This window comes from Lissotriton vulgaris, chromosome 8 (genome assembly GCF_964263255.1).
Source record: "Lissotriton vulgaris chromosome 8, aLisVul1.2, whole genome shotgun sequence".
NCBI classification, from domain to species: domain Eukaryota; kingdom Metazoa; phylum Chordata; class Amphibia; order Caudata; family Salamandridae; genus Lissotriton; species Lissotriton vulgaris.
The window spans coordinates 28,324,815-28,396,903 of NC_141696.1; the positions used below are offsets into that span (position 1 = coordinate 28,324,815).

General features: G+C 45.8%; 1 protein-coding gene across 1 annotated transcript; it reads left to right on the plus strand.

The window, feature by feature from the left end:
- Positions 1 to 28,682: 28,682 nt before the first annotated feature.
- On the plus strand, positions 28,683 to 48,867 carry LOC147693283 (vomeronasal type-2 receptor 116-like). Its single transcript, XM_086935891.1, has 2 exons — positions 28,683 to 28,798; positions 47,957 to 48,867. Exons 1-2 carry the CDS (start codon positions 28,732 to 28,734, stop codon positions 48,865 to 48,867), a joined length of 978 nt encoding a protein of 325 aa, XP_086792017.1. The 5' UTR covers positions 28,683 to 28,731.
- The last annotated feature ends 23,222 nt before the right edge of the window (positions 48,868 to 72,089 follow it).

The following is a 72,089-nucleotide window of genomic DNA, read 5'->3' on the forward strand; positions in this document are numbered from 1 at the left end:
ATCCTAGCACCACTGAAAAAACGACAAATCAAACTAGGCAGCAAGAAGGCCTCCTGGTTCAACGATGATCTTAAGAAATCCAAGAAACTCTGTCGCTCCCTGGAGAAGGCCTGGAAAAAAGACCCAACCACCAGCACCAAGGACGCCTTCAAAAACGCCACCCGCATTCACCACCGACTGATCCGGAATGCCAAGAAAGCCGCCTTCAAGGACCGACTAGATAACAACGCCCACAACAGCAAGGAATTATTCAACATCGTCAAGGAATTCACCAACCCCTCAGCCAACTCCAACGACATCACCCCCTCTCAAGCCCTCTGCGACTCCCTAGCCTCATTCTTCCACAACAAAATTGCTGACATCCACAACAGCTTCGACAACCGACCCGAAGACCAACCCACCCATCCCCCTGCAGAACCCCCACCCCCCCTGAACATCCTCAATGACTGGAAGCCAATCTCCACTGAGGACACCATCCGTCTGATGAACTTTATCCACTCAGGATCCCCCACAGACCCATGCCCTCACCACATCTTCAACAAAGCAGACTCCATTATAGCACCGCACCTCAGAGACGTCATCAACTGCTCCCTCAACTCCGCAACCTTCCCGGAAAGCTGGAAACATGCCGAACTCAGCGCCCTCCTGAAGAAACCCACAGCTGACCCCACCGAACTCAAAAACTACCGCCCTATCTCACTCCTTCCATTCCCGGCCAAAGTCATAGAGAAAGCGGTCAACAACCAGCTCGCCGCATTCCTCGAAACCAACAAATCCCTCGACTCCTCACAATCTGGCTTCCGAGCCAAGCACAGCACTGAAACCGCCCTCATCGCTGCAACAGACGACATTCGAACTCTACTGGACAATGGAGACACAGTCGCCCTCATCCTCCTCGACCTCTCCGCAGCCTTTGACACGGTCTGTCATAACACCCTTTTACAACGCCTCAGAAACGTCGGAATCCAAGGAAAAGCACTGGAATGGATCACCTCGTTCCTCACCGGAAGAACCCAGAGAGTCCGCCTTCCACCATTCAAATCAGAGGCCACTGAAGTCATCTGCGGCGTACCACAAGGATCTTCACTCAGCCCCACCCTCTTCAACGTATACATGAGCCCCCTCGCGGCCATCGCACGCCAACATAACCTCAACATCATCTCCTATGCTGATGACACTCAACTGATCCTCTCACTCACCAAAGACCCTAACACCGCCAAAACCAACCTGCATGAAGGAATGAAAGAAGTAGCCGAATGGATGAAGTACAGCCGTCTGAAACTGAACTCCGACAAAACAGAAGTCCTCATCCTAGGCACCTCCCCCTCCGCCTGGGAAAACTCTTGGTGGCCAGAGGCCCTTGGAAAAACACCCATCCCGACGGACCACGCACGGAACCTGGGCGTCATCCTGGATTCCTCACTCTCAATGAACAGACAAGTCAACGCCGTTTCTTCATCCTGCTTCAACATTCTTCGCATGCTCAAAAAAACATTTCGCTGGATCCCCACCGAAACTAGAAAAACAGTCACCCACGCTCTGGTCACGAGCCGTCTGGACTACGGAAACACCCTCTACGCCGGTACCACCGCAAAACTCCAGAAAAAACTCCAACGCATCCAGAACGCTTCAGCCAGGCTCATATTAGACATCCCGCGTAAAGATCACATCTCTGGACACCTGAAAAACCTCCACTGGCTCCCCGTCAATAAAAGGATTACTTTCCGGCTCCTAACCCACGCACACAAAGCGCTCTACGAAATCGGACCCGAATGCCTCAACACAAGACTGTCCTTCTACACCCCCTCCCGCCAACTACGATCCGCCAACCAAGCCCTTGCCACTGTACCTCACATCAACAAAACCACAATGGGAGGTAGATCCTTCTCCTACCTGGCAGCTAAAACCTGGAACTCACTTCCCACTCACCTTCGCCTTACTCAGAACCACCTAGCATTCAGAAAACAACTTAAAACGTGGATATTTGACAAGTAATTCCCCACCCTCCTCCAAGCGCCTTGAGACCCTCTGGGTATGTAGCGCGCTATATAAATTTATTGACTTGACTTGACTTGACTTAAGAACCAATGCTCACATTACTTGTTTACATAACAATTGAAGAAGGTATGCTACTATTTGTCAATGAATTGTTGATTCCTTCATAATATGAGGCAGGGTTGAGGCCCCAAGAAAAGGAGGGGAAATCAAATAAAAGTTGTGATGGATAGAGCTCTCCCCTGAAGAACCGGGTTTTAGAACCCAGCGGTGCCAGGGATAACGCCCGATGTCTTCGGATTCCCTTGCCTTGGCAAACAGAGACACGGGACACTTCTTGATGACGTCAAAGACCAAATTTATTGGCTGCAGCCAGGAACAGAGGTCTACGAAGCACAACACGGGTGGTTCGCTAGAGACTGCACAAATTCATAGAGCGGAGCATCGTATTTTATGCTAAAAATCACATTCCTGGCTAGCATCAATTACATACAAACTGACCAATCGTAGGGTGATATTTCAAACATATCACAAGACGACAATCCCACTTTCCGTTGTCCAGCCCACCAGAGATGACAAGGCAAAATCCAACATTCCTGCTTGATCAGGCCGGACGGACCCATCGTAAAAGACCTCAACCCAGATCAATAATTAAGCCATAAAGGAAAGAACAGAAGCAGATGACAAGTAAGATAGAAGGGTGTGTGCATGTACCATAAACTCAGCAATGTCCTGCTCTTTGATCTCTAGCTGACCAGCTGCTTAACAAGGAACTGGCTCAACGAGGTCAGCCTCGGGCAAGGGAGTCAGTTCGGTCAGGTCACTCAGGAGTCAACTAAGGTGTACGTGTCCTTAAGACTCGTTCGGCCGTAGTCATCGGCCTATGTGAGGGCAACCACACAAAATGGCTGCCGTACACAAAATGGAACCCAAAGGTTCGAACGAAATCCTTGAATACGTAGTGTTCCCATTGATCGATTATTACAAAAACACTCGCACATACCGCACTCGTGATTTGCGGTCCGCTGACACCAAAATCGTCTATATCCGACGACTTTCATCGAACGGGTTCAGAATCACAGCACCACACCCCCTATCTGCAAAGTCCACACAAATAATCCGTAAAAATAGCCACTTGCTTGCAAAACCCTTTAGGCAACATGAAGGAGACAACAATCAAGCAACAAAACAGGCATTCATTTTAATGGGCATTCATTTTAAAGGGTTTCATTCCACTTTTATTAATCCTAGCTGAATAGGCTGGACCAAGCTGCTTAGTTTTTTTTTACTCACATCACCTGGCGGTCTACTCACAGGGTAAGAAGCTGCAGTGCACGTCTGGTTTGGAGTGAAGCTTCAAGGTAGGCAACGCCGACTCCTTTACACACAGGTCCGGACTGGCCATAGTGGACACCGGGTGTTTCCTCGGTGGGCTGCCACTATGGGGGCAGGTTTTGGGCTCCTGGGATGGCGCTTTAGTTACCGGGGTCGGCAATATCGGACTCCTGTAAAAATAAAAGCCCAAAATCGACCCTAACAGACGGCTCAACTGCACCCCACCTCCCTCCATGGGGGGCCGGCCGGAGAGTTTGGCAACCCAGCCCTGTTTACACAGACACACCCACCTGCAGTGTGGTAAATCTTCGCCATGACTCTGCTGACTGAAGTGGTGTCTTGCATTAATCACAGCATGGGAAACATACACCTTGAGTCCGCGTAGTGTGTCTTCAAAAGTCCAACTGCGCAGATTCAATTTCCTGGCTTCCTGCCTGCCTACATCCTCTACCACACCCTTTTCCAAATTGTCGCAGGATGAGAACCACCCCTCTGTGATGAGTTCAGAAAGGGTTGGGTGACCAAGCTCTCCATTCCCTGATGAACATGAAGCCCCAGCACTGCAACCTCTCTTCTAAATCACCCTGGGCTACTTTTACTCCCAGGTCATCAGGAGGTGGAGTCTCGTCCTCAAGGCTATGTCTTTGCCGAGCTGATGACTTCATAGGCCTCAGGACTGTGAGGTCATCAGCCATGCAAATATCCAGGACTTCGGGGCCACCCTGGGGCAGTTAGTTTATGGAGAGAATCACTGCCATCACAGCAAAAAGTACAGTGAGTGGCAGTGTGCAGCATCCCCTAGCAAAATACTTTAAGTATGTGTACATGTTGAGCAAAAAAACAAGCAGTTTAATATTGCTTTTATTATGACCCTGAAAGTAAAGGGGCAGAGCCCCAATACCCTCGAATAGAAACCGCCGCTGGATTAATCATGAACCAATTCTACTGCATTGGAGATATTTCCTAGTGTGCAAAATATTCCACTGGGAACAATATTTCAGTGTTTTCTGGGTGCTTGGAGTGCAATGGGGGTCTTTGGCTCAGGCAACTGGGTAGGGGGGTGGTGTTGAGGGCACTTAAGGACTGTGTGACACTGGGGAGGGCCTGGAGGGAGAACAATATGGCCTAACACATGTTTTATGTTTAGCCTATAAGGTAAGGCAGATTTCACACAAGGGAGATAAACAAAAACAAGCATTTCACCTACTTCTGATACTTTCATCATTAATGAAGACAATTGAGGGTTTTACACCACCAAGAAGCCTCATCAAGCTTATTCTGGGATCTTACTCCTTAAAATGCTAATTGGGTTAATGCTCCTCAGCAGCCTAAGGGTTACTTTTAAGAGAAGGTTTCAAACAGCCCAACAGCAGCATGTTGCTGAGGGCTCCAGCTGGCTGAGGCAAAGACAACGTGTTTTTGTTACTTGTCCTCAACACACAGTAAGAGTAGTTTTCTTGCTCCATGTTGGCTGTCAGGTCCCTGCAGATGCATTTGTTTCATGGACCCCGGGGTGCGCTGTGAACAGAAGAGGTACTGCAAACAAAGTGGAGGGAATGCTCACCATGCTACCCCAGTTTAGACAGGGCCATATGCAAATCAGTCTTGACCCTGTGCCTCATGGGAACAGTCTAAACCAAACGGGCAAGTTGGAATGGCATGGCGAACAAAAAAACAATGGATTTAGGCCCAGATCTTTATACTGGGGCGACTGTATGACATTGTTCTGCATTCTGTCCATCAACTGTTATTTTTGCATTCGGGACCCCGAGTGGGCTAGGTATGCTCAGACGGGAGTCCCATGCTCTCCACACCACTGGAGTCAAGCTATCCTGGCTAAAGACGGCTGATAGCCAGAAACCGGTCCTAGAATGCTTGATTCCAGTCCAGGGAAGACATGGCTTGGTAGTTCGGGCTGGACTGTTCCCATGAGGCACAGGGTCAGACTGATTTGCATATGGCCATGTCTGACCTGAGGTGGTGTGGTGTGCAAAAAACGATGGATTTAGGCCCAGATCTCTGTACTGGGGTGAATGTATGGCATTGCTCTGCATTCTGTCCATCAACTGTTGTTTCTACAGTGAACAGAAGAGGGACTAGCAGATGTGGAGGGATGGGCAATGTCAGCAGAGATGTCCCTCTCCTTTGCATGTGTTGTTAGAAAGCTGCTGTAGTGTTGTCTTCTATAAATTATGCTCTGCTTGCTGATGATTCTTTATTACCTTTGCATTGGAGAATGACCATTGAACCGGTGATCCTTGCCTGGATCGGTCTGGGGTACTTGTAACCAGATCTCAATAAAGCTTTTAACCTCCATCGAGGTGTTGTGCCACTTATTCCAATCTGTTCTCCTGGAAGAGCGCCATATCCCGACCTCTCCGAGACGGTCTCCTCTCCACAGTGCTTTGCTTGTTTCAAAACCAAGATGAAAACAATCCCTTTTCCTGTGATTTCATTTTCTGTTGTTATATATGGACCGACATGGGTGTGAGTAGTTACCCCTGCATTTGTTTGTCTGATTTTATGTCACCTTCTGGTCTATGTGTTATTATTTTTGCCCCTGAACTTTTTGCTCTTCTACAGGAATTTATCTGTAGATCTCGCCTCTAGGAAGTCTCATGCTGGGCTCTTTCTTGGTCCTGTCTCAGGCGGCTTTAGAACCTTGCATCTCAGCCTCTGTCTCATCTGCAATCTGGAGTTGCTAAGTTTGCCAAGGATGTTTTTTTGCCTTTTGTGGATTTTGCCTCTTAACTGGGAGCCTCCTAAGGAGACCCCTTGTCTCACACGTGTGTTGAAGGGCAGGGTGATACCATGGCAACCAAGAGTGAAAATGGAGAGGCCTTCATTGGGTCCAGGGTTTGACATCTTTGTGTGTTCCTCTATACATCAGGAATGTCTATGGTGATATCAGATAGAAATGTGATAATACTTCAGTAATTTGAGTTGTGTTTGGAATTGAAAAAACATATTCTGTTTCTGATTTAGTTTCCATCAGTGGCTGAGCCTTTTGTAGTGCCTTGTTAATGCTTCCGTGTGCACCTGATACTCTTAACCAATCTGGCATCTGCTTAAAATCCACAGGTGTTCCATTATGTGAAAAATTCCAATTTCCAGATGAGGAACAGGAACAATATATCATTTGATGCAAATGGGGATGCACCGGGTGCCTACGACATCCGCAATGCGCAGATGCGCACCGCTGACGAGGTCCAACTGGTGAAAGTTGGCTACTTTGATCCTGGACAAGGGGAAGAAGTGCATGTCAATATGAGCACCATCTTGTGGAGCAAAGGCTCTCAGGTGAGAGAGGGGACAATGGGCATCTGCAGATAATGTGCAAGTTTAACTCCTTAGATCCTGTGCAGTGAATATTTCATGCTTCCTGTGTGCATAGTGCGCTCCATGATGCATTTAATGATCTTTCACTGCTTTGCCACTTCAGACTTCTATCACCAACTGAATCCCTCAGGCAGATGTTTTATGGAGTGAAGTTGACCTCAGTTCACAGCTTCAATCCTTCCCTGTCACTGTCTCAGTTTTTGCTGTCAGTGACTTTGCAATGCCTTTGAAGACTTCTGATGGTGGTGGAAGTGTGGATGAGCATGCAAGGCAGACTTCCTGTTTGAAGTTCAAGGAGCTGTTGGAGATCTGTTAACCCATTGTTGATGCTCAATGTGTTGCAGCCGAAAGAGAGAATGTGGAGATTTGTTGAGGAGTCTCAAGGGGGCATATTACCAAGAGCCATTATCGCCGCCTTAGCTGGACTTTTTCCCGCTAAAGCGGCGATAATTTTATCGCCCTATTACTAAGCTAGGATAGGTAAAATTGCCTCCAAAGGAGTTTCTTGTACTAACGAAGTTAACTTACTTATGTAAATGAATTAAATACAGGTAACTTACTTAACCTGCATAAAATTAATTATGGAGACTTCATAGAACATATACTTAACTAAACATGACAATACTTAACATTAAGACAAAAACAAATGGACATGTGTATAGGCAGAAAAGTAAATTTTATCAGAATTAAATCATGAAGGGAAAAATACAAAGCATAAATAATCTGCAAAACAGGAATACAGGATACATATCACGAAACAAATCAAGAATCTCTGTAGATCCTGTGAGTGGCCTATCCAAAATAAAGGTTTTAAAGAATTATCCTTTTGGATAAAGCTGGGAGTCGACGTTTCGGTCTGTTATGGGTGACTCTTCAAGACCATCATCAGGACAGTAGACAATTAATATTGTAAATCCCTTAAGTTGATAACCTTAACTCCGCGTGATTGTAATTGATGGCAGGGCAGAGGTTGATCTATGGAATTACGAAGAAGTAGACAGTTGGGGCTTTATTGTTCACTTATTTCAACTGCACCCACTGGACAGAGAAAATCCCAAAGGAATTCAGGTCGTCAAAGTAGAACGATCTGTAGAAGTATTGGCTAGAGCATAGATGTGAGCAATTAAAGCTCCGCTTTTATCGTGTCATGCCTCGTAAAAATATCGAGGGGATTTGAATAGCCCAGTCGCCAGGAATGTACGATCTGTGTTAGTTTTCAGAGTCGCCCGAGATAGCAAGTGGTGTCAGCCGTCACTCAGCAAGCAAAAGCTTTTTACCCAAGCCCCCAAAGGTTTACTGGGTTGCTCACTCTATCTACCACCACTATTACCAAGCTGTCGCTAACACCAGTTAGCAAAAGCTAGTACGAGATAGCGGGCATCTTGGGCCCCGCTTTGCATGTCAGTGATATTTATCACTAATGACATGCAAAGTGGGCGTGCCAAGATGTTAGTGACTGGAAACAGTCGCTAATATCGCTATCTCCAATTATCAACAATGCCTTACTTTTGGAAATATTCGCAAAAGTTAATGCCAGGCCAAAGCAGTTCTTAGCCATGTTATCCAATAGAAGGTGTATAACATGGCTAAGAGCTTTGTCACGATAATGCATGAATATCGCTGATTTTTCAGCGATATTCATGCATTTCGCAGGATTTTTACCGCTTTTCAGATAAACCTTGATAATATCAAGGTATCTCAGCGATAAAAATCGTCGGAGCGCGGCGATGTAATTTTTGTCGCTAACCATGCATAGCGATATTTATCGCTATTGCTTGGTAATATTCCCCATGGAGTGTCTGCAAGTATAGGTGGCGGCGCTGGTGTGATTGGGTGCCACTACTCTACTTTCCAGGCTGGCGGTATCTACGTGACGTGACGTCTTGCCCGTATTGGAGCAGCACCATCCTGCTGTCCTCAAGATTCCTTTATCTGTAAGTTTTGCAAACTCAGGCACCGGCAGACGCTGTTTGAACCCAACTCCTATCCATAGAATACGGAATAAGAAACATATTTTATGTATTCTCTTGAATACACAAGTCACGATTCGTCTGGCCCATTGCGGATGTCGATATTTCCTGTATGAATTTATATACCTGTACAAGAAGTTCATAGTATCTTTGATTAAGCTGACCTAGAGATAACTCCACATCCTCGGCCATATCCTCCTTTCGGCTATACAGGATCATCGTGTTATAATTATAATGATGTCAGTGTTAATCCAGGTATTAGCCTTTATCAAGCGGCTCTGACTACTCGTATATATGAAGACATTACCAACTTCTATAAAATAGATCAATAATATCAGCAGAGACTCCTGAAGAAGGCGGTTTTCTGCCGAAGCGCGTGTCGAGTTTTTAATGATTAAAAATTCTAGTACTTTTTATGCCATTGACCCATGTGAATGTATTGTTTTTTTGTAATGTGTATGATTTATAGGATATGTATTGATCTATAATACCTATGTCTGTCTTTTTATGAATTATACTTTTTATCCCATCATATAGTTTGTTTTCTATATGATTTTTATTCATACTTATTAAATATATATTTACATACAGTCCATTTCTCGTTCCTTCTTCACACCACTGGTTATGTAAAATTGGTCACTTTCCTTGCTGATGTCCTAGGTTTTTTTACTCACATAGGTGATTTGGTGCCACCTACATGCAAGGAATGAATGTTAGAGATCTTCTTGTCACAAAGTGAAGTCGTCTCCTGATCACTTTCATGACAAACATGTGACAACAACTCCCGCTTGGAGCGAGCTTAGACATAAACAGTGCATTCTGAAAACTTGAAGGAAATGAATCCTAAAAACATTAAAATCTCAATGTCTCTCTATAATGATGTGACCCTAAACAGAGCATGACACAGGGAAATATTGTGCTTCTAGATTAAACATGCTTCTTAAGAAGCGCATGTGGCTAGATTTAGAATTCATGGTGGGTCCAAATATTTGTAGAGAGGTATTGATGGCAGAGCCAGATTCCGGTGGTCAATTTAAGTACAAGGGGCTGATTCACAGAACTAATCTGAGATAAAATCCTAAACTTACTACTTTTGGTATTCACAGAAGGCATTTAGTAGTAGTAAAGTTAGGGCTACTAACTTTACTACTGCTAACTTGAGACACAATCCTAAACTGACTACTTTTGGAGTTCACAGAAGGCATTTAATAGTGGTAAAGTTAGGAGACCTAACTTTACTACTACTAAATGCCTTCTGTGAATACCAAAAGAAGTAAGTTTAGGATTTGATCTCAGATTAGTTCTGAGAATCGGCCCCATTGTTTTGTGGCTCAACCCAGGAAACGCGGTGTGGCCCTTGCTCTCACTTTGCTCGATTGAGCATTCCACTCCAGTTCAGAGTGCGACGCTCAGAAATAGAAACAGTCAACCAGGGGCTGTATTGCAAATGGTGCCTGGGAGATGGACAGATGTCGACATGTGTTTCCTGTGTCACAGGGGCATTGTACTTTGACAGTAAAAGGAGCAGTCACTTGTGCGCTCTCTCCTGGTCAGATAGTGCTATTGCAGGCGCTGTCTTCAGAAGGCACTCCCACATGAGCATGGGGGCTTGGAAGCATGCCAATCAGAGCATCGCCTTGACTCTGTGCCTGTGTCCTAATTCCGACGCAGGCACAGAGACAAGGCAGGCCCTATGAGGAGCACCGACAACAATAGGTGGCGCATTGTTGGTGCGGTGCCTGGGGGCAGCCATCTTGAGGTGGGAGAGGGGGATCCTTGGAGCCCTCCAGACATCCCTCTGCAGTGGGTGCAGTCACTCACAGGACCAGCTACAGGGGGTGCTCTGCCATCTCTTTGAAGTGCAGCTGCTGCCACCTGCACCGTGAAACCCAGGGCAGCATGTGAGCAGCACCCTGAATACGCTGCCCTTATGGTGTGTTCACTGCTGCCCTGGGGCAGCGCATTGATTGGAATGGGACGCACTGTCCCGGTGTGTGCATGATGCGCCTGCTTAAAGGTGCACTCTGTTGCAAACAGGACAGTGTCTGCGGTGCATAATATACGCCCTGAAGTTTTTTTTAAAGCAACACCTGCCCTTTAAGAAAGTTAGACTGCTTTAGGAATTGTGTCTCATTTAAGCATCAAATGCAGGGATGGAGGTCTGCTGTCTGTGTGAACTGTGGAAACTGGAGGGTGTTGTAAATAGCAACTCGTCTAATTCACCTTCACCAGGCAGGTTGTTTGATGTTGTCAATGCACTGTTATGTCACAATATGACTTCTTTGTATGCAGGTCACAATACAAACGACATCTCTAATTTGAGCGTTCTGTTGTGTCAATATGGATTAGAACATCTGGCACCATGGAGAAGAAGGTGGTGAGTGACCTGTGAAGAGACTGGGCCCCAGCAACAACGAGTTTGCTGTGACTTACTCTGGTATTATAAGAGTAACAGCCTGATTCATCAAAGGTAATTGCGCTCGCAAAGGGCCACATTCTGAGAATCTGGCCCTTTGCGAGCGCGATTTTTGCATTTGGGATTCATCATCCCAAATGCAAAAATCGGTAATAGCGAATTCGCAATTTTGCGAGGAATTACATTTAAGGAATCTCTATTTGAGATCCTTAAATGCAATTCATCATCCATTTTCAAATTGCGAAATCGTAATTTCGGGCCGCTATTTACCGCGAGGTCAAACCTAGTGGTAAATAGCAAAAACTCAGAAAAATGCTTTTAAAAGCATTTTTCTGAGTTGCATGTTGCACTTACAGATGTCCTTTGGACATGTGTGTGCGCAACACCTGTTTAAATTAGCATTTAAGGGGTGCTACAGGGTGTCCTCTGGACACCCCTGGCACCCTTTAAATCGCTATCTTATTTGCGATTAGCTAATTGCTAATTGCAAATAAGGAATACTCCCCATTCATTCCTATGGGCCTTTTGGACCATAGGAATGAATGGGGTGTTATTCCTTATTTGCGATTAGCTATTTGCTAATCGCAAATACGGAATAAGTAGGAATCACATTTTTTTGGGATATTCCTACATGAATCCCGTTTTGCGAGCCTGTAATAGCGATTCCTTATGAATAGCAGCTAATCTCTCTAATAGCGATTCCTTATGAATCGCTATTAGAGACTCGCAAAACGGGTCTTTCATGAATCAGGCTGTAAGTCACACATACTCATACACTATTTTTGGAATGAGGCGCTCCGTGTTTGAGGTTACTGGGGCAGTTCTACCAGAGTAATGTCCAAACTTACAGTTCTGCAGTGCAGCTCCATGGATGGGGCACGTGTGAGCAGTTAGGAGTCCTGACATGTGCAGCGCCCAGATCCACAATTCCAGCAAAAATATTATTATTCACAATTCCCACTCAAAAGTAAATGTGTGCTGCAGCCCACTTCCAGTACATGCAATACTAAGCATTTTCGAGATGTGTGTGGCACTCTTCCTATCCAAGAGTTGTCCATGATAAGCAATGGTGATTCCCACACACAAGGCAAGCAGAGACAGCCAGCAAAGCTCTGGTCACAGCTCCAGCCAGCATTCAAGCCCCTGGTGGCCAGCCCTGTGGAGCTGGTGTGGCCTTCTTTGAGGATGCTGCCCTGTGGGGCTGGGGTGGCCTTCTTTGAGGATGCTGTCCTGCAGGAGATGCCTCCTGTGGAGTTTGCAATCACATGGGATCCTGAGTCTTGCTACTGTGTGGGTTTTTGTTGGAGTCTTGTTTCCTGGACCCATTGTGGGACCTCGGAGCAGTCCTGTGGCCCATGTGTTCATGCGTTCTTGATGGGGCTTGGCATGGGGAAAATGTACCCACAGATAACATGGACAATATCACTGGCTCGGGCTGACAGGAGGCTTATATTTACGGAGTTGCCAAAACACGGGGCATATTACCAAGGGCATTATCGCCGCATTAGCGGGACTTTTTCCCGCTAATGCGGCGATAATTTTAATGCCCTATTACCAAGCTGTCGCTAACACCAGTTAGCGACAGCTGGTAGGCGATAGCGGGCATTTAGGGCCCCACTTTGCATGTCAGCGATAATTATCACCGGTAAATATCGCTAATGACATGCAAAGTGGGCGTGCCAAGATGTTAGCGACTGAAAACAGTCGCTAACATCTCTAACTCATATTAACAACTTTTGGAAATATTCACGCTAAGCGTGAATATCTCCAAAAGCTAACGCCTGCTAATAGCAGTTCTTAGCCATGTTATCCAATGGAAGGTGGATAACATGGCTAAGAGCATTGTCACGATGATGCATGAATATCGCTGATTTTTCAGCGATATTCATGCATTTCGCAGGATTTTTACCGCTTTTGAGATAAACCTTGATAATATCAAGGTATCTCAGCGGTAAAAATCCTCGGTGCTCGGCGATAATTTTTTCCCGCTAACCAAGCAATAGCGATAATTATCACTATTGCTTGGTAATAAGCCCCCAAGTCTTTCTTGGTTCACTAGCACCAGCTGAGCAGAAGGCGATCACATGTTCCAAATCATGTGGGGACACACATGACACCTGAGCCACTGATACTAGAGGTTTGATACATATGGGCGTCGGGCAGTAGGAGATTCACCTCCCTGAGACAAGAAAAAGGCTGGCTTACAATGAAAGAGAGGTGGAAAAACACAGAAATTACTGGGGTCAACTCACTGAGACACTTAAGAGCATGTGGAGAGGTGTGGTGCATCGGCCAGGGCAGCTGACTCAGGAGCATAGGCATCACGGTTCGATCCCCGGCTCCAGTGTCAGCTCACCTCAGCACCATGTGACTCTGGTCAATAGCAGACTTAATTTCCATGACGGGGCCCCCAGCGCCTTGAGACCCGTAAGCATGAGTAGTTGCGCTTTACAAATACAGATTTACATGTGAAGAATTACTAAAAGTAGTACCACTTCTTGTTCTTATAAAATCAACGTTTGCAACTGTTAAATTGTTTATCGAATGTGCTAATCCCATTTTAGGAGCTTGTGAACTTTTATTGTCTCTTAAAAAATGGGATTGTGACTCCCATACCGATTTTATGTCCAGTTTTTTACACATCTGGTGGCTTATTTATGAGAGGCTTGCGCTGCTGGAGAGTCACTTTTTTTGACACCACAGCAGCATAAACCTCTCACTCTTGCCTATGAGGTGACAATAAGCCACTCTGAGGATTTGTATAACCTCATAGATATGGAGTAAGAGAAAGCTCGGCAAGTCACTGCCTATCCTTATTCTACGTCAAGGGGGCATTCCATGTGCATTGCGGACGAGGTGTGGCGCAGTGGCCAGGGCGACTGATGCTGGAAGCTGGGGCTCACGGTTCAATCCCTGGCACCGGCGGCAGATCAGCCCAGCACCATGCGACTCTGGGCAATAGCTCGCTTAATCTTCCTGAGGGCCCTCGGCACCGGGACACCACGTCGGAGGTAGCTGTGCGCTTTACAAATACTGGTATTTCATTTCATTTTTTTTCATGGTGGTGGGTTCTCCCATGCAGCACCTGCAAAATTTCACATCTCCCCAGATTTAAATAATCATGTAAACCTGAGAAAGCACCAAAACCTTACGCCCTCCTGGAGCATGAGTGATGAGGAGAAATATTTGTATTTCTCCTTGTTTTTCCCCTTTCCATGTGTGCCCTTTTCTGCAGCACAAATAAAAAGAGTAAAACACTTCTGGGAACTGTTTTTATGCATGAAGGTGGCCCTTCCTGCACAAAAACAATCCTGCCTGCAATGGAGGCACCTTTGCAGCATTGCGAGAGGGCGCCTACGTTGGGACTTGACAGCAAATTGTGCACCAGCACAGACAGAAAGGACAGAAATACACTGCATTTCATACATTTGGTGAATTCCTGCCTTTTTCCCATTGGTGTAGGTCAGCTCAGGAAGAAGACTTGTGGCGGTGCCCTACGCCAACTCCTCTCATAAATAAGGCACCAGATGAATAGTGAATTCTTAAATCCCAATCCTTTTGTTGTTGCGTAGGAGGGGCACCATTGGAAGCTCTGTTTTTAAACCATAGCCCCTGCCGTAAACAGGCAGAGTGGATTTTGGCCCTGAGAAGGGAGGACCTGGCATTGTTGTTGTTGATTCAGAAAAAAGGGGAGATATAGGAATGGGAGCAACTAACAAAGGTATTTTTTATTACCCTCTCTCTCCCCCCACTCTCACCTTTTACATCCCCTAACACATAATCTTAACAACAAAAAGTGCTTCCCCGTGAAACATAGGTCACTTTCCGCAGCGGAACGGGAAGAACCCAATGATGAAGCACCCCACAAAGGGGAAACCCTGGTGGGTGAGAGTTTTCTAAGGAAAAACTACTATTTTCCAAACAAACACCCTAGTGGGAAGAAACACCCTTCTTTTGACAGAAGGGCTCCATTTTATTGTTGTTGTTAGCCTTGCATGTCTGATTTTGCTTGAGTTGCTCCTCTACCTCCATCTGGTGTCATTAATATTCAGTCGCTCAGAGCTGTCATTTCTTTCTTTTTTTGTTTCTTGAATGGTGTCAGGCAGCACGATTAGTGAGCCAGTAAAGAACTAGTCCACCTTTCACATTTATAAACTTTTAATACTTTGTACTTTTGTATGATGCGGCCATTCCTGGAATTCATCTTTAAAACCAGCAGCTTAGGAATGTGGATAATAACATGTAAGGTCCAAGGGTGTTTGGACAAAATATAAAGTAAAAAATATCCTAAATTAAAAGTTGTAATGCACAAATATCATTGACAAGAATATGGTCTTTGAGGTAAGTAATATTGTCTCAAATAATACCATTTTCTAATGTTGTTTTCAGTAATAGAGTGGTTAGAAATATAATTTTGTATTATTTTGATCTGTTTTAGTTAATATATTATTTGTATGTGCTATTACTGTTTATATAAATGATATATTTTTTTAAATATAGCTTCCATTTGTAAATGATATCGATTTTTTGTTTCTAATTGAAATTTAAAGTGTTGTAGTGATAGTTGAGTTTTAGGAGGGATGGGGTGGGAAGACAACTAGGTTATAGTGAATTATTATTTGATACATTTCGATACATTTTATTAAAATATATGATTGATATTTATTATGTAAATTATGTAATACCAATTTATTTTTTATAAAATTTTATTTTGCAGCAGTTGGGTTTGTAGGGTGATAGGGTGGGAACTTAAATAAGTAATCAATAATGGACAAGTAATTATTAATTATTAAAAAATTATTTAATTGATTGGTAATTATGTAATTTATGAAATAATTATTGATTTTCCTCATGTTTTAGTTACAGGCTGCTACGTTTGTAGCGGTCTAGGGTGGGAAGTTCATTCACAATACTACACTAAAAAATATGTATTTTTTTAAATACAATTTAAAATGAAAAATATTAATTATGGTACACTAAATCTAAACATATTTAAAAAAGCACAAACACATATGTATATGTTTATATATATTAAAACATAGTGTAATTAAGTTAATTTACATTATATTATATTTATATGTTAAAATATTTAACACTTACTACTTGAAACGTTTTGGATGATATTGTGTATGAATTTAGGACCCTAGTGTAATTTTCCCGATTCATGCCCATATATAGGTATAAATCACCCAATCCTTATATAGGCATAGAAATCATAACCATATTTAGACTTAGCATATGCAGTCCATATACGGCATGGCTAATTCCACTAGTTCCGAAATCCACAATGATTTCTTGGAAAAACCCTCCTTCAGCAGTCAGGGACTGCCCCTTGCTTGAATATTGATGTATCCATAAACTCATGGAGTTTTCAAAGAACTGAGTCTTAGATGACGTTCTTATGTCCAACCTTACGTCAAACTCGGTACCCACACTCGCCCAGGCAAACACATGGTGGTTTGGAGCAGTTCGACTATCTACTTGCCCGACGCATCTCGCTGCAGCAAGTGCCAAAGGAAGCCGACCCTCCAGCAGACGCACTGAGAGAGACTCTGGGGCATATTATCAAGGGGGTTTATCTCCGCTTTTTTTGACTTTAAAAGCCAAGAACGCGGAGATAAAATTATCTCCCTATTACCTAGCTGTCGCTAACACCAGTTAGCGACAGCTAGTAGGAGATAGCGACCATCTTGGGCCCCGCTTTGCATGTCAGTGATATTCATAACTAATGACATGCAAAGTGGGCGTGCCAAGATGTTAGCGACTGGAAACAGTCGCTAACATCGCTATCTCCTATTACCAACTTATGGAGATATTCGCGCTAAGCGCAAATATCTCCAAAAACTAACACCTGCCCTGAGCAGTTCTTGGCCATGTTATCCAATGGGAGGTGGATAACATGTCTAAGAGCATTAGCTCGGTAATGCATGAATATCGCTGACTTTTTAGCGATTCTCATGCATTGCGGCCGATTTTTATCGCATTTGCGATAAACCTAGGTAATACCAAGGTTTATCTGCTATTGCTTGGTAATATGCCCCTCTGTCTTTTTTCTTGACGAGAAATCCAGCTCCAGTGTTTCCAAGCTACCTTTGCGGGTTGCTGGAAAATCGAGTCCTGAGAGAGAGAGACCAGAACTCCTTCATTCTAAACCAAGGTACAGAGTTGATTAGACCTTAGAAAATTCTTGGAATAGAGTCTTGGCAAAGAATTTTGAAGCTAAGCTACACCTCACTTACTTCTTCCCTCGTACTAGACCTAGGTTAGGTACACCGGTGTAGTCATATTTTAGAAGCACCAGTTGAGTACTTTTAGTCTTTATTTATTAATGTATGTATTCAATGTTATTTTATATGGCTTAGAAACCATACCATTCATAATACTCTTCCTACTGTATGCATTGTACTTTGCAACCAGTATTACGATTGTAACAGTTCATTTCTTTTGCATGAGAAAGAAGACTGTTCAATAAATACCTTTTTATTGAAAACGCCCGTCTCTCTACTTCTCTGCACCTCTGGTGAAACAAAACCTGCACGATTGACTGAGTGAAATAACTATCTATTGTTTCCACGACTCTGAAGATTAGTTTTATCTTGGGGAAACAAAGTTGTCATGTTTATGCGGTTGTCAGAAGCTAACCCCTTTATGTGAATTCGAGAAAGTTTCTAGTGACCTCTGAGCTAGGTGGCACTCACAATTAAGTCTAATATATTTGATAGAGACCTAGTCGACCTCAGTCCTACGTCTAATCTATAGTATATGTTATTCCAATGCGCAGAACCTATTGGGAATATAGGAACTACACTACAATGTTAAAATCAACAATACTTATTTTCCAATATTGTTGTACTTACTATTTAAGTATAGGAGCACAATATTGCAACAAACAGTATGTTTGACACCACATGTTTGTCAATGATAGAAGCTACTTCTGTGTTTGATAAGAAGCTGACAGGTCAGGTTGTCTTCAGTTACCATTTTTAGCGCTACAATTTTTACAGCAGTCAGTACGTGCTCATATTTTGTACACTGACGGAACAGTACCCAAGGCTTTCTCGGGATCATGAGCAGAATGAGAAGGCTGGATTGAGGCCTACTTGAAATCCAAATTTGGTGAACTAAACTGTTATCACATAGATGAGTTACTTAACATTTGCTTCTGGTTGCAACAGTACTGGTTGCTCATTGCAACCAGATTTTTTGCAAGCAGTATTATGCACATCAGTCCCTTAACTACAAGGTGAAGCTAAATGCACTCCTACTTTCATAGCAAGAAGAAATGAATGCAATGCAGTTATTCAGAGGGTAGCTCATCAGGGGAGTAAATAATAATAATAATAATATTCCACATTTGTAAAGCGCAAACAATCACCTGTTAGGGTCTCTAGGCGCTGGGGGCCATCGGGAAGATTAAGCAAGCTATTGCCCAGAGTCACAGGGTGCTGGGCTAATCTGCCACGGCCCTGGGGATCGACTCTAGCGTCAGTCGCCCAGGCCGCGGTGCCACACCTATTCCAGTAAATGGTTCAGGTTGTGGGCACATCATCAAAGTAGTTGGCCTTCCAAAGTCCAAGGTCTACAAACTGCCTGACATAATTTGTGAGGCAGGTTTTAAGGAAAGTAATGAAGAAAAATATCTGCTGTAATGTGACTGTAAAATATAAAACGTTTACCTTAATTTAGGGTAGAGCAAAGGACCAAGTCCTGAGTGTGTAGATGTTGAAGTGGAGAGAGGGGCTAAAACAAAGCTAAAAAAGAGAATGAGTGAGTGGAATGACTGGAAGAGAAGTGGGATTACAAAGCTCTGAGAAACAGAAAATGCGTGAGTGGAAGAGAAGTGCTCTTGGGACTTGACCCAAATGTCAAGAGAAGCTGCAGGCATTACCATGCATAAACAGTTCCCTTTGTCAACCCTGGATGACTGTCACGTGCTACCGAGGGGTCACGCTGAGGTCCATCTGAGCCACAATGTTGATAGTCACCATGAGTGAAAGTATTTAAATGAACACTGGGAAGTTCCTCGTGGAGGGGCCTTGATGACACCCCAACAGTAGGCATGAAGTTTAGGTTACACGAAGGAAGACAGGTGATGAGGCCTGCAGCCAGCATGTAATGTCCAAGAAATAAATAAAAAATGAGAAAATTCAAACAATAGCTATAAAAAAAGCAGATAAAATAAAAACTGCACTGCATATTTCTTGCCAACAGTATTGCACTCATCCTTCCCTTTTCTTCACAGTCTAATTCTGCCTAGGATAGTTTTTTTTACTTATTAAAGATGTACTATGCTGGCGACAGTTGTCTATTAAAGCTCTACTCTGCATGGGATAGTTTTCAATCAAATCTGCACTCTGTCTGGAATCGCTTTTTATTAACACTGTACTCTGCCTCGGATAGTTTTCTTTATTAGAGATGTACTTTCCCTGGGATAGCTATCTATTAAAGCTGTGCACTGCCTAGGATCGTTTTCAATTAAGCTGTACTCTCTCTGGAATTGTTTTCTAATAAATCTGTACTCTGCCTGGGATAATTTTTTATTACAGCTGAACATTATCTGCAATTGTTTTTTTTTAATAAAGCTGAAGTGTGCTAAGGATAGTTTTCAATTAAACATGTACTCGATCTGGTATAGTTTTTTTTTGTATTAAATCTTTTTATTGAGCAGAAAATAAGCGCAATGCACCTCTCAACATCGTCAGCGCCGGCCTCGATAGGAGGCGGCCTAGGTCAGAGTCACTGCTGACACCCAACGTGCCGCCACCGGGGTCTACATAGTTAATACAGCAAGCCGCCTACAACCCATCAGGGCCGGCCGCGTCAAAAGAGGTGCTATAGAGGTGCAAGCGGAGCCAATAACAATGCGAGAACGAACAGGAATCCCCAACTTAGGACTTAAAACAACCCCTGGGGTCCCCCCCTCCCACCCTTTCCCTCTCCCTCCCCTCTCCTTGTCCATTAGTTAAGCATGGGGCTGTAGGTCATCACTGACTCTCTACAAGCCAGTCGGCGCTGCACGTGTTGGGCCTCTGCGCTTGTGAGTGCGTGTCTTGGGCTCCGGGAGTGGGGTTTCTGCAAGGCGCAGCAGCCGTAGATAACGGGGGCAACTTACCTCCCTGAATTCCCCGGTCAGCAGGGTGAGGAAGGGCTGCCATAGTGCTGCAAAGTCCGCCCCTTTCCCTGCCGAGGTTAGCGACAGCTTCTCCATACCCAGGATTGCCCAGAGACGATGCAACCAACCCAATTGTTGCGGGGCTTGGACGGCCCTCCAGTGGGCTACTATGTTCTGAACTGCCGCCCCCAGGGCCAGTGCGATCAGTTTCCCCCTCCATGATTTCGGGGGGTACATGAGAGCGTTTGGGAAGCCCAGTATGATGTAGGCTGGGAATCGAGGTAGCTGCGTGTCCAGGTGAGAGTCTATTAGATCCAGAATAGGAGTCCAGTATGAGTGGAGCCTATCACAGCCCCACAACAAGTGTTCTAGTGTCCCCAATTCCCCGCAACCCCTCCAACAGCGGTCGCTAACCTGGGGATCCCACCAATGCAACCTCTCGGTGTATGATACCAGTATGTGGCGACTTTGGTCATTGTCTCAGTGAGATCCGTGTGGTGTGCTGAATGTCTGGCCCTGTAATAAACCCCTTCCCACTCTTTCAATGTGAGTTGTCGCCCAAGGCCTCTCTCCCATCTAGCCCTTCCTGCGTTGTATGTGTGAACGTTAGTGAGGAGTAATTGTTGGTAGAGATCTGAGATTAGTTTTTTATCTGATGTGTGGGTCAGCAGCCACTTCTCATAAGGCGTGAGGTGTCGTCGGGCACCCGGTTGGATTGAGGGGTGAAGAACCCAGTGTCGCACTTGCAGGTATTGTAGGCGATCTGTCTCGGCAATGCCATAGTCTTCTTTCACTTTGTGGAACGGGAGGATACCCTTGAGGTCAAACATGTGACCCGCATCTCTGCAGGGAGTCGCTCTCCATGCTGCATATGCCCTAGTGTCCAGGCCCGGCGTGAAGTCTGGGTTATCGAATACCGGGGTCATCGGCGAGGGAAAGGAGGTCAGTCCTCTAGCCACGGCCACCCTGTCCCACACCTCTAGGACTGTGCTCATGATTTTAGAGGCGTAGAGGTTGGGGGGGTCTATGACGGCGTGGGAGGAATGGGATACCCTGCAGTGGGCGACCGGCCACTGCCTGGTCCTGAAAGAGCCAGTGTTTACCCGACTCTAGTTGATGCCACTCTACTAGCGTGCGCAGTTGTGCCGCTTGAAAGTATAACGTGAGATCGGGTATACCAACCCCCCTGTGATCAGGGGGCAGAGTAGCAATAGCGTGCTTAAACCGCGGGCGTCGGCCGTTCCAGATAAACCGCGTTAACTCCGATTAGGTTTTCTGAAGCCACCCGGTCGGCGGCCTCAAGGGAAGCGTCTGGAACAAGTATAGAATCTGGGGCAGCAGCGTCATTTTAACTGCCGCGATCCGACCCAGCCAGGAAAGTGTGAAGGGTTTCCAACGCCGTAACTGGTCTCGGAGTTTCTTCGTGAGCGTCTCGTAGTTGGTACTCGCGGTGTCCTGCACCGTCGGGGTCAGGAGGATGCCCAGATAGGAGATGGAGGTGTCAGACCACTGCACTTTGAACTCCGCTTTGACCTCCTCCAGGGTGTCCGGCAGCAACGAGATATTCAGGGCCTCCGATTTCGCCTCATTAGTTTTAAAGCCCGACGCCAGTGCGAAGGCATGGAGTTCCGCAAAGAGTGCTCGCAGTGACTGCATCGGACTGGTGAGGGACAATAAGATATCGTCCGCGTACAAACTAATTTTGTGCGTATGTCCGCCAAAGGGAATGCCGGAGATAAGTTTGTGGTGTCGTACTCTCTGCGCCATCGGCTCCATATAGAGTGCGAACAGGAGGGGGGAGAGTGGGCAGCCCTGTCGGGTGCCTCTGCCAATGTCAAATCTCGGGGAGGTATGGCCATTAACTCGCACTGCTGCATTGGGGCGGCGGTAACAATTATATATACGGTGTCGGAGGGTTTCTCCGAACCCGAAGTGCCACAGTACTTGGTCAAGGTAAGGCCAGTGCACCCTGTCAAATGCTTTTTCTGCATCGATAGTGAGAAGCATACAGCCCGGTCTCGTACGCGAACCGGCCTCGATGAGGTGGAGGACCCGCCGGGTGTTGTCGCTGGTCTGCCTTTGTGGGATGAAGCCTGACTGGTCAGGCTCTACCAATTGCTGCATGTACGGCGCTAGGCGACTTGCGAGGATGCCGGTGTAAAGCTTCAGATCTATGTTTAGCAGAGAGATAGGCCGGTAGGATCCGCAGTTAGTTGGGTCATGACCGGGCTTGGGGATCACTGAGATGGCCGCCTCGAGCAAATCTGGAGAGATGGTGCCGGGCTGATCAAAGGTGTTGAACAGGTCACGCAGGATAGGGGCAACCTTGGGCAAAATGTCTTATAGAAGGCCGCTGTATTGCCATCTGGTCCTGGGGATTTCCCCACTTTAAGGCGGGATATCGCCGAAATGACCTCCTCTAGGCCCATGGGCCGATCCAGGAAGTCCGCTTGCGCCTGGTTTAGGGCGGGGAGCGCCGCGCCTCGCAGATAGTCCATTCCGGCTTTCGGGTCGAGGCAGTCTGCATCATAGAGGGTGGCATAGAAGTTACCGAAGGCAGCCGCTATGGCCGCGTCCTCTGTGATCTGGGTGCCTCGAGCGGATTGGAGGGAGCGTACCTGCTGCCTCTGAGTCTGTGCCCGTAACCTACTCGCTAAGAGTTTCCCACAGCGGACACCCCCGGTGTAGTATGCGTGCTTGAGGCGCATGGCGGCGTACTCAGCCACATCTTGGTCTAGGGCAGCCAGCATCTTCCTTTCGGTGCACAACTGGCACCACGCCCGCGCGGCCCCGGTGCGCTGGTGCATCTGCTCCAGTTCAGCCACCCGTTGGGTGAGTTCGGCTCTCTTCAGCGCTCTTTCCCTATTTTTAGCGGCGGCGATTGATATGATTTCACCGCGGAGGACCGCCTTGAGTGCCGTCCACTGAGTGGCCTTAGTCGTGTCCCCAATCGCATTGTGTGTCAAGAATTGAGTGATCGCGGCTTGGAGCCTGTCTTGAGTGTCTGGGACCTGCAGAAGCCCGTCCCGAAGCCTCCAGTGTCGCTGAGGTGTCGGCATGGGCGCCACCTGAAAAGTCGCCACCACTGGTGAATGGTCAGACAGTGAGGCCGGAAGTATCTCCACGTCCTTAGCCTGTGCCGTCAGCTGGGAGGAGCACAAAAAATAGTCCAACCTCGCGTAGGTCTGGCGGGCCGCTGAATAGTATGTGTAAGCTGTCGTATGTGGATGGGAGTGTCTCCATAGGTCAGTGAGGCCTAGATCTGCAATATGTGTGTGTCCTGATGTCGAAAGTGCCCCCACCTGTCCGAGTCTCTGACCTGAGCGGTCTGCTGTGTTGTGGAACACTAGGTTGAGATCTCCACCAAGAAGTAAGTGTGGGTGCGCGGTAGCCGTGGCTGTCTCTAGTGCTGTGTGTAAGAACCTTTCCTGGCCTTCGTTCGGCGCGTAAACAGAGCCCACCAGTAATGTATGGCCCGCAACCTGAAAACTATGTTGATCTCAGCCTCTTTCTGTATGATCCTCCCCTCAAAGGACTTGGCCACTAATATTGCTACCCCGGCTACCTTTTTCTGAGTGGAGGAGAAAAACTGCCAAGGGAAGGAGCACGACTTAAGTCTGTGTTGGTCTTTAGATATGAGGTGTGTCTCTTGTAGGAGGCAAATGTCAGCTTTCGAGTGTTCCAAGAAGGACAGTATCGCCTTGCGCTTGACTGGGTTGTTGAGGCCCCACACATTAAGTGAAAGTATAGTCAAGAGGCGTGTCATGGTGGGTGCAGTATGGAAGGAGCTACGCCCCGCCCCTGGGCCGCGGGCGTGAGTTGTAGGACAATACCTCGCTCGGCGTAGGTGTGTTCGCCGACCCCATCTGTAAGGCTAAAACCCCCCGGACAAGGAGAGCCCTCCCCCTCCCCCCTCCCTCCCCCCTCTCAACTCCCCCCAACCCAAACATTCGCAACTCCCCCCTCCCAGCCCACCCCCCATCCCTTCGTCCCAACTATGAAAAGATTTCGATCAAACACAGTCCCAGGTCCAGGTAGTAGTCCACTGGACCCGTGGTAAGGTATATCCTCGGTGTGTAGGCAATGGCAACGGTGTTGTTGAACAAATCTTTCCCCCATCTGCCGTCGTAGATGAAATGTTAGGGTTTCAGCAGGGAAAGTGTGCGGAGTCCAAAGCCTCCGCTGCCGGCTCAAACGGTCCCGGCCTCATCGTATCCATCTGGGCCATAACTCCATCAGTCTGGAGGTCAGCCGTTGTCCGGTTTCACCAAGCCCTGTGCTACGGTTTCCACTGCCGCTCGTTGACCTTCCTCGATCTCCGTCGCTGCGGGGCGCCTCGGTCTGCGGCGACGTCGTTGCTGCTTCCATCGCCCGGCAGTGTCCTCACTGGCAGCACCCTCCCTTGTGGGGCCCTCATCCTCCGTCGGTTCCTCAATGCCCAGGAGGCTGCAGGCCTCCCTGAGGGAACGCAATTGGTCAAGGTTGTTGCCTAGCTTGAACACCAGGCAGAAGGGGTGCCCCCAACTGTAGGAGATATTGCGCTTTCGTAGTTCGGCCGTGACTGGCCGAAAGGTGCGTCGCTTCTCCAAGGTATGGGCCGCGAGGTCTTGATACAGAGTCGGGGAATGTGTGCCAAAGGTGACCGGTGCCATCTGACGCGCCTTGTTAAGGATCTCTTCTTTTGTTCTAAAGTCCTGCACACAAACTAGAATGTCCGCTGGGTGGACCGCATTAGCTCTAGGCGGGCCCGTCCGATGGGCCCTGTCTAGTCTCAGGGGGGAGTCCACCGGCCGGCCCAGAATGTGGTTGAACAGTCCCTGAGTGAATTGAAAGAGATCTTCTGTGTCAGGGGACTGCTTCACTCCCCTAATCCTGATGTTGTGCCGCCGGGAGCGGTTCTCCAAGTCCTCAGCGTGAGTTTGGAGGTCTACCTGCTGGTCATGTATGCGTACTAACTCTTGCCGCAGTGCCTCTAGCTCCGCATCCCGCGCGTCGCTTTTTGTCTCCAAATCCGCCACTCTCTCTCCAATGGCGTCGGTATCGCGGCGTACCTCCTTTATTTCCTCCTGGAGTTCCTTCTTTAGGGCGTGGATGTCCTCTCGTAGACCGGTAAAGAGGGACTCCAAAAAGGACCGCGTGACAGGGCCCTCTGGGTCCGTCTTTCCCAAGGACGGAGAGTCTGAGGCCTTCTTCTCGGTGCCCACCCGGTGGCCGGTCGTCGCGACGTCTCTCCGTTTCCCCATCGTGCTAGGGGTGAAGAGCTCTTTTATGGTGCGGTCTTTCCGGGTTCTCCCGATGGACATGTCCCTTTTAGGCCCTCCCCAGCGCACCGATCAGCCACCACTAGTGTCGGAGGCCTGTGAGTCCCAAAACCTCGAGTGCGCCAATGTCCCACAGTGCTAGGCACGCAGGCGGCTCAAGGACTAGCGAGTCGTATGGGAGGGCAAGGGGTAGGACCGGGCCCAGTCACAAAATGGCGGACTAACACTGAGGAGTCCGGGCGGTCACGAGGCAGCGAGTCACTGAGCGGGCAGAAGAAGTTCTAGGCGTAGGGGTCCCCTCGATCACAGCACCCACGTGTGGTCTCTATTCGGCCTCCAACCACCTGCTAGTGACCTCTGGGCAGGCCGGTCCTCCGCCGCTCGTCGCCTGTTTCACAGCGTGGGCTGGTGTATGGCCCTGCACCTGTCCTCGGCGGGTGCAGTGCAGTAGTATCAGGCTGTAGAGGAGGGGAGCGAAGGGCCAGTATAAGGCGCTGTCCAAGTCGCGGCGCTGAGCCTACAAAATGGCGACCTCCCTTGAATTCCAGTAACCGCCGGGGCTGAGGGTGAATGTGGGCGCCCTGCAGCGTGGGAGGGGGTCCGGCGCTGCCACTGTTCCTCCCCCGCTATCCCCGTTCCGCCGGTTCTGTCCCGCTGGCCGCCGGGAGGTTGTTTGTCCACCCCTTGCACCTCACCTCGGACCGCCAGCCGGTCTCTCCAGGCGCCGCTGTTCGCTCCGCTGGTGTTCACCGGCAGCCCCGGCAGCGTTCAGGGCCGGGGTAGCTCCGTTGTCCGGGAGTGACAGCAGGTCCGCAGGAGCCTCCGCTAGGGAATTGCGGGAGGCCTCGCGCACCGCCGCGCGGGTCGGACCTGCCGTCACCACAGCCGCCTGCTTGGAGTGTCACAGAGGCGGCCTCCGGGCTCCGCCCACCACGGCCTCGCTCCCGCCGCTCCGCTCTCACCAGGCCCCAATGGCCGCTGCAAGGGCGGGCCCGGCGGGAATTGGGCGCCGTCGGTCGTCAGTGCCAACTGTTAGTGCCACTGCCGCAGTAATGTCGGTTTCGGGCACTCCAGGAAACCACTCGGGCCGGGATAGGTGCTGTATTAATGCTAGAATACGGCGGCCGGCGGCGGGAGCTCGGCAGAGCACGTCCGCTCACACCGCCATCTTGGCCACGCCCCCCCTGGTATAGTTTTTTTTAATCAAAGCGGCGCTCTGCCTGAGAACCTTTTTATTTTTATTAAAACTGCACTCTGCCTGGGGTAGATTTCCTATAAAGCTGTATTTTATCTTGAATCGTTTTTTTTTAATTAAAGCTGTACTCTGCCTGGGATAGTTTTTTAGTTTTTTAATAACACTATTCTCTGCCTGGAATCGTTTTTTATTAACACTATTCTCTGTCTGGAATCGTTTTTTATTAGAGCTGTACTTTCTCTGGTATAGCGTTCTATTTAAGCTGTACTCTGCCTGGAACAGCTCTCTTTTAAATCTGTACTCTGCCTGGGATAGTTTTCTATTACAGCTGAACTCTATCAGCAATTGTTTTTTTATTAAAACTGTATTCTGCAAGGGATATTTTTCAATTAAAGGTGTACTCTGCTTGAGATACTTTTAAATTAAAGCTATACTCTATCTAGAATAATATTTTATTAATGCTCTACTCTGCCTGGGATAGTTTTAAAGCTCTACTCTGCCTGGGATAGTTTTAAAGCTCTACTCTGCCTGTGATAGTTTTAAAGCTGTACTCTGCCTGGGATGGTTTTAAAGCTCTACTCTGCCTGGGATAGTTTTAAAGCTGTACCCTGCCTGGGATAGTTTTAAAGCTGTACTCTGCCCGGGATAGTTTTAAAGCTGTACTCTGCCCGGGATAGTTTTAAAGCTGTACTCTGCCCGGGATAGTTTTAAAGCTGTACTCTGCCTGGGATGGTTTTAAAGCTGTACTCTGTCTGTGATAGTTTTAAAGCTGTACTCTGCCTGGGATAGTTTTAAAGCTGTACTCTGCCTGGGATAGTTTTAAAGCTGTACTCTGCCTGGGATAGTTTTAAAGCTGTACTCTGACCTGTGATAGTTTTCTATTAAAGCTGCAATCTGCCTGGAATAGTTCTCTATTACAACTGTACTGTTCCTGGGATAGTTTTCTATTGCATTGGTCAATTCGATGCCTATCATGGCCATGATACCTGCACACATAACAACAATATTAAGAAATATGATAATGGTGATTTCAATGCACACCATGATGTATGTATGTGTAACGATGATAATATTGATAAATGCAATATCTATGACCGCCATGTAATATGTGCACTAAGGGATGAGTTTGTATCATTGCTGCCGAAGCTGTGATCAGGTGCACCCCATGTCGGACATCTGGACACGTTCACACTGTGTTCATGCAAGACGAAGAGTCACCTGTTCCATTCATCAGATGGCTGAGATTTATGGTTCTATGAGTAGACCTGGATTTATATGCTCTACCACAATGTGTAAAAGATTTATTGTACCACCACAATGGTATAAAATGTCAGCCAAAACCCATGTACATTAAGATAGTCTTCAGACACAACTCTGTTACTGCCACGGGTCACCATGTTCCAAGTGGCGGTCCTCTACTTGGAACACGGCGACCCAGGAGTACTGGCTGCTTTACGTCCAACAAGCCTATATCGGGGCCATCAGGTACTTACCCGCACTAATGGAGATCTAACCTTGATCCTCTCCCGGGATACAATCACAGTAATTACTTGACCGGAGCTAACTCTCCACATGCAGAAAATTAGACGTCCTTTGGTATTGAAGAGTGACTGGGACTTTTGAAAGGACTTTTTTCATTATTCAGAATAACGAGCATTCAAGATAATCATCTACAAGGTCACGGGCCCTGCCGGGTCGGAAATATCACCGGTAGAGTGACCTATTGGCCATATTACCTTTAGCACACCCCTGAGGAGTCGTGGTCCACCGCAACGAAACACGTGTCGTCTGGTTGTGGAATCATTAAACCTTCCCAAATCACCTCTGAATCAAACTTTGAGCTTGTTGTTTGTTGACTTTGGCTTTCTCTAAAAATTGTGTGTTCTAACTGTACACAACTGAAATATATTTTGTTATTGTGTGCATAGGCAATACTGCAGTACACTGCCTGGGATAGTTTTCTACTAAATCTGTTCTCTAGCTGGTATAATTTTCTATGAAAACTGTACTCTGCCTGGGACAGTTTTCTATTAAAACTCTCTGTCCTTCTTCAGGTGCCACGCTCGGTCTGCAGTGAGAGTTGTCCCTCTGGGTATCGGCAAGCTGCCATGGAGGGAAAGCCTGCTTGCTGTTTTGACTGCATTCCTTGTTCCCAAGGGGAGATCGCCGACAATGGTAAAGTTCGCTGCTGGAAGTGTTTTGGAAAAAACATAAATGTAAAATTATGATTAAGCCATGACATTATAAGAAAATATTAGCATTTATAGACTATTGAAAGATATTCTTATTAGCTGTTTTTGTTCAGTTACTTTCATTCAGGGGACCTCCTACAGGCAGTAGCCCTACATAAGAGCAGCCGGTCAGCTCCATGAAGTCATATTATTTAGTACAGGTGCTCAGTGCACCAGACAATCAGCCTGATTCATGAAGCCGAAATGGGCTCGCAAAGGGCCAGATTCTGAGAATCTGGCCCTTTGCGAGCTCTATTTTTGCATTTGGGATTCATCATCCCAAATGCAAAAATCGGTAATAGCGATTTCGCTATTTTGCGATGAATTACATTTAAGGAATCTCTATTTGAGATTTTAAAATTGCGAATCCGCAATTTCGGCCCGCTATTTACCGCGAGATCAAACCTCGTGGTAAATAGCGAAAACTTTTAAAAGCATTTTTCTAAGTTGCATGTTGCACACACACATGTCCTTTGGACATGTGTGTGCGCAACACCTGTTCGTATTTACTTATTTACTTTTAAGGGGTGCTACAGGGTGTCCTTTGGACACCCCTGGCACCCTTTAAATCGCAATCTTATTTGCGATTAGCAAATTGCTAATCGCAAATAAGGAATACTCCCCATTCATTCCTATGGGCCTTTTGGCCCATAGGAATGAATGGAGAGTTATTCCTTATTTGCGATTAGCAATTTGCTAATCGCAAATAAGGAATATGTAGGAATCGCTTTTGTTTTTGCGATTCCTACATGAATGCCGTTTTGCGAGTCTGAAATAGCGATTCCTTATGATTCGCTATTTCAAACTCTCAAAACGGCACTATGATGAATCAGGCTGATAGATTCTTAATCCTTCTCAGCCAGGCTTTTTCAATCAGTGTAATATTTGCTTTAATCCTTAATCCGCGTATAACATTTTTATTTACTGTAAACTGGGTTCATTGACATATCGGTGGAGTGAATTTAAGAGTTCAGTAGAGACTATATGTTCTGGATCATACGTATACCAGAAGGGCTGTAAAGTGTTGTTAAACTCTTCTCAAGGAACAGAGTGTAGAGAAGGATCCATGCCTCAACCTCCTGAGCCCATACCACCTAGAGCCCTGGCTGCTGTTATCTCTCTCAGAACACCAGTGTTTAGATCGAGCTGAGCAATAGGCCCATGGAGAAACAGAGTCCAGAGAAGGGCCCATGGCGGCCATTATCCTACTCATATTTCTGGTGCTTTGATAGAGCTGAGCAATAGGCCCATGGAGGAACTGGGGGACATATTATCAACAAATAGCGATATTTATCGCTATGTAGGCTTAGCGACAATTTTTTTATCGCCGCGCAGCACTGGATTTTATCGCTGAGATAACGTGCTATTAGCAACGTTTATCCCAAAAGCGATAAAATTCCAGGCGATAGCGGCAAAATCCGTGAATATCGCTGAGAATACAGCGATATTCAAGCATTATCGCTAACAGGGTCTTAGCCATTATATCCACCTCCCATTGGATATAACAGCTAAGAACTGGTCTGAGCAGGCGTTCGTTTTTGGAGATATTCGCATTTAGCGCGAATATTCCCAATGCTACGCCTGTGTTGGTAATAGGCGATAGCGAGGTTAGCGACTGCTTTCAGTCGCTGACAGGTTGGGAACGCCCACTTTGCATGTCATTAGCGATAAATATCGCTGACATGCACAGCCGGCCCTAAACTGCTCGCTATAGCCTACAAGCTGTCGCTAACTGCTGTTGGCGACAGCTTGCTAATAGGGCAATAGAATTATCGCCGCTTAGCAGCCGGAAACGGCAGCTAAAGCAGCGATAATTCCCTATCGCCACCCTTGATAATATGCCCCCAAGTTTTCTTTTGAATCTAAAGAAGTCCAGTTTGACACCAACACAAGATCTCCAGTTCATAGGTGCTCATCTAAGTATGAACTTGGGGGAAGTGTAGCATCTGGAGCTAAGGAGGGACAAGTTGTCTCCTTCCTTCCAGTGACTCCTTCTCCAACATTGTGGCTCTGGCTAAAGGTGCTGGGACCCATGGCTTTCACATAGCTTGTTCTTCCCTGAGCCACATTACACCTGTACCCGTTAATTAACCACAGCTTCAGTGGAGAAGTGTGGCTCAGGGGTTAGAGGCGGCAGACCCGGAAGCTGAGATCGTCCCTGGACCAGGGTTCAATTCCCCGCCTCGGTGGGTCTTGGGCTCAAAAATTCCACGGACTCGATAATTCTCACTCCGGTGCCTTCTCGACTCACGGGTTCACACTCTGCGACTCTGGGCAATAGCTTGCTTAATCTCCACAACGGCCCCTCGCGGCGGGATGCCTGGCTTTCACCTTGTGGATACCCTGCCGGGGTTATCTCACAGGGGAATACCAGGACGGGTTCCCTAAGCAAGTGCTTAGATACCGACCTCGGTCAGTGATTTGCGCTATATAAATACATGTACATTTACATTTGGTGGAATCCAGAGTATCTCAGGATTATGAGCAGATGGTGCCTTTATCATTAGAGGTGGTTGAGTCCCTCAGCTTGTGGTTGGAATGGAAGAATCTAACAGGGGTCTGGCTCTGGAGACACCCCACCACTCATACCAACTACAGGTGGGAAAATGTAGGCTAGGGAATGACTTTGTGGGAGCAGATGGCCCAGAAATAATTAAGAGGAAGGGCTCAAGAAAGTAGGAGGCATATTCATCAAGTCATAAAATGAATTGAAGAAGAATAGTAGTAAAACAATCAGGATACTACAGTCATCTTGCTACGGTGCATAACAGGGAAAGTGCCGAAAACATTATACAGCACATTCTTGTCTTTTTCCAGTGCTGGCGCACCTTTTGCTGCCTAGCACACATGCAGGCATCCTTGCACCATGGTGCAGGGGTGCCTGTGTTGTAAGCCAGATTGTTTCATGCAGGATGGAACACCATCGTGCAAAAAACAATACCTGAGATGTTTTCCTCTTTCTATGTGTATTTAAAAAAACACACATATAGAAAAAGGAAAAAACTAGGAGAAATAAACATATTTCTCCTCATTAGGTCTCCCCTGGGGTTGCATAGCAGTTCCACACACTTATAGAAATGCTTTCCTGCAGGACAGTAACACAACGCAGCGATTTATGCTGTGTTGAATTGCTCCACATTTATCAGGCCCCCCATAGCCACACTAAGGGTGTTCCTTCAGATGAGGGGACCACTCGGTTTTGGAGAGTGTGTGCGTGAAACGGGTGAAGGTGCTATTTATATACTATCACTAAGAAGGTCATTCAGACACCATTTTAATATGCAAATGAAATGGAACATTTAATTATGTTAACATCACTTGGTAAATGAACGTTGAACCTGTAACATTGGAAGTATTTTTCTTTTCAGATATGCCAATGAATTGCAAGAAAAGAGTATGTATAATCATATATTAATATAAGCATACTTTTCACTTTTTGTTTTGGAGTGGTACTCACAGGGCTGGACCCTGTTGTAGTCCTGAAGAAGAGCTGTGGGGTACAGCTCGAAACTAGTTGACACTTTTACTAGGGCACTGTGTTTCATAATAGAACCGGCTTACCTAGTAAACCACCCCATTTTTAATATATCCACTAGGAGCCTGAATAAAGTTAGTTTAACTCACTAGTAGGATATTTTTAATTTTTCACTCCACTTCATTTTCCCCTTTCTCTCACATTACACGACACATAGTCTTCATAAAAAAGTGCTCCTACGCAACCCCGTTAGTTGTAGCACGCCTCAACCCGCAGCGGGTTGGGAAGCCCCAATGATGAAGCATGTCACCGTGAGGAAACTCCGGTGAGTGAGGGGACTATAAAGAAAAAGTTTTCTTTCCCTGTTTCTGAAACAGACCTAAAAGTGTCATGTCTCAGTAGCTAGTCAGGTTCTCTGGATCTGAATTTTTCAGATCTTTTTTGAATAAGTATTGCTGTGGAGGGCGAACCTGGCTGACCTCTTCCTCTACCTCCCCCTGTTTTGTATTTCACAGATATACACTGGCAGGTCTGAAATGTGCTGATAATGTAGCGCGAAAGAAACCAAGATTCTGCTCCTGATAAAATGTTGAAAAAAACGTAGACAGTTTCCACATTGTAGAGCATAAACAATTTTAATCCCTAAGATGGGCAGACATTAAATATTACAATAATTGATAGTTTTCAGACTGAGTCCAGTTGTTATGAAATGTATTTCGTAGGTTTCTCCGTACATTTAATAAAATGGGTATGCAGTTTGAGTGCTTTTAAATGTATAAAACCAAGGGGAATTTTATCAAGAACAGGCGATAAAATTATCCCCGCTTTATTGGTAGGAAACGGCAGCTAAAACAGCGATAATGGCTTGATAATATATCCTTGTGAATTCCCATAGCAGCCCAGGTTAACACCAGAACCTGGGCTGCTATGGGAATTCACAAGGGCCTATTATCAAGCCCATTATCGCTGCTTTAGCTGCAGTTTCCTGCTGATAAAGCGGCGATAATTTTATCGCCTGTTCTTGATAATATGCCCCCACATTCCTACAAGTCCATGCTCCATTTCCTTTAATTTTTCCTATACCACCTCCATCCCAGTGAAGGAGGGAAACCTAAAAAGCTCGCATATTTGACAATTTTTCATCTCACATAACTAACTTGACCAATGAATCCAAGATGGAGGAGAGATGGAAAAAAAAGTCTCTTTTAATTTGAACTAAGCACACTATGGGGCATATTAGCAAGAACCTCGTTAAAATTATGGCAGTTTTAGCGGCAGTTTCCTGGCGATAATAGTCTTGTTAATATGCATTATAGAATTCCAATAGAAGCCCAGGTTAGATGTCCTGCACATCTAACCTCGGCTTCTATTGGAATTCTATAACGCATATTAGCAAACCCATTATCGCCGTTTGAGCTGCAGTTTTCTGCCGCTAAAACGTCGATAATTTTAACAAGGTTCTTGCTAATATGCCCCTAAATTCTCTTGCACCCTTAGTTTTCTAATTATTTTTGGAGAAATAAGTTCAGAAATATTCCAGGGTCAATTGATTGGTTTTCTGTAAGAGCCTCACACTCTCTATTGGTGTTATGCTTCATCATCGGGTCTTATCCTGACCCCTATACCCCAGGATGGGCTCAACCATACCAACAAGAGCACTTTTGGAACGGGGACCGAGAGACATACAAATGCCTTGAGAGACCCCGATAGCCCTAGGGTATTGGCTACAAGTGAAAACAATGGGCCCGATTCACAGAACTAACTTAAGACAAAATCCTAAACTTACTACCATTTTGGTATTCACAGAAGGCACTTATTCATTTTGGTATTCACAGAAGGCACTTCCTCATTTTGGTATTCACAGAAGTTAGGAGTCCTAACTTTAGGACTCCTGAATGCCTTCTGTGAATACCAAAATGAGTAAGTGTCTTCTGTGAATACCAAAATAGTAGTAAGTTTAGGATTTTGTCTTAAGTTAGTCCTTGTCATGTTAGTGCCCTAAGTATTTTTGGTTATTTGCCTCTTTTGTTAGGAAAGCCGGACCAACATGCCCCTGTAGTCACACTTCCGTCAAGGTGGCAATGTCGCTTTATAACTTAATTATGTTCCGCTTTTGTCTAACAAACAACAAATCAATTGAACCTGGAATTTATCTGCACTTATTCCTGAATAAATATTAGGAAAGCTCAGAGGTGCAGTATAACTGAGTATAACTGAGTGTGTTAAATTTTGCACCTCAAACAGTAGACATATCCCTATGGTAATACTGATTTTGTAGTGTCAGCAGTTTATAAACAGTGATCTTAATTTTATGAAAATATACCGCTGAGGATCATTTAGGATCATTTTTCACACCTGGGCAAAATATTTTAGCTTTTGATGTGGGCGATCTAGAACATTTTTCAGACACTTGCAGAAAAATAAACAATATTGACAATGACTGATATCATTCAATAATTTATTTTTCATTTTATCATGTATCAAAAATATTTGTTTAATTAATATTTGGATTAAAAGGTTTTTTATATTTTTTTGTGTCGATTTTCATTAAAACAGTTTCTTGGTTGTTGTATATATCAGTGAATACATGAAGACTTTGTTCATATGTGATAAATTCATACACAAAAACATTCAATGGATATTTTTCAATTTCATCTGAACAAGGTTAACACATCAATTAAGAATGCATGTTTGTTGATGGTTAATAATACATAATACGTATGTCAAAGTGATGTGAATAAACTGGTGGTTGGTTTACAAACTACGCGTGTTTCGGCAAAGCCTTCGTCAGGACTCCATCACAGTATAAACTGGAAAGGATACAAGACAGCAACAAAAGAAACCTAGATGTTTATGCCCAAGGTTTTTATGATTCAACTATTTTAGTCATGAGACAAAACATAAACAAAAGGATATCAATCTGAAGTTGTGTTAATAAAGAGAATATTGAAAAGGTGCTACAGAAACCTCATACCCAAACAATTAGACGTTTACATGCTTTTAAAGGACAAGGAGAGAAAAGAAGAATATGTTCCCCAACCAATGTCTCTACATTAAAAATGTGAATAGAATGTAAGAATTACTAAGTGAATCATTGAGACATGAGATAAGAAATGGAAAGAGAGAGTAAAACCAGATGTGTTGTACATAGAGCAATATTACTGAGGACATGGGTATGGATTCTGGTCAAAATCTGAAACAGTTTCATCTAAACTGTATTACCTCGAATAATGATATGCTACAACTCTGGCTTGGTAACTTCAGTATCGGTGATCAATAGGCGGCCTGACTGGAAGATTGATGGACTCTGTCCAGTTGCAAAATAGAAAACACCTGTTCCCTATAATAGATGATGAAATAAGAGAATAAGTGGCAACCTAAAGTGCTAAGCTAGATGTGCAACTGGGGGCAATGGATATACTAAGCTGTACAATTGTATATTTGGTGTGCCTGGGGATCTGGGAGTCTTCCCCGGTACACCACCACAGATTGCTTTAATCTTCCACCGACAATTGCGGTCTTGTATCTTTACCAGTGAAAGGCCACTGTGGCCAGCTGACTATACGAATAAATAGGAACCAATGTTAGGACTCCACGTGTGCATGTAAGGATGTGACATCATTACATCCACATGCCAAATTGATCTAACCGAAGGCTGCCAGTATATGTAAAATGGACCTCATGACCCAATCAAAGCAATGGAAAATTTTGGAAGAATACAAGGTCTAACTAAGGGACATAACATGGTCCTGACAGTACAGCCTCACATATTTAGATTTGCCCGATGCCTTAACGTGTACCTATCTAGGTCACAGATTATTGTAAGCTCTCCGTGCTTACCAACACTGTTAGTTTTGAAACATGTTGTATCAATGAGAGTACATGTTGGATATCCAAGTGTCAATGCATCCTCACTAATGACCTGTGATAAGTTCCTCCTAACTAACGCAGCAATTAAATATCAAAGTCACAGATTATTCAATACTTTCTAACATGCCCTACCTGTTATTTTCAAAACAGGTGGACTGCTTGTGAATGCTTATCAAATGCCCACGTCTCAATGCAGCCTCACGGCTATCATAAGATGAATTCCTCGTGACAAAAATAGCATTGAGATAACCATGCTGACTTGTTTATTCAAACTGCGCAGACTAGAAAGCCCATATATGTTATGTTATGTTAACTGAGCTTATAAAGTGCGCAGCTGCCTCAGCGAAGATGCGTACCGGCGCTAGCAGCAGGAAGGCAAGGAGGCGATAGACTGGGCACAGAGGCAAAAGAAGAAGAGAGCACAACAAGATAAGAATTAGGCCGCAGGAAAGAGGTAGGTCTTAATGGTTTTACGGAAGGCAAGCAGGCTATCCAGGCTTCGCATCTGATAGGGCAGAGAGTTCCATAGCTTGGCTGCTAAAAAATGAAAGGACCGCCCCAAGGAACAGGTACCATGTCTTCTGGTATTGTACAAATGTTGCCTTATCTTAGATAATAGGTGAACTGCGCAATAGGCCCTCTCATTTGTCCCTAAAACACTAGCCTGCTCAGTTTGTCCATGTAGTCTAACTCAATTCAAACAAATCAAGCAACAAGGGCAGATGACAGAGAAAAGGTTGTGAAGTATGCTAAAGGGTCCAGAAGAGGACACAGAAGGTGATAGCCCCTAGGTAGATCAGCTATGGGGGCTGCAGACCCAGCAGACCAAGGCTCAATGCTGGATGAAACCAAATATTATGGAATGCGCTGCAGACTTGTAAGATATTTAGGACGCACCTCTCCTATCCAGTCGTGCTCATACCTGCCCCAACAATCACAAAATTCAGTCGCACATATAGAAAGATAGAAACGCCATTAATGTTGGTAATGTTGTGGGGAATGATTGTTTATGTGCAGGAAGGTGTCCATTCATGAAGAAGACACTGGTTTTTAAAGCTTTGGAGAAAAGAAACGTGGAAAACTTACATAAGGTCTAATACTGTCTGCTAGTATATGATTATGTTGGATGGGTGGCGCCCCCATACCTTGTAATATATATCTGTTTCTTTGAACTCGGGTGTGAGGTTGCGTTTTAGTGCTTTAGTCGTACGGTACGGTAAGGCTCTTTTATTGAACTGCTGAAAGAGACTAGGGGAACCAGTAAAATGGTCAACGTAGTAAGCAGATTATCTGTTTATGTTTTAGCTAGATTATTTGTGGAGCTTCTTTTGATCAGTGGAAGAGGTTACACTAACTGGTTTTAATGCATGGAATGCCAGATACTGGAACTCTGTTCAAAGCAGGTGTGATTCCGGTGTAAGGGGACCCGGGTATAACAATTATTAAAATCGAGTGCGCGTCAGTTTGTGTGGAAAAGGGAACCTATGCATTTGTTTTTGGAAAAATCTGTTCCAATTACATTAGTTGTGCTCAACAGTTTAAAGCGGTCAAGTTGAGTGTCGGCACCATTTGTAGCATGTTTAACCCTTTCGATGCTGATGACGAGCTCAGCTCGTCATCACCCACGGGATTCGTGTGCTGATGACGAGCTCAGCTCGTCATGGTGCCACTAAAATGGCATTTTCCAGCACAGGGGGGGGAAAACGCCCAGCAGCCATGTGGTTAAAGCGATCTTGGTGTGTAGTCATTGACAGACGGATGAGGGTCCTGAATTGTCACCAGTGGCATATCGCCACTGTTTTTGTAATTTGTTGGTCTTGTTTCAGTACTGGCATGCTTATGAAGATTGGCCTAGCCTTACTGATTATGGGACAGAACCCTCTATTGTTGATAAATGTTACTATCATTGGAAGCATGGCAGGGGCACTGTGTGGTACAAGCTGCAGTGGCCTCCTGACGAGAGAGATGCCACTTATTAGTTTTACAAATAATGCACTGTCCACATCACAAACATGACCCTAAACATTCACCAAAGAGCTACATGCGGATTGCTCTGCTCTATGCAGGAAGGAACATTTCTGGGGAAATATTTATTAACTTTCATCCAAAGCTGGCTAAAGCAGCCAGAGCCAGGAGACACCAAGTCGGATTCTGAAGAGACTGCTTTACCATCAATAACATCATGACATTGGCCATTCTTGCCCAGAGAGTATTATGACAGTATTAAGAGATATGGGTAAATATCTAGTTGCATGTTTTGTCGACCTCTCAATGACTTTTGACAGAGTAAACAGAGTCAAACTATGGGCGAATTTGGAGGCTTGGAGAATGAGAATGGTCTGCTAAAACGTATAATGGATTCACATAGCGACACGTGGGTGAGAGTGAAACCCTCCCATAGAAAGGAATACCCCCATAAAATCTACACCCACAATGTGTAAAAACAAGGTTGCATCCTAGCCATGCTGCTGTTTAATTGATGTATCTCTGATCTTGTGGAGGTGCTGCAGGAAGTTAGGGGATATTTCCCCAAACTAGGAAACATCAAAATTGGATATCTGGCTTACGCCAATTATATTGTTATGTTATCAGCTATGCAGAACGGGCCTCCAAAACCAGCCGGCCAGCTTACATTAATGCAACTTGAGTAACAACTTGAAGGTTAATATAAACAAAAACAATGATGGCAGTCGGTTGCAAAAAAACCCATTACACCTGGATCATAGGGCCGGATGAAATGGAGCAGGTCTCAACCGACTCATTTGGAAATCGAATATGATAACAAACTAAACTGGAAAGGCCACATGGAATACATACAACAGAATTTGACAGCTTGATCCCGAACTATAGAAAGCTTTGCTGCAAAGCTTTTGGATACACTGTGGTGCAAGTTTGTACTTATGGAGCTGTATGCTGGCCGCCATAAATCATCAGGAGAACAGAAACAGCATTGATGGCCAAGATAAGGAAAATGTTCAATCTACAGAAGCCACGGAATGGAGGGAGGTAAAAATAAGGTTGTGCGTGGTAAGACAAATTATGTAGCACCTTAAGGAGAGCGAGCACATGCTGAGTAACCACGCCAGCAGGTCAATGCACCCGCTGGCACATCGAGGGAGTCCGTAATAAGGGACTCACAGCTTACGTACTTTATGACCTATGTTTAATTGGGTGAGCTAATGCCGCACTCACCTGGGCTGTGACAACTCGCAGCCTCCACATTTTTTTTTTGTTTTTATTTTTTAAACTTTATTTTTGTGCAGGCATGAATAGAATACAGGTGTGGCGAACCCATACCAGCATTTCAGACACAGACATACATAGAGTTATTATTCCACAGCCGTTGTGCCCACAACCCTGGGGCCGGGCGGCAACACATTTTTCTTCCAGTAGCGTGCAATTTTTTCAAAGTTTACTCGCTCCACATGGAACCCCACAATCCTGCTTTTGTCATTTTCTCCCACAACTCCCCCCCCACCCCACAACTCCCACAAAACTAGAAGCACGTCCCCCACAAAGGGTGACAGTCAGCACCCATGTTCATCAATCCATGTGTCACTGGTCCATCTATTACATTCGTGCATAGTATACTGGTGCTCGCCCCCCCCCCCCATGCCACGACTTAGCATCACACATGTACGGAGTCTCCGAATGATTCACCGTCTCCGCCTTGCACAGGCAATCGTCATTATCAGGTATCCACCCTCTCCTACCTCCGCCGTCTACCCCTCTATGGGACGCCTCCTATTTGCCCCACTTCCAGGCCATGGTATTGTCTCCATTTACTCCATATCCTTCGGAATTTTTTTGGACAGCCTCTAGCTTTGTATGACACCCGTTCTGCTGCCATATAAAGGTCCAGACCTCTCCTCCATTCCTCTATCTCTGGCCGCTCCGACACCCCCCAATATTTCGCTATGTCCCTCTTCGCTACCACTAGTGCCAACACCAGGAAAATGATATGTGGGCGTGGCAGGTCTACGTCAGTCACCATTCCTAGTAGCGCCAGTTTCGGGTCTAGTGTTAGCTCTATTCCCAGCACCTCCCCCAATTCCGCGAAGATGTGAGACCAATACGTTTGAATCTTGTCACAGGACCATATAGTGTGGTAAAAATCACCCTGCTCAGCATTGCATCGAAGGCATGTGGCGTCTGCTATCCTACCCATCTTGTGGAGACGCCTTCGATCAAAGTATGTCCTGTGTAGGACATTCAATTGGATCAGCCTCAGCCTTGACTTAATGGCCACTTCTCGGGGGTGCATCAGTATCAGCTCCCAGTCTAAGTCCTCTAGTTGCCCTACTTCCGCCTCCCATATCCCTCTGAGTTTCGCCAAATTTCCCAACATATTGTTAGTGAGGGTTTTATACGTGAGAGACACTGCCTGGTGTACCATCTGCTCCTGTAGGAGTCTCCCTTCTAGAGGTGAATATTCCGGTATGTCCTGTAGTGATATCTGCTGCGCATTTCATGCATGTACGAGCTGTAGGTGTTTGTATCGTTGTGTGTGGTGTAATCCAAACTCTGCCTGCAGCATCGCGAATGTCTTCAGCTCCCCCTTACTAATCACATCCCCAATAGTAGAGATCCCTATGTCATACCATCTTTGGAAGCCTTTCAGTTTTTGGAGTTCCGTGAACCATTTGCAGTGCCATAGTGGTGTCTGACGTGTTGGCCTCCCTTCCCACCCCGTGGATCTCGTGGCTCGGGTCCATGCTCGAATCGTGATCATAGTAGCGGGCAAGTGCGTTCTCCCTGCCTTTCCCCCATACAGATAGTGAAGTACATTGTGTGCGGACAATTTATGCCTTTCTAATGCATATGTCGGGTGGTCCGCTGGTGAGTGTAACCAGTCATTAATGGGGGTCAAGTGTTCCGCCCAATAGTATGCCTCCAAGTTTGGTAACGAAATCCCTCCACTATATTGATGTCGTTGGAGTGTCTGGAGTGCAATGCGTGGTTGTTTGCCTAGCCATAGGAATGACCGCAGGTCTGCGTGGATTCTGGTGATAGTGTTAGTCGGGAGCGGATAGTACTCATTTTGAAGTGCGTAGAGGAATTTGGGCAGGGTAATCATCTTATACATCGCCGCCCTTCCCAGTAGGGTGAGCGGCAACTGTCTCCATCTCGCCATGTCTTCCACTGCCTCTTTCATTATTCGTTCCACATTTCTCTGGAACGAGAGCTTTTTGTCCAGAGTGACATAGATCCCAAGGTACTGGAACGCCTCTGAGGTGGTGAGCAGACGGTCCGGCAACGCTACCCCCTGTACTGCTCCCCGTGGCGTATACAAGACTGATTTGTGCCAGTTGATGGTGTGGCCTGCCATCGCCCCAAAGCCCTCTAACTCCCTGAACAATTTCCCTACGGAGACCTCGGGTTTCGTAATATACAACAATACATCGTCGGCATATAATGCAACTTTTTCCTGAGTATCCCCTGACTCATTACACGTGAAGCCATGGATCTCTGGGTTCTGTCGAATTTTGGCCGCCAGTATTTCTATGGTGAGAGTAAAGAGCAGAGGGGACAGCGGGCAACCCTGTCTCGTGCCCCGCTCGACACGGAATTCGCGCGATAGGCACCCATTCACACGTACCCGCGCCTTCGGTGCCGCGTATAGCAGCCCTATCCGTTTTTGAAAGTGTGGACCAAAGCCAAACCGCCGCAACACTGCCATGAGAAAAGGCCAATGTACCGCGTCGAACGCTTTTTCAGCGTCCAGGGACAGGAACCAGTGCGGCTCCGTCCTATCCTGTATTTCTTGAAGCCAGTTGTGTGTCCGTCGGAGGTTAAGCTCTGTCGCTCTATCCGGCAAGAATCCGGATTGGTCTGTGTGTATAAGGTCCGGAACAACTGTCCGTAGGCGCGTCGCTAGAATTGTGGCCAGTACTTTCACCTCCATATTCAGGAGGGATATGGGGCGATACGAGGCACAATCTTCTTCCGGCTTGCCCTGTTTGTATATCGGCACTATGGTCGCTAATGCTAAATCGCGTGGGAGTCTCCCTAGCTCGTAGGCTTCAACATATAGAGCCAACAGGTGAGGCGTCAATAGGTCGGCCGTCTTTTTAAAGAATTCGTCCGGGAACCCGTTGGGTCCTGGTGTCTTCCCCGTTTTTAATTTATTGATGGCTGTGGAGATCTCCTCCAGAGTGATTCTCGCCTCCAGCGGGGTGCTGAGTTCTACATCCAATACTGGGACATCCAGATTTTCCATATATTGTAGGGCCTCGTCTACGGACCCGAGGTCTCTGCCTCTATAGAAGTTCTTATAGTGAAGTGCGAAGGCTTCTGCTATGCCCCTGTCGGTATTTTCTAGGCCTCCCCCGTCCTTCCTGATACTCTCCACCCACCTTGCGGCTCGTTCTTTCCTGCTGAGCCATGCTAGGAGCTTGCCTGACTTGTCGCCTACATCGTATAGGCGGTGTAACGTTGCTAGGGCTTGTGTCTTTGCCTCATTAGAGACCAATTCCCTATAATCCCTTTGTTTGTCATGCAACTGCCGTAGTATACCTTCCCCTTGGTCTACAAGGTAATGTCTTTCTAGAGTCAGGATTTCAAGTTCTAACGCTGTTGCCTCCCTGTGCTGTTTGCTTCGCTCGTCTCTCAGTCTCCCTCTAATTCTATCTCTCAACACTGGCTTCATGGCCTCCCAAAAGATGGTGTTAGAGTCCACTGAACCCTTGTTCTCCGCTACGTATACTTTTATGTCTGCCCTCAGACCCCGTACTATCTCAGGGGTTTGAATATCCCAGGCTGCCAAGCGCCACTCCGTCTCACGCCTTTCTGTGTTCTGTGTTCTTCCCTAATATCGCTTATAGGGGCGAGTGATCTGATATTCCCCTTGCCTTGTAGGTGAGCTCATCTCCCTCCGACAGGTACTGCCTTGCAACAAAAATGTAGTCTAGCCTGGAGAAGGTTTTATGGGCCCCTGAGTAAAAGGAGAATGTCTCTTGCATCGGGTGTCGCCAACGCCACGCGTCAGTGAGTCCCATGTCTGCCACGTATTTCGCAAGGGCTGTTTGCGTCCCCCCTCTGCGTGTTGCTCCCGAACGATCTAATTCTTCCGACATGACGTCATTGAAGTCTCCCCCCAATATTTGCATCGTGTCCGCCGTTTCCAGTAGGATGGCCGCTACCTCTCTGAGCGTGCGTGGTTGAAATTTAGGCGGGGCATATACTGAGATAACTGTAATGCGTGTTCTGTTCCACGATCCCTGTACTCCCACATATGTACCCTGTGGATCGCTCCATGTGCGTGTGACGGTAAAGGGGTGCGTTTTGTTAATTAGTATTGCGGCTCCCCTGGCGCCCGACGTGTAGCCCGCGTGATTCAAGACTTTGTATCTTCCCCTCGCTATGAACGTACATGTCCCCGCCCGAAAGTGTGTTTCTTGCAGGAGGACGAGGTCCGGGGCGGTCCTCTTTATGTACAAATTCACCAAACCCCTCTGTGGGTGTTAGTGTACCTGCCATACTGTGTAGGTCTTCTGGAGGTCAGTAGGAGACCATAGCGGCTGTGTGTGACAACGTTGACTCTCATTCTGCTGACTGTGTCTCATCGTGTGCTCCCATGTCCAACTCCCCCCCCAACTCCCCCAACTTGTCAAAACTCCACTGTGCCCTCTCCCACCCCCCACCCCACCTCTCTCCCCCTCCAGACTCGTCCCCATCAAGGTTCAAGCTGTCAGTAGAAGTCGGTCTGTCACCCCCCCACTCCCTCCCTCTATAGAATTACGACCCGCAAGAGCCGCCTATGTTGTCCTGTGGTGTATCCCCCCCGCCGGGCTTGTATCCCCGACAAGGGTATGCACCACTCCTAGGCTCGTGTTAAGACTGTGAAAGAACTGTTACAGCTAACAAGGAATCTATACCTGAAAAACAAAAAGAGTTTAACGAAAGAAAAAGAAACAACAACTAAAAGGGTGCTGGCCACTTGCGTGTCGTGTCCGTGTCCCGGCCGACAATCAGATCATCCACTTCTACCAGGTTCACGAGTGCGAGTCTTGTGTAGTCGGTACTGTACTGCAGTTTTTGTCGGATACGTCCTGTTCCAACTGCCGGATCACTGTTTCCAGTGGGTGTAAGGAGCGCCGGTCACTGTCTGACACCTCGTCCTCCACATCCGAGTCCCTGAGGTGTTCCCCTTCTCCTTCCGAACATGCCTGGTCCCATGACTCCTCCTGTGGCCTGTGTGCCGTTCTCGACGTCCCCGGTGATTCGGATCTACCCCTCCTAGATCCCGCCGATGTGCGTGAACAGTATGGGGTTCCTGTGTATCTCGAGTACAGTCTCCTGGATCTCCTCCTCTGCTGTTTTGGCGAGCCCCACTGCGCCTTTTCCTGTGCTGCCCTTACCAGCTCCTCTCTCCCTGCCGTTTCCCTGCCATTGAAGATCGGTCTCTCCTCCAGCCATTGCCAAGCGTCCTCCGGGTGACTGAAGAAGTGTGCCTTGTCCTTGTAGATGACCTTGAGTTTTGCCGGGAAGAGCAACATATACGTAATGTTCAATGATCTCAATTTGATCTTCACCGAGTCAAAGGAGCGCCGCTGCTTCTGGACCTCCTGACTATAGTCCGGAAAAATCATTACGTTGGTGTTCTCCACCCAGATTTCGCCCATCTTCCTCGCTTCCCGCAATATTAAGTCTCTGTCAGCGAAGTTTAGGAAGCGCGCGATTACTGGCCTGGGTCGTGCGCCCTCCGGGGGTTTCGCAAGGAGTGCCCTGTGTGCTCTTTCGATCACAAAGCAGGAGGAAAAACGGGCTCCTGGGAAGGTGTCCGTGAGCCACTTGTGCAAGAATGACATCATATTGTTCCCCTCGATTCCCTCTCTAAATCCTACGAATCGGAGGTTGTTTCGTCTTGCCCTGTTTTCGGCGTCATCCACCTTCCAGATTAGCTGTCTGTGTGACGCCTGAAGCTCCGCCATTTCTCTTCGAAGTGTCGTTATCGAGTCCTCAGCCTCTCCGATGCGTGTTTCCGTCTCAGTCACTCTGGCGGAGAGGTTCTTGAAATCTTGGCGCAGGAGTGTGACCTCCGCGCCCACTTCCCCAATCTTGCCCTCCAACGCTGATCGGGATTCCTGTATGTCCGATCTCGACGCCTGGATTGCTGCCAGTAACCTGTCCGTGTCAGTGGCCCCCTCAGCTGCCGGGCCTGTGCTGTCTTTGGGTGGCCATGGCACCGCGAAGAGCTCCAAAGTGCCTTGTTTGGGCTGCCTGGGCGGGGGGTCCCTCTTCCCCATCCTCACTGCTTCAGTGGTGTGCCCAGCGATGGGGGACGCGGGCAGATTGGTCTTGGCTGCCTCCTCGTAGTGTGTCCAACAGGGATCTAGTGTATCCAGGCACTGCCTGCCTTATGTCAGCTCCCCGGTCTCAGTCCGTTACGGAGCAGCCCCACCTTTAGTGCCTCTCTATGACCGACCAGGATGGTGGACTGGTTTGGCGCTCCTTTTCCTCCCGGTCTATCTGGTAGTGGATAGTCCGGCTGTGCGTCTCCTAGTGACCATCAGCGCTGCCTGTCCCACCACGCCTCGGTGCTGCTCTGTGCAGTGTGCTGCGTCGCCCCTCAAATGTAGCTGTGGGGGTCCCCACTCCAAGCAGCGGCCCGTCTAGCGAGATTTCTATGAGTGCCCCCACCTGCTCTGCCACTGATTGCAGTCTCCGCCTACCGCCAGGCCCTTTGCCCTTGCTATGTTCAGGGTATCTCCTCCCCGGTGCACCAACCTTACGTTGTGTGACTCCTGCGCCTTCACAGGGCTTCCCCACTCAGTGCCAGCTGTCTGATTAACTATGCGGCTCCGGCGTGTTCAGGGAGCGCCTCTCTCAAGTTCGCGTGGCTGCCGATGCGCAGCGGTCACCAGTGCTGCGTGTGGGCTCTCCCCCGTGTGATGACGGTGAGAACGTGAGGAGTGGGTTTGGGGGGGGTCTCCGCCACAGTGCCCCCACGTTGTAAGGCGCTCGCACCCCACTGCCGGATTCGTCGCACAGCTCACTCACCGAGGGTGTTGGAGGTTGCGGCCGCCATGTTGGTAAAGGTGGGCTGATTCTGTGGCCTCGGCGTCCGCGTCTCCCCCTCTCTGGCTGTACCCTGCGTACCTCTTCTGGGCCGTAGCTTTAGCCGGTGTGGGTAGGGAAATCCTGTCTCTTGCCGTGGGCATCGCAGGGCTCTTCTCCGGTCGTCAGTCGGAGGGAGCGGCCGCCATGTTGTGTAGGTGTTCCTCGCGTCTCGGTGGCACCGGCTGCTCCCGGTCAACTCAGCTCGTGGCCCGGCGACCCTCTCTGGCCCAGGTGAGGACGCTGACCAACAGGGCACCTCCGACTCCGACCCCTCTGCCGTCCGCTCTCGCGCAGCCTTCGCTTCACCGAAGCGCCTCCGCCGTGCTTCGATTCTTCGCCCGGGGGGCGGTCGTGAGGGCACCGGAGCTTGTACGCCACCCCGGGCTCGTCATGTATCAGTGCTTGTTTGCGCCTCTCTACTCACAGGCAATCTCCTGTGCCCAGTGGGATGTGCTGCTCCGTCCCGGACCGCTCACTGTGCCGCCATCTTGTCCGGCCGTTACACCTTCACCATGGGCGCCGTGTCAAGTTCGGCGGAACTCACTCTGGGGGCTTCGAGTTCGGACTGTGGCTCGCTCGTCCCTCTCCAGGCGTCCCCCGACAGCCCGTGGGTGAGTTTTGGCTAGTGGTGATATATGGTTTGTCGGATATTTAGACGTCGGCCGGGAGCTCCCGGGAGACACGTCTAGTCCTGCATGCTGCTGGCCACGCCCCCCCAGCCTTCACATTTTTTAATCTTGAAGAAGGCCCCCTGACCCGTCTGCAATTTTGTGGGGCTGAAACATGTTGACCGTTCACATGGACAATCCAGTGCATTAGACTACTATTTGTCTTCCGACGCACAACATTGTTTTTACCTTCATCCATTCCGAACTGAATAAAGGTACAGTTTAGAAATGCAAGGTCCTTTTTTAACTCACCTCACTTGAGCACTTCCACTTTTTTTCACTGATCACTACTGCAGTACCCAGTGGTTTCTCCTCCTGGAGGAGGATAGCATACGAGAAAAAGAAACCCAATGATGATGCTGTCACGTTTTTAACAAGGCGGAGAACCAAGATATACTAACTCACGGCCTTTGTGAGTGAATGAGGGTTATTTATTTAAAGACGGCAAGGACATTGAACCCTGGTTACTCAGGTACAAGTGATCTATTGCCCTTTGATATTTCATACCAATTCAACTAGAACATCAATGCTCTTTTGAGGACCCAAGTTGGGTCTGTGTTAGGCATCCCTTATCTAATCAGGCGTCACCTGCCTCAGTATGCCTGTTACATAAGCAGCTCAGTTCAAGAAAGAAAACTACCCTTTACTACTGCTCTCACTATTATTCTGTAAGTTTTATGGCAAATCTTCAGAATGTGCAGTTTTCATCAAGAATGTATGTTATCTAAGTGCATACTTTCTACTTGCATTAGTTGACAGGATATATTAATGCATGATTGAAACTGATTATTTGAAGACAATGGTATCTTATTGTTATTGTAAAGATTTGTGAATATGTGTGTGTCTTGGAGTTTTTGGTTACATTTTTGTGATCTATACTTACTTTGTAATCTTTGCTACTCTAGAGTTCACTATTACATTAATAATTCACTGACTTATTTTTACTTAATTACTGTGCAAATATATTATCTTGTGACAAGTATCTTCTGCCTACAGAATGATTATTCATTATTTTGTTATCTTTCAGAGTCTGTAAGATGCTTACCATGTCCTGAGGACCAGTGGTCCAATGAGAAGCATGATCAATGCATCCCGAAGGGAATTGATGTTCTCTCCTATGAAGAGGCCTTGGGGTTGACCCTCACCATTACTGCTGCCTTCCTCACAGCCCTCACTGCGTCTGTCTTGTGTGTCTTTATCAAGTACCGAGACACATCCATTGTAAAAGCCAACAACCGTGGGCTCAGCTTTGCTCTCCTCTTGTCCCTTATTTTCTGCTTCCTCTGCACTTTCGTCTTTGTTGGCAGTCCTCGAAAGTTCACCTGCATGCTCCGGCAGACCGTATTTGGAATTGTGTTTTCCATCAGTGTTTCCTCTGTTCTGGCTAAAACTATTGTAGTTGTTACTGCCTTCAAGGCTACCAACCCCAACAGCCGTGCAAGGAAATGGCTTGGGTCAAAGACACCATGGACTATAGTGGTTTCCTGCTCACTTGCCCAAGTCCTCATCTGTGTTATTTGGTTATTGACGTCACCACCTTTTCCAGAACTGAACACAAAGTCTAGCAAAGAAAAGATAATTTTTGCATGTAATGAAGGAGATGCCATCTTCTTCTACTGCATGCTGGGATACATGGGCCTCTTGGCTACAGTCAGCTTTGTAGTGGCCTTTCTCTCAAGGAATCTGCCTGGAAGCTTCAACGAGGCCAAGCTGATCACCTTCAGTATGCTGGTGTTTGTCAGTGTGTGGATCTCTTTCGTCCCAGCGTACCTGAGCACACGGGGGAAGTACATGGTGGCGGTGGAGGTGTTTGCCATCCTGTGCTCCAGTGCCGGTCTGCTGGGGTGTATATTCTTTCCTAAATGCTATATTATTTTGTTGAAGCCTACAAATAATAATAAACTATACCTAGTGAGAAAATCACGTTCAATAAAATGAAAAAAAACCTGAAAAAATAAATCAATATCCTGCTAAAATAGTTACTGGACTCAAAGATTTAGATTAAAATGGAAGCCTGCAAAGAAAGATAATATTAGAGCTGCAGTTTTCTAGTAGAAGTTTTGCATCAGTCAACTATGTGAATCAATAACCATATTATCTTTTGGTTATATTATTAGTTCTTCTTATATTTTTATTTTTTCACAGTATAACTATTTTGATGGTTAATATTGGGAGATGTGTCATATTATTTGGCCATTAGCTGTCTGCTTGCCTTTTACCGCCTATTCTGACCCTGTGGTACCATTCTCATATGGGCTGTCTCTTGCCTTTCAACAGCCATTTGCCTGGCGATAATGGTAGCAAAGTAAACGTGTCATGTCCTGTTGGTTGAGTTTTTTCATTTTATATGAATCACATTTTGGTATTGGCATCTTAGAGCATTTTGATGGTGATTGAAAATTTAGAGTGCCCAAGAGGCGCTGATGACTTACTTGTTCTCAACCACTGAACGTGGCCTTCAAATTCTTCAGAGGCCACATGAGAATGAATTGAGACTCCACCGAGCCATCTCAGAGGCGATAATATATTGCTATGACTCCTCCACAGCCCTGGGAGACTCTACCGACACCAGAGCAACTAGGTGAGGCGGATAAACCAAGAACCAGCTGTGAAAATCCCCATGCAGGATTATCCTCCTTCTAATTAGGCTGATATTTGTACCCAAAGTGGCAAGAAATAACGTGGTAACTGATTGTTTCATTGGGGGCCAGAAGTACTGGGGCATAGTTATCATAATTTCATGCAGTGCAAAAACAAGCCACCTTGCTGCCCTGTGTGAAAGGGAAAAGGCAGTATTGTGCAGTACTTAAGATCATACAGCACATTCCTGTCCATTCCTTGCGCTTGCACTCTTTCTGCTGCCTAGCACCAATGGGTGCTTGCATTGTAAGCAGTATTGTTTTTGTGCAAGAAAAGGCACCTTCCTGTATGAAAACAATCATGAGAGGCATTTTCCTCTTTCTAGACTGTGGAACAAACGAGGAGAAATAATGACATTTCTCCTCAATTCACCTCCCATTTTGACGCATTCCCAGTTCTACCACTAACAGTAAATCTGGTAAAGCACCAAAATCCATGGTTGGATGCATGGGAACACAACTGGCTCTACCCATGGAATGCCTTCCTGGAGCAGAGTACAGTTATGGGTTCCATATGTGCCCTCACACGTGACAAATCTAGGCTCCACTCCAATATATTTTGACGACTTTCCACATTTAGGATGGGAACACAAGAGTTGTTATAGGAGAGGACTGGAATAAAAACATACACCCAAACCTGGACAGATCAGGTCAACCGAACACATGACATAACAGAAATAGGCATGTTCTATTAGATATTGTACAGAGACTGTGCCCTACACGAACTTTGGAGACTATTATATCCTAAAGAGAAGAATTACTCTTTTACCTCACACACTCACAATATTCATATAAGAATTGAATGCTTACTGATAACATCTGGCCTTCTACAGAAAATGATAACCACCCCAATAATACCATGCAGAGTGTCAGATCATGACCTTATAGACATAGAAATATATTTAGATCTTATTTCGCCCGAGGGGTCTATTGCAGGTGAACTTTTCTAAATATAGGGACCCATGGGATAAGCAATGTTTATGTTCTCATGTGAAAGAGTTCTTACAAGAGAATGGCCCAGATTTACTGTGATGTTTAGTAGGGTTTGCATCATTTTGTGATGCAGCCCCGGAGTAAAATCCTTTTTATCACTTACCTAGCCACACAAAGCTACTTTGTGTGGTTTAATATTTACAAAGTAACACAACGCAGTGCTGAGCCAGTACCACATTAGGTTAAATATTAGTAAATGTGCCTGAGTATCATCCTAACAGTTATTATAGGGGAGGTAAGGCCTGCATAAGAGCATATTTAAGGGGAGACTTGCTTATTGCCAAGAAGCAAGTTAACATGACATGACTTCACTTAGAGTCAGAGATCAGAACTTTGACCACCGCCTCCTCTAAATCTCCTATACAGGACACTCTATGGTAACTACTTCCAGCTAAAGAAATTTGAATGAACTTTACACAACAGAAGTAGAGAAATCCTGTTTTCCTTTATGCCAATGGGCTGTTCGTTGGCATCGCAACTTTGGAAAGTCAAGGCCACCAGAAGGATGTTAGCCCTCTGAAATAGTAGAGAAGACCTCTTAGCACACCGACCGACTCTGTATGCTTCCGATACATAAAGAGATGAGTACATATTTATTTCAAGGAGATTCAACTACAACATTTACATAAAGGGACAAAATGATGCATCAACAACAATGAGAGCATTTACATCACATAGTAATATAGCTCTATGGATACTATATTTGCTACGCAAACATTAACATCGTATTTAATGCACACTTTCTAAATTAGTTTTAAACGATGGCTGCCACATGGTGCAGGGATATGTCGGGTGCACCATAAGTGTACCCCAGAGCCCATGGCAGAGGTCCAGGGGGAAAGGGGTTCCCGCTATGGGCCCCCAAGTCACTTACCACCTCCCTTTTCATGGTGGGTTAACCGCCATGAAACGACCGGTGGAAACTGACATTGTAAGCCCTATGGCGGTGCCCCACCATTGTAAGGGATTACAGTCCGTCTGACATGCTCTCCGAAAGCCCACCATTCGCCCACCATTGTAATGTGGCGGGCAGACCTCCACGGTCTGATGGCGGTGGGTCTCACTGCCATCATAATCAGGCTCATAGTGCCGATAGTGTGGACAACATTCTATGTGCACATTCTGGTGCTGTGTTCTCAATAAGTAAGCAGTATATTTGGTGCATGTTTTAAATAAACAACACTGCTATGTACTGTATTTTATTGTACATACAATTGTAATCTTTAAAACAGTATTATCATATGGTATATATTTTCTATCCTGATGCAAAACTAAAAATATTCTTTCATTGACCATTTCAATTTAGAATTCTATTTTATAGTTTAAAAAGTATTTATCGTATTATAAATTAATTTACTACCCAGCCTTTGCCCCATAATACATTGTAAAACATTTTTAATCAGATAAATTACTAATAAACACTGCCTCTCCAATGGTGCAGTGTTTGGTTTTAAACAGGGCTAGAAGAGGAAGCATTCCCTCTATGTTTAATAAAAACACTGCAGATTAAAGTTAATCTGCAGTGATTCTCAAACATAGAGGGATTGCTCCCTCTTCTGGCCCTGTTAAAAGCCACTGACTGCACTTCTGCGAATACAACTCTGCCCCCCTACGTACTCTGCAGTAGTCACTCCAGAGTATGCAATGGTGCACAGGAGTAGGCACTACAGTGAACTACTTGTCTAGGAGGTCGTCTCATCATATTCCATATATTGTACAATGCTACATGCTACATAGCTTCTGTGTTAGGCTCTTGCTATATCCATACTGAAAACTCATTCATAATCAGCACAGAAGCAAACAACACAAACTACCTACATCATAAAGGTATGGCTGCTATTGGAAGAGAAAGGAAAGCTGGGAACTGATTAATATCTGATGCAGTTCAATGCAACAAGACAACTTGCTGTGCTGTGGAGAGAGCAGGAATGCTCTATATTTACCAAAAGATGGCGCCACCTTCTCTATCACTGCGTCGGCGCACTGGGTCCTGCCTAGCGCCAACGCAGGCAAACCTGCCTGCAACTCAAGGATGCCTGCATTGCAGCAAAATTGTTTTTTGTGTAGGAAAAGTTACTTAGAAAGAGGAAACTAGGAAATAGAGATATTCATCTTTTTTTGCACCTCTATAGAGAACCCATGCAATTTTGATGCCTTCATAGGTTTACAACTTTTGGTAAATCTAGGAAGACACCAAGAAGTATGGATGGATGTGAGGGAACACCCACTCTCCACCCATGTAATGCCTTTCCAGCATAGAGTAACACAAGGCAGAGACTTGCGCTGCTTTGCATTACTGCATATTTGCCAAGAAATGCAGGACCACTCAAGGTAGCCTTGCATGGCTTAGTAAATCTGACTTAAAAATTGTGTTGTCTTATGTCACCTTGTGTGATGCAAGAGCAACACATTCCTTTATTATCTATTGCCCAGATGGTTGGGGAATGCTAACGTTTTCATGTTTCACTACCAGGCAAACAAATAAGTAACACATACTTCTAGATTGATAGTGTGAGAGGCTGGCCTGGCATATGATGTCCATTAATGCAAGTGGACACCTTGCACCATTCCAGGAAACCCTTAAGGTAATTTAAGAGGTCTAAGAGAACCTTAGAAAGCTATCCATGTGGGAGCTGTGGAGAGCAGCCTTCATGCTTAGTCTTGAGTGTAAAGCAGCTGGTTTAATCAGAATGCAATCTTATAGTATATATTAAGTGAAAAGCACCTCACCAAGTATATATAAAAATGTGTAGTTATTATATAATACTCTCTAGTATGTTCCAATATCTCCAACACAGAAATAAACACAATTCACACAATACTTTAGCAAGTAATACAGTAAATAGCACAAAATACACAGTGGGCCCGGAAAGGGGGGGGGGGAATAACCCATATACTAAGAAAGTGGTATAAGAACCACAAATCAAGTCAGGACGATGTTGAGAGGATGTAGAACTGCTGGGGGTCCACAGAACTACCAAAGGGAAGTAGATAGGGACCCCACAGAGTGTGTGCAGAGTCTGAACACAACCGTGTGGTCTGCGGTTGGAGTTTTAAGGATTAGGGACCCTTCCCAGTGGATCCTGGGGAAACCCCATGGAAAACAGAAGGTTGGAGAACCACCCCACCCGTGGATGCTGTGGTACCCAGGTGACCTATCCCAGGGAAGCCGGGTGCATAAGTGTGACCTCTAAGGTAGGTCCTTGACAGACCCTGAGGGCAGGGTGCAATGTATCTAAAAAGATGAACATGTACCTTTAAGATCTAAATGTCCTGGTAATGAAACATTTGTTTTCATTACTGCAAGGCCTACCTCTCATGTAGAATATCATTGGAGTGACCTTTTTACATTTACATTTAATATGCTGTCATCATAATATTAGAACTGTGAGAAATTGGGCTGTTGGTTGACTGAGATGTGAGTCCTGGTCAAGCAATAGCCACAATCCACTGTAGGGTGAACCACAAAAAGTCACTACATTAACCTGTGCCTAACCCTGAGAAGTTTGGCAAAAAAACATTCTTAACTTAGAGGCAAAGTACAAAGTATTTTTAGATTTATATAACAGTAATAGAGTGAAAACACAACACAAGAAAAAGCCCACGCCAATTTACAAAAAGCAAAGTACATTGTAATGCAATTGTGAACATCAAAACTACAAAAATGCAATCAGTAGAACTAGAGTTATTAATTTTTAAAGTCTTTAGTTAAAAACTAGCTACTAAAAGATCCAAGACCCAACCGGGAACATCTAGTCGAATGAGACCGGTTCAAAGTAAAAAAATATGATTGAGCGCGATTGGAAGCTGTTTGATTAGAACAAGTGGATTGGGCCCAGTCAGCTCTTTCCTTTGGAATTAGAAGAAATATTGAGAAAACAATTTCTGGAAAGGTAAATTTCAGCTGGGCACGCTGCAGGAGGGATTGGCGTTATTGGTTAGCTTGTGTCGAAGCCAGGTGAAGAATTCTAGTTTGTACTTAGTCTTTGAAATGGAAGCCAAAAATATCCAGTGGGACGATACAGAGGGCCATCGTCAAAGACAATTCCAAAAGACTGGACATCTCTTTGGTGAAAGACTTCTGAGCATGATTTGCTATTGTATAAAAGAATTTTACTGGAGATGCCGCACAGTCAATCCGACCAGTGGTGCACCTCGGGCAGATAGGTGAGCAGCGTGGTCCCAGTCTCCTCCTTGTTCTGAGTGCAGTTTTTAGGCAAAATTCTTCAAAGTTCCCACTTTTGGCAGCCTTCAGCACCAATTCCAATGGTCCAGGGCTGGTGGGGCACCACTTGGAGGGTCAGGACTCACGCAGGCTGTCTTCAGGTTTGGGTCTAAGATGGAGGAAGCCTCGTGTCCCTGAGGCTCAGTTCAGGAGGCAAGCAAACTAGCGCTTTGTAGACATGCTGGTGGTCCTGGATTCAAGTTACTAGTCAAGTCCTTCTACCCCAGGAAAGAAGGCAGCAATACCACAAGGCCACATCAGTACAGCAGAGAGGCAGTCCTTTTACCAGTATGGTAGTCGTGTGGACGCTTTCCTGTACGGTCGCTCCCCTCACCCTCTGCCTCCCTACGGACGCTTGTGCTCCCCGCAGCCCGAGCCTCTCAGAAGGAACATCGCGCTGCTGCCTGCCTGCACGAAAAGAGATCGCTCGCAGCGCCTGGTATCGCTTTTGCCCACTTTAGACATTTATTTGAGTACAGTGGCTACGCACTCGGCGCCAGAATTAATTTGCCTGACGTAATTTAATTGATTATTGCTGCGCACTGTAGACTTTGCTGTGTGGGGTAAAGAGAAGTGTTTTGCGAGTGTTTGTGACTGTGTTATACTTCGGCTGTGCCCCAGTCTCGTTTCAGGGACAGGGCTGCCATTTTGGGACTTTGTTTACCTCCGTGAGCCCGTGCCTCCTCCCAGATCCTGCCTCCCAGCTGACCCGCCCACCCACGAGTACAGCTACAGCGCTCTATCCCCTGGCCATTTGTGACCGTGTGGACGCTTTCCTGTACGGTCGCTCCCCTCGCCCTCTGCCTCCCTACGGACGCTTGTGCTCCCCGCAGCCTGAGCCTCTTCGAAGGAACATCGCGCTGCTGCCTGCCTGCACGAAAAGAGATCGCTCGCAGCGCCTGGTATCGCTTTTGCCCACTTTAGACATTTATTTGAGTACAGTGGCTGCGCACTCGGCGCCAGAATTAATTTGCCTGACGTAATTTAATTGATTATTGCTGCGCACTGTAGACTTTGCTGTGTGGGGTAAAGAGAAGTGTTTTGCGAGTGTTTGTGACTGTATTATACTTCGGCTGTGCCCCAGTCTCGTTTCAGGGACAGGGCTGCCATTTTGGGACTTTGTTTACCTCCGTGAGCCCGTGCCTCCTCCCACATCCCGCCTCCCAGCTGACTCGCCCACGCTCCGCCCCCCTCCACTATCCATTTATGACAGATGTCCCAACGTGCAGCGTCCACGCGCTGCGGCCGCGCCGAAGGTGCGCCAAAGGTAAGCCCGTCTATGCCCATCCGCGCCTTGACCGCGCCCAGCTCCAGTCCCCCTGGTCCCCGCCGCTCCCAACCCTCTAGAATCACATATGATGCTGCTACTCTCCTTGCCCTCAACCCCGGACGTACTCCACTATGCTGCGAAGCCACTCCAGGACGTACCGACGGCCCATTCGCCTGCCTCTCCTGCAAGTTCAACTGCTTCAGGATCCTCACCAAATCCACGTCCTCCAAATCCAACTCCGACTCCAACCGCCTTAATTGCATCCTGCTCATCACCCGCTCGGTCCACAGACACGCAATAGAACTCTGGGACCTAATCGACACAGTGGTCACCTGACATCGCCTTCCTTACTGAAACATGGATGAACACATCATCTAATCCCGACATCGCCATAGCCATACCGGACGCTTACAAAATTATCCGAAAAGACCGCATCAATCAAACAGGAGGAGGCATCGCCATCATCCACAGAAACACCATCAAAATCACAACCAGCTCCGACGACAATCTTGCTACCGCCGAACACCTCCACTTCCAGATCCACACCGACCCCAGGACCACACTTAGAGGCACCCTCATTTACAGGCCTCCAGGCACCCGCACTCAATTCAGCGATGACATCACAGACTTCGTCAGCCCACACGCCCTCGCCTCCGAAAACTACATTCTTCTAGGAGACCTCAACTACCACCTTGAAAACAAACACGACAACAACACCACCACCCTTCTGGACAACCTGGCCAATCTCGGACTCAAACAACTTGTTGACACCCCCACTCACACAGCCGGACACACGCTCAACCCTATCTTCACCTCCAGCAAACACATCTCCTTCGATCACACTACAGCTCTCCACTGGACGGATCACAGTTGTGTTCACTTCAGCTACAAAACCACCCTGACCCACAACCGTCCACAACCGATTCCACGGAGAAACTGGAACAAAATCACCACCGACCAACTCCTCACATCACTCAACCAAAACCCTCCCACCCTCTCTTTGGACCCAGACCAAGCGGCCACAAACCTCAGGCATTGGATTACCTCAGTGCGGACGAATTAGCACCCCTGAAAAAGCACCAGATGAAATCAGCCAGCAAAAAGGCTCCCTGGTTCAATGACGAACTTAAAAAATCCAAGAAGCTATGCCGCACCATAGAGAAGAATTGGAGAAAAAGCCCAACCTCAGACAACATGGCCTCCCTCAAGACAGCCACACGCAAACACCATCAACTGATTCGATCCGCCAAGAAATCAGCACTCAAGGATCGTCTTGACAACAACACTCATAACAGCAAGGAACTCTTCAATATCGTCAAAGAATTCACCAACCCCACCGCAGCAACTAACGACATCACCCCCTCCCAAGACCTCTGCAATGCGCTATCCTCCTTCTTCTACAACAAAATTGCCGACATCCACAACAGCTTCGAGAATTCTCCCAGCGATCAACCCGCCCCACCCCCTTCAGATCCTACTCCTCCAACTAACATCCTCAGCGCCTGGACCCAATCACCACTGAAGACACCACTCACCTCATGAACTCAATCCACTCTGGCTCGCCTTTTGACCCCTGTCCCCACCACATCTTCAACAAAGCTGATTCCATCATCGCACCCCAACTCCGCGATGTCATCAACTGCTCTTTCAACTCTGCCACCTTTCCAGAAAGCTGGAAACACGCCGAGCTCAGCGCCCTTCTGAAGAAACCCACAGCGGACCCCTCAGAACTGAAAAACTACCAACCCATATCCCTCCTACCTTTCCCAGCCAAAGTCATTGAGAAAGCCGTCAACAGCCAGCTCGCCACCTTCCTTGAATCCAACAACTCCCTCGATCCATCTCAATCCGGGTTTCGAGCCAAACACAGCACCAAAACCGCCCTCATTGCAGCGACCGACGACATCCGAGCACTCCTGGACAACGGAGAAACAGTGGCCCTCATCCTACTCGACCTTTCCGCCGCTTTCGACACTGTCTGCCACAGCACCCTTATACATCGACTCAGCAACATCGGCATACAAGGAAAAGCCTTGGACTGGATCATCTCATTCCTCGCTGGGAGAACTCAAAGAGTCCGACTTCCCCCATTCTACTCAGAGGCCACTGAAGTCATCTGCGGCGTACCTCAAGGATCCTCACTCAGTCCCACCCTCTTCAACGTCTACATGAGTCCTCTCGCCTCCATCGCGCGTCAACACAACCTCAACATAATCTCTTACGCCGACGACACCCAGCTAATTTTTTCCCTCACCAAAGACCCCAAAACTGCCAAAACCGATCTTCACGAAGGCATGAAAGAAGTAGCCGAATGGATGAAACAGAGCCGCCTAAAACTCAACTCAGACAAAACGCAGGTGCTCATCCTAGGATCTTCACCCTCAGCTTGGGATGAATGCTGGTGGCCTTCAGCTCTGGGCACAGCACCCACTCCCACAGATCATGCACATAACCTTGGCTTCATCCTAGACTCCTCTCTCTCGATGTCCAGACAAGTCAACGCCGTCTCGTCCTCCCGCTTCAACGTACTTCGCATCCTCAAAAAGATCTTCCGCTGGATCCCCCTCGAGACAAGAAAGACTGTCACCCACGCACTGGTCACGAGTCGACTGGATTATGGTAACACACTTTACGCCGGAATCACAACAAAATTACAGAAAAAACTCCAGCGCATCCAAAACGCGTCAGCGAGACTCATATTAGACATCCCGCGCCAAAATCACATCACCGGACATCTAAAAGACCTCCACTGGCTTCCCGTCAACAAAAGAATTACCTTCCGCCTTCTCACCCACGCACACAAGGCCCTCTACAATCTAGGACCCGAATGCCTCAACACTCGATTGTCCTTCTACAAACCCACCCGCCAACTAAGATCGTCCAACCAAGCCCTCGCCGCAGTCCCGCGCATCCGGAAATCCACCATGGGTGGCAGATCCTTCTCCTTCCTGGCGGCCAAGACCTGGAACTCACTCCCCACCCACCTCCGCCTTAATCAGAACCACATCTCATTCAGAAAAGAACTGAAAACCTGGCTATTCGACAAATAAGTTAACCCCTTCCCTTAGCGCCTTGAGACCCTATGGGTGACTAGTGCACTATACAAATGCCTGAACTTACAAATGCCTGAACTTGAACTTGAACTCTTCCTGTTAGAGTATCCACTGCCACAGACATGTACTGAAGAGTTGGTGTCTGAGGCCCTATTTTTAAACCCTAGTGCCCTCCTTCTGGATGTGGGAGAAGCTTCTAGACAGTGTTTTTGAAGTACATGGAATTTCCTGACTCCTCTGCCCTGGCTCCAAGCTGGCTGCAGTGACAATATGAAGGTGATAGGTCCTTTGAATAAAGGCAGTGCACTCCCTATTCAGATGCAAGTAGGACCTCTCTATTGAGTGACTGTCTGGGAGGGATGCACTAAGTCTGTCAGCTACACCCAGTCATGTGACCCAGGATAGGATGCAGGCACAAAAGGGATAAAGGCAGAAAATGTCAAATTTCTAAAAGTGGCATTTTCAAGTTTGTAATCAAGAACTCTCATTTACGATTACAAATGTTTTTCCATTACAATTCCAAGCATACCAAACATGAGATAGCTAACTGCTCTCACTTGGAAATTATATCTAATTAAATGTAATAAGGAATCCCCAATGTCATCTTATAGGAAGGGTAGAACTCACAGTAGAGAAAAATGTATTTAGGAGTTTTTCACTACCAGGACATGTAAAACTTAAAACTCATGTTCAAAATTGTAATTACACAGCACCCTGCCCTTTGGGCTACCTAAGGTCCTCTGTAGGAGCAACGTATATGCAATAAAGGGGGAGTTTAAGGTTTGGCAAGGGATTTTATTGCAAAATCAACATGGCAGTTTAAAACTGCATTCAGGCTGCAGAGGCAGGTCTAAGACATTTTATAAGGTGCTACATAAATGTATGGAACAATGAATGCTACAGACTCACTGGTCGTCATTAATAAAGGGGTTTAGCCCGAGACAGTTAGGAAGGGCCTAACAAGGTTCAACAACAAAGACAAACTAACCATCACTTTTCAATTGCTGTTAGTGTTTTTTAACAGCCTATGACCATTCACCAAATCATATGGTCAGAAGTATTTTTTTACTTGTTCATTTCTTTTTTTTCCCAAAGATATAACATATTAATTTTTTAAGTCAGAACAAGGAAGAACCTAATGTTTTCCGACATTAAAAATACTATACAGTTCACGTATCAAACATGAAAAAATAACAGTTGTGCAAAAAACATGAATTACACACATTGAGACAGTATTATTATTCCAAAACGAGCAGCAACCCCAGAGCTGATTTTCCAAACAAATTCCTCAACAAAATCACAGTGCTGCTAAACCACAGGGGAATATTGCTGAGCCTAGTAGGCAGTAAACATTTAATACGGCTTCCAACAATAGACAAAATTAATTCACTTCATGTTCCCAGTGGTCAATAATGCTGACGCGTTTTGAGTCCCATTATTATCGCTGGGATTCTCTTCAGGGCATTTAATTTACAGGCCCTGGGTACGTGGTATACCACTCTACAAAGGACTTATAAGTACATTCAATATGCCAATTAGATATAAACCAATGTAGCCATGTTTTAGGGGAGTGAGCACAAGCACTTTAGCACTGGTTAGCAATGGTAAAGTCCTAAGACCCACAAAGAGTGGAGGGAAAAAGGCAAACCTTTTGGGGGTATAGAAAGGACAAGATCCAACAGGAAGGAGTAACTAGTTTATGTCTTTGGAATTGTAATGAAAAATTCTCTAATATGGTGAAGGCATATTTTAAATTACAATTTTGAAAATGTCACTTTTAGAAAGTTGTCATTTTTCTTCCTTAGCCATTTTGAGCCTGTAGCCTGTCTCTGGATCACATGACTGTTGGGCTTCTTGCATTCCACCTAGACAACCACACACAATAGAGAGCTTAGTTCTCTTGTAGTTAGTGTGGCTCACTGATTAGAGCGGCAGACCCTGATTCAGAGGTCTGGCCTGGGACCAGGGTTCAATTCCCGACGCGGCAGGGTCCTGAGCCCAAAATGTCCTCGGACTCGATAATTCTCGCCTCGGTGCCTACTCTAATCATGGGGTCCCACGCTGCAACTCTGGGCATTAGCTTGCTTAATCTCCACTACGGCGGCCCACCCGCTGCGGGATGCCTGGCTTTCACCTTGGGGATGCCCAGTAGGGGTTATCTCACAGGGAAAAAGCCAGGACGGGTTCCCTAGGCAAGTGCCTTGATGCCTTCGGGTGATACGTGCGCTATATAAGTCGCAATACATACAGTCTGGAACATGGGCAGGGAAAGTAGGATGCCGGTGGACCTCAAAATGAAACATCTATAAGCTTCTCCAACTTCAAAAGAAGGCCTAGGTATACATATTGGAACCCTCACGCCCACGCCCCGATGCTCATGACAAGCTTAGCTCATCATGCAGCACAGTGGTGCTGTGCAGATGACGAGCTGAGACTTGTTATTTTTGTTATTTTAGTGATGCCAGAGTCTTTCAGGGGGATGAGTCTGAAATGTAATCCAGGCTGTGGAACTAACAGTCAGGTACTTTTTGCAGTAGGTACCCTTGGCCTTGGATGAAAAGTTTCAAAAAGCTTTTTTCTGGTGTCCAATGAACCACAGAAGTACACTACTAAGCCGGTCAGGACCTCAGGGGTGTACGCCAAGACTCTCAGGCTGCCCGTCAGAGGCATCAGCAAAGTCCAATCTAAGGTATATTTGCCTTTGGTCAGCTGGGTATTTTAAGGAAACGGTCTCTAGCAGCTTTTTGTCTCCCTCTAGCCACTCAGGACGTTTGCTAATAACACTTGGAGTACACTTCTTTGTCCTGAGTACAAAGAGGAGCAGATCCAGTCGTTCAGAGCTCCTGACAGTGTTTTAACAAAATATTGGATGAACAATACAATACAAAGATATGGTGTCAAGAATATCAGGCTGTAAAAAATATCATAGACAGGCATATTTGAGTTACGTATCTTGTTTTAAGTGCCATTTTAGACAATATTGGTGTGCATAATGTTGCTTTTTCGTTTGTTATTTTATATGAATTTTATCGTAGTTTGTTTGATTAGACCCTTTTTCTTTTCTTTTTTTTTTTAGTAAGGTAATATATTATGTATGAAAGTTTCTATTTTTAGTTGCATTAATGTGTAATAATAATAATAATGTATGCATAACTTTTTAGTAGCAGGATGTCTAGAAGAGTTAAGGGTGGGGAACATTTTTTAATAATATGCAAATTAATAAATGAATGTTGTTACATTGGTAAATATTTAAATAATATTTCAAATGTATTTTACTGAATTCATAAATTATAATACATTATTAAAAGCTTTGTATTTGATTATAAATATTTATTGAAATCATTATTTCAGTTATTGAAGTTTGGGGAATAATTAAGATGTATTAAATGTACAATTAATGTAAATATATTGCAAATTATATTTGATTGCATATTTAATACAATTTTATTTGACATGCTATAATATATTTCTAATCAGACCCCCCAGGATATAGCGGCATGGATTAGAAAATTTAGCGGCACAAAAATGGAAATTTAGCGGCACAAATATGGTAATTTAGCAGCAATATTGTGGCATTTTATTTGGCCTACAACAAACACAGATATCTTAGTTTTTTTAGTTATTTAACAACATGAAGCTATGTATATTTGGTTTATTTACAATGTAACCACTTTGTTTCCCTCGAAAAGCATGTACAGATATTCGAGTGTATCTCTGGATATGGTTTGGGAATTCTCAACATGTGTCAAATCCTGGTGCTGGTCGTGGGGAAATGAAGTGGTGAAGTATTCCAGTGGCGTGACGTCATTGGACAGTCCGGACCATTGGTCTCTTGAAGTGTGTGCTCTGCATGTTGTCGAACCAGACCTGGAGTAGGTGATGGCGTGACCGAGCGAGATGTCAAATGCAGAGTTCACCCGAGTCCACCGTGATGCACACCCTTTGGCTCACGGCCCTACTTATGCCTCGTCGTGATGGACGGTCAGGCGCGCAACACCCATTAAGCGCACAGGGCTTTAGCCCGCCCCGTCGTGTGTGTCAGCCCGGCCTGACACGTCTTCATGGGCTGGCGGCGTAATGCAGCGAATAAAAAAGACTTGCGTCGCTCCCCTACGCTAATTTTTAGTAAATTTTGCTGTTATAATTTACCGAATGTTTCTGTCCATCCTGGCTAACCTAATCCAGTGATAGTGTCAACTCATTTATGGTTACAATATGCCAGCAGTGCACCTGGAGTGCCTAGCGTAAACCATATAATCTGCCAATTTGCCTGTCCAGCCCCCTTTCTAGACTTATATTTGATAACACACAAGAGATGTAGACCATAGATTTATAACAGTATTTCGAGAGTGTATTATATTTGTGTGCATCTCACCTGTGGCATATTTACTATGCAATACATATGTTCCCTTTTAAAAGCCTTTTACTCATTTGTAAGCACTCCCGAATTCAGGCTGATAAGGAGCAAAGGCAATGTGAAACTAAAGGAGCAACTCATAAACTCGAAAAGGCCCTTCGAAACTGATTTATACATTTTCAATTAAGACTGCCTATTTATAAATGTTGAGGCCACAAATGAAGCACATCCCACTAGATGGCGCTAGATGCTAGCGCGGTAGAACATAACACTTGCTCGTGCTTATGGTGTCCGTGGGTCCAGTTTAAGATTTCAGTATTCACTAGAAAAAACAAACCCGAGATAAAAGCTGATCTTGTCTACAGAATGTGTGTGTGCCATGTGCTTTCCAGTATTGGGGGGTGGCTAATTATTCCAGCCCTAGGCAGAGGGGTCAAAGAAGGGCTGAAAAACAAAGCCTCATTAACAAGTGAAAGGTCTTTTAATGACCTGTGAAGTACTCGGGTGCGGCTGGCAGCTCGAAAACTGACTGTCTGTGTGTGTCCCGGGAAGCTGCTGACACACACGAGTGGGGGGGGGGGCGCACAGCCAATAAAGGTCATTGTTTGTTTTGCTGTCTCCCGGTAGAGACACTTTTTTGTAAATATTGCGGCCAATATGGTTATTATCGCTCCCATCGCGGTAATCTGCCGATTTCGTGATTTTTTCGTGAATCTCGAAATCGCGATAAACTGGAGGGTCTGTCTAATGTTGTACATTATATTGTCATGTCAATACTTTGTTGGAATTTTCTAATTTCTAAATGTATTTAAGAATTCTAAATTATATATAATTAAATTATAAAAATAGACTAAAGCTGTATTATTTATCATAGATTATTTAAGAACTTTTTGTATATATATAACGTTTTAGGTATATTTATTTACATTTTAGTGAACACAATTATAATTACATTTTATATTTCTATGATTGAAATATAGTCTGTGAGAAATATATATTCTAATATGTATTGATTTAAATGTACTATAATTTATATTTATTATATATTTAGAGAATGTGTTTTACATTTCTTTATTTATATAATAATTTTTAAATTTGGATTATGAACTAATTTTTCTATGTTATGTTTAAAAATTTGGCAACATTAATAAATAATAATACATATGTATTATTTATAAATTGTGATTAACATTATTTCATATGTTAATGTTTCATTTTAAATGTATAGGTTTATTTTTGGGCTAGTGTCTTGTAAGTACTTTTTTTTTCATACATAAATATGTATGTCAGAGTACGGAGTATTGATTGTGTATAAAAACCTTTAGTGTCAAACACCATCCCCACATTGGTTTAGATTGGAATGGGAATAGTAAATGTTGCCCCTTCATTTGTTTCTTACATATATTCTTAACATAAGGCCTAATTACGATGTCAGTGGGACCCCTACCAACAGGCCGTCGGTGAGGTACCACCAACATACAGGCCGTCTGTCCGACCGTCCCATTTGAATGCAGGAAGTTGGACCATGGAGGTCGGGGGGAAAGACCACCACCACCAACAGATTCGGCGTTGGTCGGAATCCTATCCCTTCTATGGAGGAAGTGCATGCGCAATCACGGCCGTAGGGATTAGGATGTCCGTTTCCGAAAGCCTTTTAATGGTGGTCCGACTGCCCTGAAAAGGCAGTCGTAAATGGACTTTGGGGGCCCCAAACAGGGCCTCTGTCCCCAATGGGTCACTGTAAAGTGGCTTTGGGGCACATGTAATGCACCCACAAACATCCATGCACCGTGTGACAGCCACCACATGGTGCCTGGCACACGGTGCACAGATGTTCACAAAGTGCTTTTTTCTACTGCCGCTTGTGCTGTGGCCTTTTCCTGGACCACAGCAGTCAAAAAAAGCACTTTCCAGCTGCTGTGCTGGTGGTTTTATCTTAATTTGATGGATGGGATTGCCGACTCATTGTCGGGCAGTCTCCTGCCTGCTGCAATGGTGGTCGACAGTCCCGCCGGCCGCCATCGTTTTTACATACCTTTTTTAAATATATGTATAATGTTTATTCTATTATTTAATTTATTCTATACCATTTTTTGTACACATTTAATAATTTTCCAATTAATTTCCATGGGGAGATAATCTTTGGTTTTTTAGTCTCAACTAGCTGCCATTTTCTTTTTACTGCTACCTTCTATTTTGTAGTCAATTCAGTTCAAAATCTTCATTTGACACTTAAAAATGTCAAAAAAGTATAGATTTATAAAATACATGTAAACATTAGACAAATCCTTTAAAATGTCAAAATAATTTAAAACTACATCTTCCTAAAATCTTTAAAAAGTGAGCTATAGAGACGACTCTTGAAACTAAACCGATCTGTTTTAAAAATGTAGCTGTTCATAAGAGTTTCTTGTTTTTATGGCGTCCTTAATAACATTTAAAATGTCAATTTATATTTTGACCGAGTGTATCCTTTGTTAAAATTCCATTGTGGGCAAATAATTTTTAAAACCAACTTGCTGCAGACAGGGTAGGGGTGTGCAGAAAACTCCACTGTGTTTGGAGAGTTTTGCTACTTTGCCCTCCATTTGAAGCGAGTAATTCAGCAAAAACTCTGCCTACCGCCAGCAAAGCAGAGTTTACCAGCGTGCTTGCCTAATACACACTCACACACAGCTTGGTGCTGCTATAAAAAGATCAAGGGAATTTACCGAGTAGAGCACCTTTTTCTAGATCTGTGCTATTACAACGATTAAGGCAAGGGAGTCGAGACTGGAGAGCCACTGGAGGCGGATCTGACAAGAAGGGCTGGCCAGTGCCTAACAGATCTGGGAACCTTTTCCAGGACTAAAAAGCCTGTGAGAAGCAAGGGCCGAACCAGGGAGAGCATAGGTGACCGAGGGAGGAACTCAGGGGCATATTACCAAGCCTGGCGATATTAGATTATCGCCACTTTAGCGGCCGTTTTTGGCTGCAAAGGGGCGATAATTATATCGCCCTATTAACTGATGTTAGTGACAGCTTTGAGGCGATAGCGAGCGGTTTGGGGCCCGCTTTGCATGTCGGCGATATTTATCTCTAATGACATGCAAAGTGGGCGTACCCAACCTGTTACCGACTAAAAACAGTCGCTAACATCGCTATTGTCTATTATCAACGCAGGCGTAGCGATGGAAATATCGTGCTAAACGCGAATATCTCCAAAAGCTGAAGCCTGCTCAGACCAGTTCATAGCCATGGTGAACAGCCATGACAACGCGGGGATTATCCCGCACTGCCATTACAACGCAGGAATTACAACGAAAGACGTTACAACGACTTTCGCTGGAAGGCACTCATGAATAGGGAATAGTTTAATTTTCTATCCAACTCCTACACTACTGTCAACGTGGCCTGGAGCTGGAATAGAAAATTAAACTATTCCACTATCCAGCGCCCTCCAGCGAAAGTCGTTGTAATGACTTTTGTTGTAATTCCTGCGTTGTAATGGCACGCGTGGTAATACCACGCGTTGTCACGACATACAACCCTTAGCCATTATACCCAATGGGAGGTGGATATAATGGCTAAGACCCTATTGACGTTAATGCCTGAGTATCGCTGGATTTTCAGCAAAATTCACGCATTTCGCCGCCATCGCCGGATATTTTATCACTTTAGAGATAAACGTTGCTAATAGCATGTTATCTCTGCGATAATATCCTGCGATGCTTGGCGATAAAAAACTCGTTAAGCCCATTTAGCGATAAGTATCGCTAGTTGATGGTAATATGCCCCTCATTTTGGGCAGGGATAAAGCGATAACTGGACCCAGGGCGAGCTCATGGAAGCATTGACTCGGGGAGCTGCCCCATAGCACGTCCAGCCCAGGTGAGTGTCAGCTGGCTGTGTTTTGCCCGTGCCCTGGCAGTGCAGAGCTGGCTTTAGATCACTGCACCATGCGGCACCACGCCTGGATATTTGCTGAAACGCCAGCCTCAATAATGGGGCAGGAAACAAAACCATGGCAAATGAAATACGGTCCCGGCTCAGAGGTCAGGACAGCTGCATGCAGCACTGGTGTCCTAAACTCATGCACAACCCTTCATGGCTGTTCTTTTGTTAATACATAAAATCTGCCACACAAACTGCACCCTCACTTTTCAGAAAGAAAGAGGACACCTCTGAAATGTCATCCTTAAAAAGTAAAAATCTTTACCAGTCATGCCAATCTGTACAGTTGTTGCCTGGCAGTGATGATTGACAGCTGTTGCGCCGCTCAAAGGGCTTACACTATCTACTCTTACTCCTTTAAAAACTAATGTAGACAGAGAAACAATCAAAAAACCAGGGACTCTCACACATAATCACTCTTCGGCTGTGATGTGTAATCGTTATTGTAATTGGCGTTTTAATTCAAACGAGCGAGTAAATCACTCCATGTAGAATCTGCACATAAGCGGCCAATCCTTGGGACTCCCACCTAGCTGAGTCCACCTTTCGCTCCTAGGACCGCAGATAAAAGGAGTACCACTGATGAGCCTAATACAAAGCAAGGGTATTTACTGCACAGCAGCATCACAAGGGCCACATAAACCCACTGAGGCTCACTTGCTACTTATCCACAAAAATAAGTAATGAAGGCTTTGGTATCGGTGCACGGGAGATGTAAACAAAGCAAACCAAAAATGTCCTTCGTCTCAATTCATAGTAGAGTCTTAGGCCCATATGTATCATAGTTCCGTTTTGAGAATTCCAAATAGTGAATTGTAAGGAATCGCTATTTGGAATTCGCAAAACGTTATGTATGTACAAAATTGCTGTTTCATAGCGATTCCTTACCATTCCTAATTTGCGATTAGCAAATAGCTAATCGCAAATTACCCATTCATTTCAATGGGCCAGGAGGCCCATAGGAATGAAGGGGGAATTTGCGATTAGCAATTTGCTATTCGCAAATTAGGAATTTTTTCAAGGGTGCAGGGGTGTCTCAAGAACACCCTGCTGCACCCCTGAAAATGACATTTGGGGGCATATGGCGCACATACATGCCTTAAGGGCATGTATGAGCATCATATGGCACCTTTGGTTTTTTTGAAAAAAGCTTTTTTAAAAGAATTCGCAACTTACCACCAACTAGAAGTTGGTGGTAATTTACGAATCCTTAATGGTATATTTGGAATATTTTTTCTTTGATACATTGCATTTAAGGAATCGCAACATTTGCGATTCCTTAAGTGCAATCGCAAAATAAGGAATAGCAAATTTTGCGATTCCTTATTTTGCATCAAACATGTTACATACATACCATTTAGCTAATTAGCATTCGCAAAGGCCGAAATTCACGGAATTTCGGCCTTTGCGAATGCTAATTAGCTTGATACATATGGCCCTTATTCTGCAGCTAAATGTTTTCATAAAAATATACACACTCATTGACATAACAGCGTGGGAGGAGGTCTAAGCCTCTTTTTGGCGTCTGACCCTCTAACATGGACGCTGAATCCAGGGTCATGGGGACGCCTTCCAGTCGCTGATCGTTCACGTCTGCATTGACCCCCTCAATCGTGACATGCATGTGAATCCCTCTACAAAGTCATGCAGACATGGCGGTCATGGGGGGTCTACTTCTTCAATGGACTCGCCAAAATAGCCAGCTCGGGAGGCGCGCAGGGGCGCTGATGGAGAGGGAGGTCCACCCCGCGGCTGGCTCAAAGAAAGCAGGACCCACCTGAGAAACCTCCACTGGCTCCCCGTCAACAAAAGGATTGCGCCCGTTGTATAGCTTGTTTTACCCTAGTCCCTTCACTATGTCGACCCCACCGTGCTCTTTAACATAGCCCCTGGGCCGAGCGCCGGGTTCACTGTTGCCGGCTCGGAACCCCGCGGAGTCCGTGCGTAGTGTCACTCCAGTAAGTACCCCCTTGGGGGACCGCACGCTTTACATGTTATACCGATATCGGTAGAATATATGCATGCTTTGCACGCCGTTCTTTGGCTTTTACACGAGTTTAGTGAACACGCACCGCAATGTTTTTCACTTTGGCGCCCACCCTCCACGGGCTGATTTCTGGTCCCTGGGATCTGATAATATCTCCGCCTTGAGTGCATTCTGTTTGAGTATCGATTTTCGTTTATTTCCACACTTCCCTCTGAACTCTTCACTCACCGGTCGGTTCGGGCTAATCTCTTTCCTTTTTCCGCTGTTGCTCTTAGCTAATGTACTATTTAGTTTGTTAGACAGTTATCATTAGGATGCTCAGCTGATGTTATGATTCTTTTGTTTTGATTTGTAGAGTACTCCCCTGAGGAAGGGCAGGGCCCGAAATGCATCGGGATTTGTTGTGACTTTGCATACTTTGTTGATTAAGACATGTTGAACACCAACTACCCAGTGATTTATCTTGAAGACATGAACTCACAATGTGTTTAATAAACTGCGAAAGTTGGAATAACACACTCATGTGTTGGGAATGAAATATTATTGATATTTAGACCTATGGAATAAGACCGCCCGGTCACCCTACGGTTGTGCTTGGAGTCGCTCTCTCCCAAGAGAGGGAGCATTGTATTAGTTCCCGTGGATTTCTCACTGTTAGGCCAGACAGTGATTTTCTCTGAGCACACCACAGAACTTCACAACAGCATAACTTCTTGGATTTAACCTCTAGCTGTGTGGGTTCCACCCTTTCTTAGTTCAAGTTCCCGAATCCCCAGCCATAACAACAGTGGGGTGTGATCCGACAGTCCCCTCGCAAAGTAGTCCACCTGCCCTACCTCTTTCATCTAATGTCAGGGAACAAAAATATAGTCCAGCCTGGAGTATGCACTGTGTGTGCATGAGTGGCAGGAGTGTTGACATGTGTGAGGGTGACAGTATCTGAAGGGACAAACAATCAGATATACATTGTCTTGTCAAGCTCGCCTCAATAATTGTGCAACATTTCGACCAGAGCAAATGTGGCACCAGTTTTATTTGATCCTCTAAAAATGATAGGCTACTTCTTCATGACAAATGAAATTAGCGACCTTTTTTGGGGCAGCCAGCAGCATTTGTACAAAGCCATTTTCAATACGCTGGAGAGTATCTTAATTATAAGAAAAAAATATATTCCCCAGCTGGTATGCAATTTGTTTTAAATAAAGTAATCATCTCTGGCAATGGCTTTTGCTTTAGTATCCGTGAAAAGCAGAAAATGGGTTCTGTATTTCTACTCATTTGTAGGGTTTTCATTTGAATATGTAAAATTAGAACTAAAAGTTATCCCCTAATAATTAAAAACTGTTGCCTTGCTGAGCATGGTCCCCCCATACAAAAAGACTTGGATTATATATTGGAAGGACATCATGTCATTGTGTAAGATTTAGGTTCGATGATTTAGCTGCCATTACTACTGATCCTGAAGCAGCTATGCGAGAATTAGTGGGTACTACGAGCAAATTTGGCGGACGATCAGGCTATCGTCTAAATGTGGGTAAGACACAGGTGGTCCGCTCCAAGAACATAAACAAGGCAGACTCCAGATTCGTTGACTCAGTGGTTTACCTGGGGATAACGATCAACGCACAACCGGACTTGATAATCAGAGAGAATTTCGTTCCTCTCATGAAGTCCATGAGGGAGAATCTGAAAAGAATGGACACGCTGCAGCTCTCAATGATTGGTTGTGCCAATGTTATCAAAATGGCTATGTTCCCCAAGGTGTTATATAAACTTCGGTCGATCCCCTTTAAAATAGAGGGGAAAATTATTAAAGAAATAGAATCCATCTTTATGAACTTCCTGTGGCAATAAGGTAAGGTTAGAATATCCATGAAATATATGTCCCTGCCTCAGGAAAGGGGTGGTCTGGGAATGCCAAACATCAGATACTATCATTGGTCCTGTCTTCTGACACAGATGGCTATTTTATTTGAACCAGTGGGAAGCAGCTCAAACGCCCCGAGAAGACAAGACGCGATTCCATCTATTTTTGAATTACTACTTGGCAGCGAGGCTATTGGGGTATTATTGAGGAGAACAGAAAGGAAATATTATAGCAAGTCGAGACTTAAGACACTCGAAGGAATATGGGGGGTCTGGGCAGCATCTCAGAAAGCACTGGCAATCTCCAAATACAATCACCACACCCCACTCTGGAACTCTGGCCTTTTCCCAATTTAAGTAATGATGGGTCCTGGAGACACTGGGCGGGTAAAGGTATCCTGACACTGGGGCAAGTTATTGTCAGGGATGACTGCAGAACTCTGGAAGAATTAAAACAAAGGCACTCCCTCCAGGGTATACAAGATTATAAATACGCTCAGGTGGTCTGCACAATCAGATCAATAAGGCCCCGAATTAGCTTAAGGGAGAGGTGTAAGATATTGGAATATCTGAAGGTTGGTGAACCTAGAATTAATGGTGTGTACAGGCTGTTTTTGGAGGAATCCCAGGATGACATGGGCAAAACCGAGGCAGCCTGGGCTGCAAAGTTGGTGGATCCGGATATTGACCTGGACAGAGCTCTTGAAATGGATAGAAGATTCCTACGCTCCTCCAATTTAAGAGCTCAACATTTCAAAACATTATTCAATCTTTATTACACCCCCTCTAAACTTTACGATTGGGGCAAGAGGGAGAATAGTAATTGCCCCAGATGCT

Coding starts and splice junctions, on each gene's coding strand:
- LOC147693283 (XM_086935891.1), top strand. CDS start 28,732: ATGGAGGGAAAGCCTGCTTGCTGTTTTGACTGCATTCCTTGTTCCCAA. Junction 28,799..47,956: donor AGGGGAGATCGCCGACAATG/GTAAAGTTCGCT, acceptor GTTATCTTTCAG/AGTCTGTAAGATGCTTACCA.